We start from the raw sequence: 72,089 nt of genomic DNA, 5'->3' as shown, positions 1-72,089 counted from the left end.
AATCTCTGGGAAGCATAAGTGTGCAGTTAGGAATGGAGCTCTCATATTTTTTATGTCTGAGGCCAGTTCTGCTACTTAACTTGTTTCTCTAGTATCAGTTTCCTAATTATTGAGAGGAGAACACTACATTTGGGGGTTATTACAAAAGTTAATTCTTTATTAGAGGTCAAGACTGTACATATAAGACAAAACAAACCACCAGAGCTTTTTTAGTCTGGGACAACTGCAAGGCATAAACTATTTGCTAGTTCTTCCTTGTTCTTTGTTTAATTCCTAGGATTGGTAATTTATTTGACATCCTATACTACAATACGTGTCCATGGGGCTAGCTGAATGGTAAGGAGAAAGAATTTTGAAGACCTTGAGTGTACCTGCAAATAGCAGAAGACGAGAGGAAGGCTATGAATGTAGGTCGCTTGTTAAAAGGATTATACAAGGTGTCTTATGCATATGACAAATTGGTAGAGTTTCTTACTTGGAAATAGGGGAGGCAGAGATTAACATATAATCTGTGTCTGACTGTAAAAATTGACATAATGACTATATTGATAGCAAGTTATATATTTTATTGGCTTATGTATCCAGTTCATTAAATATTTAATAAACATTCATAAGCCTCTAAAGTGCAAGGTGTTAACAAAACACTAAGGTGAAGCATAAATTATTTCTCGAAGAGCTTGTCTGCTGATAGAGAAAATGAACCATGTGAATGTTTATGACTGCAAGTGGGAAGTCACACAGGAAGTAACAAGGTTCTGATGACATTCAGAGGAGGAAGATATGCTGTAAGCTGGGAGGAAATGGAAATGATCTGTGGGGATGGACGAAAGCAAACTTCAAGAAGGGCAAGCAGCTGGTGAGACATTTGGGAAGTGAACAGGAGATAAGGGGTATCTTAGGGTTTTTATTGCTGCGCACCGACAACGTGACCATAGCAACTATTATAAAGTAGATTATTGAATTGGGGCTGGTTTACAGTTCAGAGGTTCAGTTCATTATCAGCATGGTGGAAAGCATGGCTGCAGCACATGGGCAGACATGGTACTCGAGAGGTAGCTGAGATTTCTACATCTGGATCTGCAGGTAGTAGGAAGAGTTTGTGAACCACTAGACTGGGGTTGAGCCTCTGAGATCTCAAAACCTACCCTAAGTGACACACTTCCTCCAACAAAGCCACACATATTCCAATAAGGCCATTCCTCCCAATAATGCACATGGAACCATTTTCATTCAAACTACCACAAGGAGTATGCTTTGGTCCACCAGATGTGAGAGCAATTATTTACCTTCATTAGAGAACTGATATTGGCAGTGGAGGTAAGAAGGCACATACGAGAGACACTTGGTAAGTTATCGATTTGACAGATTCTGGTAGAAGGAGGAAAGAACATTAATTAAGGCGTTGACTTGAGTGGGCAGAGAGCTGGTACTAATAGCAGAGAAACCAACTCTACAAGCAGTCAGGAGGAATATGCAGAAGGGGAGGTGATGGTGTTTATTTTGCACAAACTCTATTTCACCTAATGATTAGCCAAAATCACCAAGAAAGAAATACAGCCTGGATCTGAGCTGCCTGCAACAGGGCAGTGAAGTAAGGGTAAGAAGAAAACGTTGCCATGGCTTTTCTAGACAGCTCTCAATCACCGTTGTCCACAGAGTTCCACAAGCTCTTCAGGTACACATGGTAGCTCTGTGGCAAGGCACTCATACAATCTCAGTGACAGATGCAACTATACCTGCTTCTTATGGGGTTAGTGGCCAACACTGGGACTGTGTGGAAGCAACCAGGTCCCAAGTTCATTTGCATCAGGGATCATAGAAAATCACAGTACCTCCCTGCAGGCTTCAAATCCTCCATCTCAAGCAGAATCCCCTCATTCTGTCTACTACTGGTAATGGATCTGCAGAACACAGCACTTAAAACATGTCTTTGATTGTCAGAAGATTGAAAACCTTTGGCCTATGCAAAAGTTTAAGGTTCCCAAACAAAAAGATGGAAACAGGATGGAGGTTTTTTTAAACCTAAGGGAAATAAAAAGAAATGCTTTTTTTGTCTCCTTCTATTTCACAAGGACAGGGGTGTTAAAATATTATGGTAGCACGTGTACTTTTAAAATTACAACTATATTTTTAAACAAACCATTTGTTGGTGAAGCAACTGCAAAAGACATCTAAAATTACCATGTCTATATTTGATTCATAGAATTGCATGTTATAAACGAATGAATAAATTCATCTAGACTATGTTTATAATTTGCTTATAAGTTGTGATTCTGTAAGCCTGGTTTCATCTGGATCATATTTTTTTAAAAATTATATAATGTGAAGATGAACAATTTTAACAATAGCAGCAAGTGTGGCATGAAAATCAGTTGCTGGAAAGCCTAAGGCTTCCTTTTATAAGTTACTTAGGGTTAAAAAGAAAGAAAAATTATCCCCATACACTGAGAGTGTCAATAAGAATACCTTACAGATGTCCATGATACATAAGAACTAAAAATTTCAATAAATCAAAGCACCAAAAGGCTTTTTGGATGTACAAATATCATTTTGACTTTTAAAGTGCACTTCACAGACTTTGTGTGCTTTGTGTTAAATTTTATTCAAAGTTTAAAATTCTGATTTTAAAAATTATTAAATTTGACTGGTGACTGACATCTAGAGTGCTACAAATTATACTAATTTTAGTAATGCTACTATTAATTATACTAATGCCAAACACTATACTGAATACTTTTGAATTCAATTTCTGATTTGGTTTTAAATTCCAAATAAAATAAAAATTAGATGTAAGAAATTACTACAGTACATTCTCCCTCCACTTCCTCTTCCAACTCCTTCTTTGGACACTTAGTGAATTTGTTGTGTATTTAGGAACTGAATTCATCCTAACCCTATGAATCAATATCCTTTTATGAGGGTCAAGTTGTTCCTTCAAGCTAGAGATGCCACTCCCAATGTCATATCCATATATGGTGTAAGATTTTATAATGTTAAGAAAGCATTTGGGAAGGCTCCAGCCATCCCCTTAGAATGCACTCAACTCTGTGAGAACCAGGCTGAGAAACAAACAGGCCCCTGCACAGAGTGATGTGATGAGACTAAGCATAGGTCCTTTGGAACAATATTCGGGGCTCTCTTAATTTAGTGTTAGCAAGCAGTAAGACCTTAGTCTTGAAAACTGGTAAAATATCCCTAAATGTTTATCTCAGTGACTCTCAACCTTCCTAATGCTGTGATCCTTTAATGCAGTTCTTTTTGGTGATGTATTGTTTATGATGTAATAAATCTTGCCTGAAGATCAGAATGCAAAGCTAGCCACAATCATAGAGTCCAGGCAGTGGTGGTACACACCTTTAATCCCTGCAGCCACACTAGTTAGCCACAGAGGCTGGATGGTGGTGGGGTACGCCGTTAATCCCATACTAGAGAGGTATATAAGACAGGAGCTCAGTGTCTCATTCGACATCTGATCTCCAGCCACTCTGAGGACAGGATCACCCCAGCCTTGGTAGAAGTATGAACTCTAGTGGCTGGCTGCTTTGCTTTTCTGACCTTCAGCTTGAACCCCAATATCTGTTTCTGGGTTTTTAATTACTCATACTACAATTCCTCACATTGTGGCGACCCTCAAGCATAAAATTACTTTGTCACTACTTTATAACAATAATTTGGCTGCTGTTATGAATCGTCATGTAATATCTGACATGTAGGATATCTGATATGTGACCCCCAGAGGGATGTCAACTCACAGGTTAAGAATTGCTGAATTATCTCCCTATGGATTTAAGCATTCTAAACAGTGTAACCTCGCATACATTCCTTCCTACTTTCCTGAAAAGCTACAAACAAAACTGGAGCTTTTGGGTAGGTGTATGTGAGGATAGGAGTGCTGCTTAGCTACCTCTAAACTAGAATTTGTCACACTGAGATACTTGTGTTAAAGAGAATAAAGAGAAAAATAAGGAAATTCTCTCTCTCTCTCTCTCTCTCTCTCTCTCTCTCTCTCTTTTTCTCTCTCTCTCTCTCGTGTGTGTGTGTGTGTGTGTGTGTGTGTGTGTGTGTGTGTGTGTGTGTGTGTGTGATACTTTAAGGAAGGAAAGTATTGAGTGAAAGAGCTGTGGCTTTCAAAGTCAGAAGCAATGCAATGATATCCAACTTTCAGTTTTCAAACTTACCTGTGTGCAAATTTAAACATGAATAATTTTTCTTCGAACTACCCTTTCAAACTTTCAAGCTTAATAGGATAATAATCAATCAGGTCTCCATCACTTTTTGATAGTTTTCAATCTGAACTTCCCAGTTTTTAGACTGTACATAGCCCAAGGGTGTGGACATTTCTGTGCTTATAGGATATTGGTGTTGTGATCTCTTACCAGTTAAGATACCATTTTCTAAGTTCTCAGTTGTCTTCACAGCTGTTTGCTATGGAAATCTTGGTCTTTGGGGGAACCCGGCTTTATGTCTGTCTTTCTGTGTGCATCACAGTCCTTTTGAAGTCTCCTGTTTCAGATGTAGTGAAATTTCAGAGCATGATTCCTACACTCTGTGTGGCCCTACAGGACACTTTCTCTCTCTGATCTTTACAAACTAACCTGAGTGTCATAACTTTTCTGGTACTCTTTCTACTTCCTTTTCCCTCCTTCACATAATGCCTTTAAGATACTTTGTTTTAAACAAAAGGCAGAAAGAGAAACTGACATTTGGTTGCTCTGTATTGGCTCTGAACAGATCATAAGGACCATAATACAAAGACTGCCTCCCTCATAGTAACGGGAGGGGAAAAATACTGGTAGAAAATACAACTTTAACTTTCAAATAAATGATTCTCCTCCTGAAAGCTTGGTCCATGGGAGGTATTAGCATAAAGGAGTCTCAGTTCACAAAGCAAGTGCCCAGGTACCCAGGGGATGTTTGGTCATCTGCATCGTTTATTAACATCCCCTCTCATGGACTTTGGCAGGCTGTTGCTTATCAATACCTGGCTGCTGTTTGGAAACAGCTTGCTTTGTCTGTGTACTCCAAATCCCCAGTCCTTTGATTCTTTCACATTAGTGGCCATGAGGCTTTTGATTTAGCACCTTGAAGTCCTCTTCAAAGTCTTTCCATGTGTTCTCCAGATGTCCCATATTTTAAGAGCAAAGCAAAGTCTCCATAGTCCCTGGGTCATAAGTATACATCTCTTGTCCCTGCTGCCAAGGATACTTAAGTTTTTCCACTACAGTTGTTGTCATTATTGACTCTCACTATTATTAATAGAAATTTCCACTCGATAGCAATTAAGGTTTTAAGGCTTTTTCTTCCTATTATCTCATTTGATTCTCATGAGAACCCTGAAAACTAGGACAAGCTCCTTAACTATTGTCTTCATTAGAACACTTAAAAGAATTAAACTTAGACATGTGGATAGAAATTTAAGTTGCTAAAAACACATTCCAGATCACTGAAATGAACTGTCCCCCATGCATGCATGTCTTATTTCCAGAGGGCAAATCTTTACATAGTATCTGAGGCATTTACAGGCTAATATGTGAAGAGCCTCTCTAGAATTGCCACTGGTTTTAAAAGAACATTTGCTATAAGATGTACCTGAAGTAAGATTATATTCCCTGGCCACCAGCTCATTCTTCATGAAGAAATTATCAGTATAATGGAAAAATAATCATTTTGTCTTTTGTTTTCTCTTTCTAGTGTTCCCTTCCTTCATTTGTCTTTATTTTTCCACTTCCCTCCTCCCTTCCTTCCTTCCTTCCTTCCTTTCTTCCCTCCCTGACTCTCTCTCCCTCTCTACCTCCCTCCCTCCCTTCCTCTCTTTCTGCATTTATTAATTTATTACCCTCTAGCCATTCATATGCCCACTAGTTGGTTCATTTATTCCTTGCTGTTTTTCTTACCTTCTTCCTTCTTACCCCTTTCTTTGCATGCACACACAGAAACATCATTTTCTAGTCTCTTGAAACAGTTAAAAGCATGAAAGCTGAAATAGACACAATAAAGAAAACACAGAATGATGTGATGCTGGAAATGGAAAGGCTGGATAAATGATCAGGAACTAAAGATGTGAGTATAACCAATAGAATTCAAGAGATGGAAGAGAGAATCTCAGCTATTCAAGACTCACTAGAGGATATACATTCATCAACCAAAGAAAACCTCAAGTCCAACAAATCCCTAACATAAAATATCCAGGAAATATGGGACACCGTAAAAAGACCAAAACTAAGAATAATAGGTGTAGAAGAAGGTGAAGAAACACTGCTCAAAGGTACAGAAAACATATTCAACAAAATCATAGAAGAAAACTTCCCCAACCTACGGAAGGATATGCCTATGAAAGTACAAGAAGCTTACAGGACACCAAACAGACTAGACCACAAAAAGAAGTCCCCCCGACACATAATAATCAAAACACCAAATCTACAGAATAAAGAGAAAATATTAAGAGCAGCAAAGGAAAAAGGCCAAGTAACATATAAAGGCAAACCAATCAGAATCACACCCAACTTCTCAATGGAAACTCTGAAAGCCAGGAGGTCTTGGATAGATAGCCTACAAGCACTAAGGAAGCATGGATGTCAACCCAGACTACTGTACCCAGCAAAACTTTCAATCACTATAGATGGAGAAAACAAGATATTCCATGACAAAAACAGATTTAAACAATACATATCCACAAATCCAGCACTACAGAAGGTTCTGGAAGGAAAACTCCAACCCAACAAACATAACTACACTCACAAAAACACAGGCAATAAATAATCTAATTTCACCAAACACAAAAAGAAACAGGAGGGTGAAATCCACACACAATGACACCACCAACAATAAATCCAAAACAAAGTACCAATGAACAATGGACATTAATATCCCTAAATGTCAATGGTCTTAACTTACCCATAAAAAGATATAGGCTAACAGAATGGATACGAAGACAGAATCCATCCTTCTGCTGTTTACAAGAAACACACCTCAATTTCAAAGACAGTCGATACCTCAGAGTAAAAGGATGGGGAAAATTTTTCCAATCAAATGGACTCAAGAAACAAGCTGGTGTAGCAATTCGAATATCTAACAAATTAGACTTTAAACTAAAATCAATCAAAAGAGATGAAGAAGGGCATTTCATACTCATCACAGGAAAAGTCCATCAAGATGAAGTCTCAATCCTGAACATCTATGCCCCAAATACATTTGTAAAAGAAACATTACTAAAGCTCAAACCACACATAAAACCACACACACTTACAGTAGGAGACTTCAACACCTCCCTTACACCACTAGACAGGACCACCAGACAGAAACTTAACAAAGAAACAAAGGATCTGACAGAAGTTATGACCCAACTGGGTTTAACAGATATCTATAGAACATTCCATCCAAACACAATAGTCTTAGTGTTCTAAAATAATCTAAGCAATTATAATTTCTCAAGAACTTAAAGGTTATTATTTCATTGACTCAGTCATACAAATAACCAATATTGTAGTTATGTGTTCAGACATCACTAAGATAAGGGGCATTTTGATGGCATATCTTTTCTTATTTAGACCCACATCCACCCTTTCTTTTAACTAGATGTTTCCATTTTCAATTAAATTGTTTGGATTTTCCAAAGCTTTATAACTGAGCAGTAACCGAGCCAGGATTTCAAACATTTCTTGACAGATTCCAAAGTCAATAATTGTTCTTCCAGAAGCATGCAGGGAAAAATGGTTGTATTCAAATTTGAATCCAAATGATAGAACACAGCACCTTGAGAAAGGATGTTAGAGGCCCCTCATTTAATAAAATGAGGCTCTTCCAGAATTATCTGCCAAGTAATTACAATTTTCTACTGAGAAAGGTCTAATGATTTTGGGATATTATCTGTCATTTCTTATTCTTTGTCTCTGTTTTCATAGGCACAGTAACTAAATGTCCCAATTTCCCTGACATAACTTTGGTTTACATGAATCTTATTATAGAGATTATATTGATATTATGCATATGATGCACAGTTATTAATTTCATCCTCTTGTAACTCTCAGAAATGCTTCACTTGGAGAATGGTGAAGTGGCTCAATAGGTAAGGGCGCTTGCCACCAAGCCTGATGATCTGAGTTGGATTCCTGGTAACCACGGGTTAAAAATAAGGAAACCAATTCCACAAAGTTACCTTCTGTTTTCCAGACATGCATCATGACACATACATGCGTACACTTCACACACACGCACGCGCACACACACACACACACACACATACACACACACACACACACACACACACACACACCACAATCAAATGAATGTCACTCATGGACATTGCAAATAATTCCTGGTTGATCTTCAGCATGATGACTCAGTTACAAGCACTCTTAGCACAAACTTACCAGGACATTCTAATTCAGGTCTTCACCTGAAAATGTGAGCTCTGACATCTTTGATCACTCTAGGTGACACTGGGACCACAGACTGGCTGCAGGGAGATCTGTCTGTAATTGCTGCTGGGCAGGAGGCTGGGATCCAGTCTGGATCTTGGCTTCCAAACCCCTGCTTTCCTGGATGAAAGGTACTGCATTTAAAAGTACGGTGCCCATTTCCCAGCACTGCTGTGATTTACCATACTACGTAGCTAAGTTTCAACAGAAACTTCTACTTTCAGAGCATGGGAGGCCCAACTGTCTGAAGTCACTGTATGGGTGTTTCCCTTTGGAGCCCCTTCTGGTTTCTGGTAAGCCTAGCTGGTTTTGGCTTGTGCAGCATAACCCCAATCTCTGTTGCTCTCCTTTCTTGATGCTTTTTTGCCATTGTCTATTTCTTCTGTTATCTCTTCTGTGGAAACTGATTGCTGGACTTAGGGCCTACCTTATATCCAGGATGACCTCAGCTCAATGTTCACTCAATTATACACACAGGATTGTATTCCCCCCAAAATAATGTCATATTCACAAACCCTGGAGATTAAGAATTGGAAATAATGTTTTGGAGAAGTCACAATTCAACCTGTGTAAGAACCTATGTCTTGCTCTAAAAAGCAACCCACACATTTTCTCATACCATGGAGGCTTCCTTTATTTCCAAAAGCCTTATAACCATTAAACTAGTTGCTCATTTATTCCAAGTATTCCAAACTGGGGAACTTAGGAAATGAGTTTCAGTTTTGTTTTGAGTTTTAAATTACAGTGCCTGGTACATGGTAAGCATTTTGTAAGTCTTTATGACATGATGGAAATGAATGGCATGACCATTTTTAAAGATAATCATTTCTTTCTTTCTAAAATTTTGTTTCTTGATCACTTGGTGGCTATACTCACTTTTAAAAGGGAGAGGTTAGTGATAATACAAACTGAGTTGATTTATGATGACAGCTACTTGGAGGGATCTATGTTTCAGGTAGAAAGAAGCATGAGAATATTCTCTTGCAAGTGTGAACTTTTACTTTCCCATTTTATTATATAGTTCAGGCTGAAAATGATGGTGACTATTCACCACTCATATTTGGTTTGTAGAAGATGCCACATTCCAAGAGAATCAAGCATCAATCTTATTGATTAGACTAGTTTCACATGTCTCTGATGTAGGCCACTCTGATGGGAGATCTCCATAGTCAACTTGACTAGATTCAGAATTAGCTAGAGGAATTGCATGCCTGTGAACACACACACACACACACACACACACACACACACACACACACACACACACACACACACACACTGTGGGCATTTCTATGATGGCATTTCGAAAGAGGATCAACTGAACTGGGCACAAGCTATCCTTAATGTGAGTGGCACCATCCCACAGGCTGGGCACCAGGAAAAAGGGTCAAAATTGAAAAGAGGCTGAGTGTCAGTACTTAGCTTTCTACTTTCTGGCACCCATGACATTATGCCATGATAGAAAGACTAGCAGCACTTTAACCCCTTCCTCACCAAGTTATTTCTGTTAGATATTATGTCACAATGGTAATTTTTATTCTGCCAGAAATGCTCTGATTCCCTGCATTGCAGTTTTTCTTTCCAAAAGAAAAAGAGCTTAATGCTGCTTCCTATTTCCTAAAGTGAAAAAATCTCATCCATTTTTTATAGAGCCCATATAGTCAACTTTTTCACCACAGGAGTGGAAGGTCATCTCATTAGGGTGCCCTTCTCACCTCCCAGAGACTTCTTTTACTTTGAGACAGTGTTCTGATGATAGTCAGGAAAAACCTGTTTATCAGCTGGTTTGAAAATGTGAGTTCTGAGGCCTTTGATCACTCCAGGTGACACTGGGACCACAGACTGGCTGCCCGGAGATCCCTCTGCAATTGCTGCTGGGCAGCAGGCTGGGATCCAGTTCTGTATCATGGCTTCCCAGACTCAGTAAGCATCTCAGAAGCTGTGACTCCAGAAACTGGATTGGTGTTACTGTGAAAGCTTTGAAGTCTGTCTTGCAGACAATGATGGAGACTCTTTTGGCATTCAAGCTATATTGCAGGTCTATCCTGTGTTGCTGCTGTAACCAACTCCAGAACAGGGGTATAAAAAGAGAAGGACTTGAAGTTGCTTATTTAACTCTGCTGGAGGCTAGCCCAGTGAGCCACTTTTATTTTATGACACTGGGCATTCCTTGGGATTGGGAGCCTTTGTTTTCCTTATGCAGCTCTGTGTCATCAGTTTCATAACCACCATCTTCACTTTGTTGAGAGAATGAGAGACTGCCTATCAGAGGCAAGACATAGCTTTCTTGTCTTGATGGAATTCCCAAACAAGATGGATGTAAAACTCCTTAATGTTTATAACTTCTTGCCAAGGTACCAGTTGTTTGTTTAGATACATGGCTACACTTCAACAATTCTGTGAATTTCATTTAGTTCAAGTATCTGACAGATGAAATAAATATTGTTGTGGAGTCGGATGCCAGCATAGACGATAGGGCCCTAACTGGACTCCTTTCCAAGTGAGGAGATTGTTTTCTCCTGCATGGGTCAGTGTTGTAGATGGAATATTCCTGTTTCTATGGATTGTCTCCACAAGGTTAATGTGCTCACTTAAGAAGACTTCACAGCATTGTGTCTCAGGACTTAGCATCCCCTACCTCTGCTGAATATCTTTCCTAGTTTTAGCACTTTGCTGGACATAATTATTTTTTCTCAACTTATCCTCTAATATTAGAATGTTAAATGTAACTGAATAGCTACATAAAGTTATCTGAACATTAGAAAAATGGTATAACTTTGAGATTTCATCTTACCCCAGTGAGAAGACCAACAAAACAACTACAACAAATGCTGAATGGAGTGTGGGGAACCTCATTCATTGTTGGTGGGATTGCAAACTTGTGTAGTCACTATGGAAATCTGTGTGGAAATTCTCAAAAAGCTAAAAATAAATCCACCATATGATCCAACTAAACTACTCTTGGCATATGCCCAAAGAACTTGACATCCCACTCCACAGATACTTGTTAGTCATGTTCATTGCTGCTCTATTCACAATAGCTAGGAAATGGATATAACCGAAGTGTCCCTCAACCAATGAATGGATATGGAAATACTATCCAGTTGTAAAGAAAAACAAAATCATGAACTTTGCAGGTAAATGCATGGAACTAGAAAAGATCATATTGAGTGAGCTAACCCAGACCCAGAAAGACAAAGTTGTGTGTTCTCAGATGTAACTACATGTACTGAAATAACTGTGGAAACCATGAAAGTTAAAAGGATCATTGCTAGGGTAGAGGTGAGTGGGAACAATAGAGAGGGAAATATCAGGGTACAAATGATGCTATGGGGAAATGGGAGAGCTCTAAATAGGCAGCTTAAGTATGTACATAGATATGCCTGTTTACTATTTCTCTGAGGGAAGGGTTTCTTTGGGTGGTTTTGGATCTATTTCTAATTTTATTTTAATACCATTAATTATAATTTTCATAAAGACCATGGGATTTGTGCCATTTGCAACCTTTATACATAAGTGACAATGTTCATATTATGCTATGTAAAGGGTCTAAGAAAAGTTTTAGAGAAGCTAGTTTCTGTCCTATTGGGGTTCCCAAAGAAGAAAACAGAGTGGTAGAAGAGACCAAAATGTTAGAATATTCAGTGACTGTGTCTTCTTGATTTCAAGAGTTTGTTTAAATATAAAGAGAACTAAAATTATGTGGCTTCTAGGCTGTAGTATGGGTTGCTAGAAAACAATGTCTCTAAGATGACAATGGACAGTCATTTCAATCTTCAAGTTCTATCTCAGCCAAACTTTCATTCCAATGCAAGAACAAAAGGAAATGCCTTTGCTCATATTCCCTGGGTGGACTAATGCCTTCCACAGGGCAAGTAAGAGGCAGAGCACAGAGAGCAGAGGTGGAAACACTAAGTTCTGACTTGAAGTATTCCCCCCTCCCATTCACACCTCATGGGTTAGATGGTAATGCCCAAGTAAGTGGGGGTGAGGCCTTGTATGGCAACTTGGTAAAGGAAAGGCCAGCAGAAAGTTGTGACCACATTTCAATGGCAGAAGCTATCTCTTAAAGGAGAACATGGAGTACAGTGTAGGTATCCTTTTCAGGTCTATAAGAGCCAGGGCTTAGGTTGTCATGTGTTCATAGGTTATGTTTCATTGCTCTAATAGTTATTTCTGTATAATAAATTTTTCTGCAGTTAATGCTAGAAAGCAATGGCAGTATTCCTACTAGACTTGTGTCTGAAATATACTGCACAGCTCCTGGGTTTGAACATCTCAGCCCCAGCTGGTGATACTGTTTTAGGAGGTTGCTGACCCCTGGACACCTAGGTGGCAGATCAACAGGAACAGAGTTTCTGGTATTTCTCTCTGCTTTCTGTCTGCTCCAGTGTGAACAAGCCTCAGCTTGCTCCTGCTTCTAAAGATGGAGCCATACCTGTTCATTGCTTGCTTCCTTATAACCAGTCAGACCTCTCCAAAACCCAGAGCCCCAACCAGTAGTTCTCAACCTTCCTAATGCTGTGACCCTTTAAAACAGTTCTTCATATTACAGTAACCTCCAACCATAAAATTGTTGCATTGCTACTTAAAACTTTAATCTTGCTACTATTATGAATCATAATGTAAATATTTATGTTTATCTATGGTTTTAGATGACCCCTGTGAAAGGGTCGTTCAAAGGGGTTGTGCCCCACAGGTTGAGAACCACTGCCTCATACATTTTTCATGAGCTGTTAGTGGTTTTTTCTTAGTGTTTTCAACCTCATTGCTACGAAGCACCTATCTATGAGGTAGCACACTATCATAGCTAATCTACAGTAGACTTAGCATGTGGGAAAGACAGAGGAAAGAGCTCAGAGTCTTTATATTGTCTCACATTTGAAGTGACCTCCCATACTATAGTCTTTCTAGAATCATATTTATTGAATTCAGTCCACAATGAAGCAGAGGAAAATACAACACTCCTATAATCTGCCCACCATGCTTGCTGCTGTCAGCTGCCTCCTCTAAGGAAATATGAGTACACAGAGGAAGATAATACAAATTTGAGGAATACAACAGAACAAAAATAATGAACTAAAACTGTTATATCAGAAGAAAATCAACACATTAAAAAAAACCTTATGCACTTAGAAATAAGTGTAATGCCTTTGGATGAATAAGGAAGACATTGGAAATGAAATAGAGACATTATAAAGATGTGTAACTATTGGTTATTCAAATCTTGCTAGTTGAAACAACATCAACTACAAACATGGAATGGGTAAAGTGGGATGTATCTCATGGATACAGTGGAAAATGAATTCAGAGGCTACAGTGATTGACGAAAGTCATTCTCCAAATGCAATAAGATTCGCCAGAAAAGGAAATATAGGAAAAAGCTCAAAATATTTTTCAGAAGTACCTATATTTCAGTTACAGTGGACGAAAACAAAAAAAAAATGTCAAAGGGAATAAATATTTGGATAAAATGGCTAAGCATTTCTCTAATTGTTTCTAAAACCTAGCCTAGAGAGTGTTTCGCTAGCCCTTCTGAGCCCACAAATCATCTAAAACTCTAGAGTTAAAATCTGTACCTGACCTCAAAGTGCCCCCTTTCTAGTAATCCCTTTCAGTATTCTTGCCATCGACCACGCCCACAACCTGATTGCTTGTGTTCCCATCCCCATCAGCTTGTGGTCTTCTAACAAAATCTCTTCTGTTTCCCCCTTCCAAGGAAATCCAGTCATCCCTTCTTGGGCCCTCCTTGTTACTTGCCTCTCTAGATCTGTGAGTTGTGTATGGCTGTCGTTTACTTTACACCTAATATCCACTTATGAGTAAGCACATACCATGTTTGTTTTTCTGGGTCTGGGTTACCTCAGTCAGGAAGATCTTTTTAGTTCCATCCATTTGCCTGCAAATTCCTTGGTGTCACTGTTTTCAACAGCTGAGCAATACTCCATTGTGTAAATGTACTATCTTTATCCATTCTTTGATTGAAGGACATCTAGGTTGTTTCCAGGTTCTGGCTATTACAAGTAAAGCTGCTATGAATAGAATTGAGCAAATGTCCTTGTGGTATGACTGAGCATCCTTTGGGTATATACCCAAGAGTGATATAGCTGGGACTTGTTATAGATTGATTCCCAATTTTCTGAAAAACAGTCACACTGAATCCAAAGTGACTGCACAAGTTTGCACTCACACTAGCAATGGAGACATGTTCTCCTTGTTCCACTCCTTTCCAGCATGAGTTATCACCTGTGGTTTTGATCTTAACCATTTTGACAGATGTAAAATGTAATCTCAGAGTCATTTTTCATTTCCCCAATGGCTATGAAGGTTTAATATTTCTTTAAGTTTTTCTCAGCTATTTGAGATTTTTTTGTTGAGAATTCTCTATTTAGATCTGTATCACATTTTAAAATTGGATTATCTGATTTGTGGATGTCTAGTTTCTTAAGTTCTTTATATATTTTGGAAATCAACTCTGTCAGATGTGGGGTTGGTGAAGGTCTTTTCCCATTCTCTAGGCTGCTATTTTGTCTATTGATGCTGTTCTTTGCCTTACAGGCTCTTTTCAGTTTCATGAGGTCCCATTTGTTAATTGTTGATCTTAGTTCTGTGCTATTCGTGTTCTGTTCAGGAAGTTGTCTCCTGCCAATGTGTTTGATATTATTTTCCATTTTCTCTTCAATAAAGTTCAGTGTATCCGGATTTATGTTGAGGTCTTTAATCCACTTGGACTTGAGCTTTGTACAGGGTAACAAATATGGCTCTATTTACATTCTTTTACATGCTGACTTTGTTAAACCAGCACCATTTGATGAAGATGTTTTCTTTTTTTCCATTGTATAATTTTGGCCTCTTTATCTAAAGTCAGGTGTCCATAGGTGTGTGGATTTACATCTGGGTCTTCAATTTGATTCCATTGGTCCACTTATCTGTTTTTATGCCAATACAAGTCACATAGAAATCTGGCACAAGAGAATCTCCCAGGAATCTACAAGAAGGATCCCAGTTAAGTCTCCTAGCAATAGTGGATATGCAGACTTAACTGGTCATCTCCTGTGGCCAGGCAAGACTTCAAGTAGAGGGATTAGGAAACCAACACAGCCACATCACCTTCAGCTTAAAGTCTGTCCTGCGTATGAAATGTTCTGGGATAAGGGTGGCCTAGAGATTGAAGTAGTGGCCAATCAATGACTGGTGTAGCTTATGCCAGGAGAGCAAGTGCACCATTGACACTGCCTGGAGCACCAGGACCCATAGGCTAGATGAGCCAGAGACCTAGGATAGAACTGAAGAAGAAAAACATCCATGTAATGATGCCCAATAACATTCTGCTGTACTCACAGATTGGTGCCTAGCCCAATTGTCATCAGAGAGGCTTTATCCAGCAACTGATGGAAACAGATGCAGACCCACAGCGGTGTGGGTCAATGAAGTAGAGCTCAGGGAATCCTGCGGAAGATGGGGAGAAAGGATTATAGGAGCCATTGGGGTCATGGCACCACAAGAAAACCCACAGAATCAACTAACCCAGGCTCATAGGGGCTCAAAGAGACTGAACTGACAACCAGGGAGCCTACATGGAACTGACCTAGGCACTCTGCATATATGTCACAGTTGTATAGCTTGATCCACTTGTGAGACTCCTAACAGTGGGAGCAGGGGCTATCTCTGACTCTTTCACTAGTTTTGGGGACCCATATTGGGTCACATTGCCCAGCCTTAACACACGGCAAAGTGCTTAGTCTGACTGTAATTTGGTATGCCATGTTTTGTTGATATCCTGAACAGAAAGGAGGTATGGACTGGGGGGCCAGAGTTAGGTGGGAGTGGCAGACTGGGGGGGGGGAGAACTGTGGCCCAGATATAAAAAAAAAAAACCAACTTGTGTACTGAGTCAAAGACTATTTAGTTCTTTATTTAGTTCTTTGAAACTAAACCCTGACTAATGTTTTATTAATCACTAGTTGGATATAATAAAACATACAACTTTAGAAGCAGCTGAAGAAAAAATAATCTATTTAATAGAAGTCCAGAAAAAAGGAAATGGAAACAAAACCAGAAAGTAAGATAGAAGAAGTGTGGTATCTCTTGACACAACAGTAGCTATGACATACTTATAATGGTGCCTTTATTTAGCTCTGAATGAAACAAAATGTATATACACCTTGTCATAAAGCAACCCTACTCCTTGGACTATATCCCAGAGAGATAATCACACTGGCTGACAGAGAAGCTTCTATGGGGTTTGTGTTATGGTTTGCAGTTCTAGGGATACAGAAACATGTGGTAGTGATAATTTTGGCGCTTAGAAGCAGAGAACCAAATTTCAAAAAGCAACATGGATGAATCCTAGAAAGCAGAATTAAACCCAAACAGATCCGTTGCATAATGCCTATGAAGTTGCAAATTATAAAGAAACTATGCATACAAGTAGATGTCTATGTTTTCTTGTAGTCAGAAATAATGAAGAATAAACAACATGTTGTGGTAACTTGTTACTAACAAAGGATCCAGAACTCAGGGTTTTGTAGTCAAGGGTTTGTTGTGCTCTTAGCTGGGTGATGTATTCTCCAGTTTACACAGCTTTAAGTGGGATCACTGGTGTGAATAGTAAAAGTGCTAGCCTGTGGAATATAACTTTACTCATTTGTCTAGTGCACACCATAGATGGCTGACAAGCTGAGCTCATGGGTACTTTTTAGGTAATGCTTACCCATTACTTCTTAAGGACTATATTTCCAGGGTAGATGAGCTATTTAAACAATAGTCCAGGTATCCCAGAGAAGGAATTCTAAAGGCTAGAAGGCAGACACTATCAGTTTCTTAAGGCTTGAGCGCTGAAACTTATGTGATATTAATTCTTTCACACTTTTAACTGAAACATTTGCAAAATCCACTCCTGTTTCATCTAAAGACACAGTTCTTCGGATGGGAAGAAACTCCAAGATATGGCAGCCATATTTAATATACCATACATGGCTCACAATGTTGAGTAAAGAAGTTGCAAGATTTGTTGAAAAAATTTCCACTGCTGTGTGTTTTTCAATGGTACACACAGCTCTGAGACACAATAAGGTAGACAGTTGTGGAAATGAAGGAAATCATTATGGTTAAAGGACAAAATACTATTATATTAAAGAGACTTATCTGTACAGACAATGATTACACTAGAGCTTTTAGAGTACAATAGCTGTGGGGCAGAGCAAGAAAAAGCCTAGTAATTCCTTTCTTAAATCAAGCTCGAGGGCTACATCATTGAGCAGTGTCATTTCAGTGCTCATTAAATTAATTGCACTTAAAATTATGTCATTTTATAAGTTATGTAATTAAATTTAAGAGATCTGTTCTTAGAACTTTTGAAGAAAATGTACTCTTCCATATTCATGCATTTTCTATTTGAAAATTTGAATTGCATGGAAGATAGTGGGAAGGTGTGGTGGTGGTGGTGGTGGTGGTGTGTGTGTGTGTGTGTGTGAGCTAGGGTGGTATTTATTATTTTTTTCCTTAATTGTAGACATGCCATAACAATCTGCCAAGGCTTCTTCAGGGTGAGGCTCTAACAAGCTGTTGAAAGGCAAAAGAATCCTGTTTCTAATTTAAGTTTTACATAATGTTTTAGCATTTGGCTACTAAATCCAACTCTTCTTGGTTCCGTAGCTCTAAAGAAATGGCTCTTCTATTTTAAAAATAAATTTCAAGGCTCCAAATGTCAAATGGGAAGAAGTTTATCAAAGTAGATTCATTAATTTCTGCTTCTTGGATGAAGTTTGTGTGAAAGAGAAAAAGTAACAAAGTTTAGTGTATAAATTTGGACATTTTAAATCAAAGGTAGACCATCTTGAATTTAAAAATCAACATCATGGTAAGTGAATGTTGGAACAGAATGTATTCATCAATAATTTATTAATTATTGCTGGCTCTCTCTATTAAGCACTTGGACGTGAGAGCTGGGGTGTGGCCTTCTCAGAGTCTAGTAGCCAGGGTCATAATAGCAATGATTAAACATATGCTAAAGAAAATGGCTTCAATACACACAAAATTGACTACAATCGGGATAAATCTGTTAGTGTATTAAAATGCCATGTTAGTACTCTAGGAGTTCTTCATCCCCCAATCAGTCTCCAGGGCTATGGAAGCATACATTATCAAATGAGACAACTCCAGGAAGAAATATTGAACAGGGTTTCTTTAGCAGGTATAGCTATAAAGAATTATGATACTAAAGTTTAAACATCTTTAATCACATCAAGGCAAAAACCTTAGAATCTTGAATGTTTAGAATGTTGGGAAGGCTTTGTGAATACCTGGCCTCTTGTTCTTTAATAATAACTTACTTTTAGAAACACCCAATGGCACTTTTGTTTTTTGTTTTGTTTTGTTTAGTTTTTCTTTTGCCTGATAAAACTGCATGTTTATTAGGCTGGAGAGATGGCTCAGAGATTAAAAGCACTGGCTACTCTTCCAGAGGTCCTGAGTTTAATTCCCAGCAACCACATAGTGGCTTACAACTATATGTAATGAGATCTGGTGCTGACTTCTTGTGTGCAGGCTGACATGCAGGCAGAACACCATATACAAAATAAACAAACAAATCTAAAAAGAAAAAAAGAAAAAACCCTGAATATTTATTATTGGATCCAAGGTATTGTCATTCTTGAGTCTATCACTTTACATCTAGACCATATTAGAAAAGTAATATGAATAAAGCCAACAATTATCTACAAGTTGAATGAGTTGTTGCTTATAATAAATGGAGATGTGGAGATATGGAAGTGGGTATTGTCTCTAGACATGTATCTGGAGTCCTTGATTTGCATAGGAATGTATGGGTTCTACTGGGGTTATGTTCTCTGACATTCACACTATCATTACTCCATTCCCTGGGCCACAATGCAGCAGGAATTTTAGAAGCAATGTAGGAAGTTACAAATGTTTATGGAGAACAAAAAGGCCCTAAATTTCACCCACAATACAGCAAGAAATCATAGATAGTAAATACAGTACATACAGATACGAAGAGGCTGAGAGCCCTCTTACGGTTTAGAGAATGTACATCTAATTCTTTACTTCTTTGGCAGTAAGTCCATTGTTGATTGACATTTTTCTTTAGATATTTCTTTCGTTGCTATTGAAAATTTCTTTCTATCGACAGATAATCTAGTAACTTGAGATATTTAGATATGTACACCGGGACAGAAAGACTGAACGCTAGTACTTACACATTCTAATTAAGTGGTAATTTATAAAACAAGCAGACTTTGTAGCTGAACATTAAGCTTTTCAAATCTAGTACATCTTTTTTTCCAAGAAATTATTTTTTATTAGTTCAAATTAGAAACAAGCCTGCTTCACATGTCAATCCCTTCTCCCTCTCCCTGCCCTCCTCCCCCACTCCCTACCAGCCCCCTCACCCCATTCCCCCTCTGCTCCCCAGGGAGGGAAAGGCCCTCCATGGAGGATCCCCAAAGTCTATCATATCATCCTGGGCAGGGCCTAGGCCCTCCCCCATGTGTCCAGGCTGAGAGAGCATCCCTCCACATGGAATGGGCTCCCAAAATCCTTTCTTATGCCAGGGATAGAGTGTGAAACCATCCTGAGTGAGGTAACCCAGTCACAAAAAGACAAACATGGTATGTACTCATTCATATATGAATTTTAGACATAGAGCAAAGGATTACCAGCCTACAATCCACATCACCAAAGGAACTAGGAAACAAGGAAGATTCTAAGACAAGAATGCATGGCCCCCAGGAGAAGGGAAAGGGGACAGGATCTCCTGAGCTAATTGGGAGCATGGGGGTAGGGAAGAGGGAGCTGGGAGAAAGTGATGGGGAGAAGAGGAGGGGAGAGGAGAAAATGAGGGAGCAGGAAGTTTGAGTTGGGGGAAGAATAGAGGAGAGCAGGATGAGAGATATAATAGAGGGAGCCATTATAGGTTCGAGGAGAGATCTGGCACTAGGGAGATTTCTAGAGATCTACAAGGATGAGACCAACTGGCAATCTAAGCAATAGTGGAGAGGCTACCTTAAATGCCCTTCCCCTATGAGACTGATGACTACCTTATATGCCATCCTAGAGCCTTCATCCAGTAGCTGATGGAAGTAGAAGCAGACATCCACAGGTAAACACTAAACTGAACTCTGGAACCCAGTTGCAGAGAGGGATGAGTGATGAGCAAAGAGGTCAAGACCAGGATGTGAAACCCACAGAAACAGCTGACCTGAACAAGGGGTGTGAATAGATCCCAGACTGCTGTCTGGGAGGCCAGCACTGGACTGATACAGACCCCTGAACATGGATGTCAATGAGGAGGCCTCTGCACTCTAGGGGGTGCCTGATGGTGGATTAGTATTTTTACCTGGTGTAAGAAGGGACTTTGAGAGCCCATCCCACATCTCGGCCTGGACACATGGTGGCCTGGGCCGGACCCAGGATGATGTGGTGGACTCTGGGGAGCCCCTGTTGAGGGCCCTACCTAGCCGGTGGAGTGGAGGTTGGATGGGGGGGCAGGTGGGAGGTTGGGGGAAGGGAGGGAGAGGGGAAAGAGAGGAAGGAGGGATTGACATGAGGAGCAAGCTTGTTCCTAATTTTATATATATTGTTTTTCTTCTAAATCAATAAGCCATAAATGCTGTATTCATCTCAAATCAAACAAAAAAACTAAGTATCTTGCATTCTTTCGTTGCTGTCTTTTAATTCTAGTACATGTTTTAAACATGCAGCACAGCATTTTTTGGATCTGGCTGCTATTCCAGTGCTCAGTAGCTACACTTGTGCTTTGTGTACGGAAAGGAACAGCCCTGTTTGCTTTTGCTAATAGCTATGATAATGATGACTGGTGTTGAGTCATTAAGGCAAGTCACAGATTATGAACCTAGATTATTGACCCTTTTAAAAACTCCAGGTCACAATAGCTTGCCCTATAAGTTTCATTGGTAAGTTTTCCTCAGCTAAGTGGCTGTAGCTGGAGTCAAGAGAATAAGGGATTCACCATATAGCAACTGGCCTACTGCAAACCAGTTAATTCTCCTGCATAATGAAACTATCTTAAGTCTGGTGCGAGGCACATAGTAGATATGTCATACTCAGTTCCATTTTTTTTTTAAACTGAGGTGACACCATTTTGCTCTGACTTACCCAAGCTGCCCTTGGGTCTTTGTCTCATAGACCAGCAAAACTCTGGCAGGTGGAGTAATTTTGTTTTGTTTTATATCTGGAGAATATTGCAAGATGCACGTTTCGTTATGCTTTTCACCCTTTACTAGAACTTTCATATGTGAGTAGCAAGAAGGTGAACATACCTTAGAACTCCCCCCACACCCACCCACAGGCAAGAGGTTTATTGGCTCATAGCCCAAACTGACAAGGGCAAACATCTCAGACACAGACCCTGAAGCCCACATCCCTGCACCATACAGGGATCCATGAGCCAGCTTGCTACTACCAGGAGCTGAAGTCCCCAAAGCCCCTGCTGGGCTTCTTCTTGGCCATGGGGACAGCCGTGCTGGTTCATGGTTCTTCCTCTGCTGCTGGTTTCGTGACTGCTGGGTTGATGTACTTGCCCACCCACTGGCGGTATATCTGGGGGCCTTGGTTCCCAGGCTGGGGCTGGCTCATCTTCATCTTAGTCTCTGTATCCACTTGCTGCTCTGTCTTCTTCTGCTCCTGGGCAATCTGGACATCAGCCTCCTCCTAGGGATCCGCAAACACTGCGGTTGCACATATACACACTTCCTCCTTAGGACTGTCAGTTTTGGGATCACTCTCCACATTCTCCATACTGTCAGTGTGTCAAAACCCCCAACAACCCGTCCGAAGATGGTGTGCTTCTTATCCAGGTAAGCACAGGAATGGAACGTGATGAAGAACTGAGACTTGTTGAGCCCCGAGTTGGCCATGCTGAGCATCCCACGGCCTATATGTGAGAGGTTGGGGAGGAACTCGTCTTTGAAAGGCTGGATCACAAAGTTCCTGACGGATCTGTGAAAGATGGTGTCGTTATAATACTGTTTCTTGCAAGCTTGATGAAGTTTTCACGGGTTTTTGGTGTCAGGTCACAGTGCAGCTCTAGGTGAAGGTCGCCCTTGTTGGTGTGTAGCCTCACATAGCCCTTCTTCTTCACAAACTGGTAGCGCAGTACATCTTCATCAATGACGGCTGCTTCATGTGTGGTCTCAGGTACCATGGCAGTAGAGGTGAAGGACGCACTGACCTTTCCTGTGGAATAGTGGGCAGGCAGCATTCAGTTGGTTCACCTTCCTCTTCTCAAGTGCCTTCACGGTGGCTGCTAAAATCTCATCTCCTTTGAACTCTTTGTAGAGCTTCTGTAGTGTCTCTCGGGTCTGTATTTTTAAGTAATAAGATGGGTCCAGTTTGGCCTTTTCCTCATCTGGATCTATGATTTTTCACGTTGTTCTTCACATGGAAGAAATTGGAAATTGAATTTGTACAGATTGGTGGGGTCCTGCAGGGTGATGATGTCTTGCCTGGAAAAGGGCACATCAGTCAATAGGTCCCTCAAGTTCTTGGCCTTGATGTTTAGCTGCTGCACTGCCTCATAGGTGTAGACATTGCCAGTTGTCCTCATGGCCACAATATGGGTGTTGTCAGTGAACACAGAGTACAGCACTGGACAGTGGCACTGCTCTTCACTGTTCTTTGCAAAGTTCAGTTGATCAGGGACTTCCCATCAAGTTTCTCTCCATTGCTGGGGTTGGTCCCATACTTCTAAGCCATGGAATAATGTTCTTACAGTGGTCAAAAGGTACGAAAACTTGTTTGTGTGATATCTGGCATCCTGACACCATAGAAGTGAGTGGACTCAGCACAGGTGATGTACATCTTGTCCTTCTGGTGTTGTCACTTCCCTGTAGTGGCGATGAACCCAAGTCGGCCCCAGAAGATGAGCAGACTCTATGCCTTAGAACTTTGGAGCCTCTGTCAGCTGCTTGTCTATGGAAAGGGCAGGAAGCTCTTTGCATTGTCTTCATGTAAGACAGTTAGGAATCATCAGCAAAGGTAATTAATATGAATCTGACACCATCTCCTTTCCTTAAAAATAAAAGGAAGAATCCAAACCTCCATTCATTCAAAAAGCGGATCTAACTTCCAGTAAGGAAAATGATTCATTTTCACTGGGGGGAGAACCAGTGCTTCAAAAAAAAAAAGCATCCCTAAGAGGTACTATTTTCCAGAGAGATGGAAAATGCTGACTTCAGTTGAGATGTATTTTTATCAGACTGTACAAAAACTAGTTCTAATACTAAGCAAGTCTACACATGACCCAGACTGAACTGGTTGACTTAATCAGGCCTTTATTATCTTTAAGATCTTTAAGTAACATTTTAAAAAACCTAACTGGAATATTTAATTAAAAATATCCCAATGAATAAAGCTTTGTTGCACCTCTTATTAAACCCCGCAGTCCTTTCAGAGCCGTGAGTGTAATGTAATCAAGCAAGTTATTAAAGATTCTTGTTTCATGTTTGATGAAACCCAAAATAGCCAAACAGCAAGTTTAATGAGGACTTGTTCTGTGGTAGAGACGTTCAGGCATATTTATTTAGTATTTGCTGTGCTGTTTATCCACAACAGACATTTTCCTACTCATGAGCTCATTAAGAAAAATGTGATTAGATTTTTAACCTGTATACATAAAGGTTACCCTCCCGCTTCTTTCAGGTGATGAAAGAAGACGTCTATTAGATGGATGGAAGAAGAGGTACCTTTCATCTTTATCTTTGGTAGTTACAGTTTTAGGTTAGAGAAGAAGACATAGGAATAAGAGCATGTATTAGATCATGCAGAGCTCATTAAAAAAGCACCAGATCATGGCAGATCTCTCCAAAGCCAGGAATCAGAAAAGTGTACAACAAAATTCGAGACGACATTTTAAAGAATTTAAAACCAATTCAAAGCTGTGTGTGGTGAGGCACACCTGGAATCCTAGACCAAGAGAGGTAGAACCTGGAGGATGGCAAATTCCAAGCCATCCTGGGTTATCCAGGAAGACCCAGTCTCCCAAACAACCAACCAACCAAAACTCAAATGTGAAAACTTAGAAATCACTTACACAACAGTGGGTTTCTTTTCTGAAAAGGGAAGGTGTACTTAACAATGTTGCACTTGTAGTTTCTGTCTTTTTATTCACCCCTTTATGATATATACTACATGGACCAAATATCCCCACAGACTTCCAAAAAGGTCCTTTATGAATAGTTCTATCAAAATATATTACTTCAAGTAGGCCAAGGCCAAAACTTTTAACTTGAAATCCACAACCATGATCATTTCTACAATTTTTAATTGAAATGTATTTTTATTTAAATTAGAAACAAGATTGTTTTACATGTCAATCTCAGTTCCCTCTCCCTCCCCTCCTCCCCTGCCCTCCACCAATCCCCTATCCCATACCCTTTCTGCTCCCCAGGGAGGGTGAGGCCTTCCATGGGGCATCTTCAAAGTCTGTCATATCATTTGGGTCAGGGCCTAGATCGTCTCCTGTGTGTCTAGGCTGAGAGAATATCCCTCTGTGTGGAATGGGCTCCCAACATCCATTCTTTTGCTAGGGATAAATACTGATCTACTACCAGAGGCCCCATAGAGTTCCGAGGCCTCCTCACTGACATCCATGTTCAGGGGTTCTGGATCATTCAGCTCCCCCTTGTTCAGGTCAGCTGTTTCTGTGGGTTTCACCAGCCTGGTTTTGTCCACTTTGCTCATCACTCCTCCCTCTCTGCAACTGGATTCCAGAGTTCAGCTTAGTGTTTAGCTGTGGGTATCTCTGCTTCTGCTTCCATCAGCTACTGGATGAAGGCTCTAGGATGCCATATAAGGTAGTCATCAATCTGATTTTTGGAGAAGGGCATTTAAGGTAGCCTCTCAACTATTGCTTAGATTGTTAGTTGGGGTAAACCTTGTAGATCTCTGGACATTTCCCTAGTGCCAGATTTCTCTTTAAACCTATAATGGCTCTCTCTATTATGGTATCTCTTTTCTTGCTCTCCTCTATTCTTCCCCTGACTTGATCTTCTTGCTCTCTACTGCACAATTAGCATGTAGCAACAGTCTTCTAATACACCCATTTATTTTATGTGTATATGTGTGCAGCTGAATATATGTGTATTGTGTGCATGTAGGCACCTGCAGAATCCAGAAGGGAGTGTTGGATCCCCTGGAATTGGAGTTACAGCAGTTGTGAACCACTTAGTGCAGATACTGGGAACTGAACCTTGGTCCTCTGCAAGAGTAGCAATTATTCTTAACAGTTGAGACATCTCTCCAGCTCCTAAACTGAACATTTTTATATTAAACATTTGAGAAGGACTTTGTATAATCTAATATTTCCAAAATGTATTTAAACAGGGAGACTTCTTAAAATTTAACATCTTGTGGAGCAATTGTTTAAAGGGAATATTTGGAGAAGTGCTACCTTGGAACCATAATATTTAAACTGGCTAGAGTTCCAGACCTTTGAGATTCCCCAATTCATAAACCCAGAAGTTAAGAAATAAAGAAACAGATGTTTGCAGATAAGCAAGCTAAGCAACTTGCTGATCAAAACCAACCACACAGCCCATGGGATTTGAACTCATGTTAGATGCTTTTATTAGACCTTCATTTCTACAAGCCAGTCTCAGAACAGCCAGATGGTGGTAATGTCTTTATTCTCATTATAACTGACTGTATCATGGAATGTTTTGTGTCTTCCATCAAGGAGTTACCACTGTAAATGATGAATCCAGGATGGGCAAAGATGAAAGATGCACCATAGTGACTCAGAAGCTATACAATCTAGTTATTTCATATTTTATGCCCGTTTTCCATATCTACTTCCTGGGATTACAGTATCTCCCATCTCATTGAATTCATATGAAACTTGCATTATCAGAGAGTAGGGAAAAAGCTCAGTTGGTAATGTCCTTGCATTATATAAGCATGAAACCTTTGTTTACATCCCCAGAATCCACATAAAAAGCTCGGTAAGGAGGCCCACATTGGAATCCCAGTGTCTCCAGAGGGGCAAAGCCAGGTGATCCTTGAGGAATCATTGGCCAGCTATCCTATTCTAGTCAGTGAATCCTAGGAGAATGAGAGACTTAAAAAAACAAACATGGACCACTCCTGAGTAACAACTCTTCAAGTTGCTCTCTTGTTTCCATATGCAAATACATAGGTGCATATATACAAATGAAGCCCCTCCCCCACAAACACATGCATTCAATTACACACAAATATACATGCACCCCCCCACACACATACCTCGTAGGAATTAATAACTGTCAAGTTCTTAGAGTCCTGTCTGGCATCTAGCAGAAGCTACTTCAGTATCAAGTATAAAATATTTTCTCATCAGTTTATGCCATAACATCAGTGCCTTTGGTTTGACTTTGGTAAGGTAAGGATGGCAGTTCTGTCCAAACCTCCCTTACCTCCCATCATAGAGATATCAATTGTTTGATATTATTGTCATTTATTGGATTTGGTTGTTTTCTACAATGCAGGAAGAGGCCTGTTTCATCAGGAAGGAAAGTGGGCATTTATCTGGGTGACTTCTAAATGATTGGGGTCAGAATCAGAATCTAGGGGGTATGGTTAAGACATGTTTGCTTCTTTCACCACGTTCAGGTTTGCTCCACTTGTATAATACAAAGGGGGAAAACAATGCCTTAACAGAGGGCTCTTTCCCTTCTATGAACACTTTTAGGCAGTCGATGGCCTAAGATGCTATTCCCTCCTGTACCAGGGCTTCATGTTCCCTCTATCTTTTTGCTTAGACCATACTTACTACCTTGTGGTCACAGCCAGTGCATCACGTTACATTCAGGCAGGAAGAGCAAGAAAGGTGAAGGGCTAAAGGCTATTCTAGTTGAGCCTGCTCCCCTTTTATGTTCTGCTGGAAACTCCACACTCTGCAAATAATTAATAACTCCTTAACTTTGCCTAAGCACACTGCCAGCATTTAACATGATCTAGAGGGAAGACTAGGGAATAACATACTTAGATGACATGGATTTTAGGCTTATCAAAATTGCAGCTGGCTCTGGTATCCACTGTTTTATTTTGGGAATAAAAAAAATGTGTTTCCTCATGCTTCCTTTTGTCTGTGCAGCACACTGGAACAAGATTGCTGGCCCCCTCCCCCACTAAATTGTTTCACTGACTCCGGTGTCCTTAGCATCAATTCCACAGTATGAACTATAGCAGTTAGCTTACAGTTGCTGGTTGATGAATGTTGGTTCAGTGCATGACAGACAAATGAATTTATAAAAGAATGGAATGAACAGTGGGGCATAGGACTGAAAAATGCAACATTAATTTCTTTTTTTTGCACAAAGTAGTGACTTTTCGAAGCTCAGCTGTTCTTTTCTATTTATCATTTAGGAAGAAAATATTTATTTGAGAAGTTATTATGTCATGAAGCTAAATGGAAGTATAGAGGAGCACAGTATAGAAATGACTAAGGATACAATTGTGAAGTTGTGCAGTTCTCATGTTTATTATCACTTTTGATTCATCCCATGAAAGGCTTGATTCAAAGCTGGCTTGGATAAATACTGAATGAATGAGCATTGAATCAAAAGGAGAAGAGAGAATGCTCAAGGGTTAGCAAGCTGCTTTCTTTCCTTAAGATTCCATGCAAGATGTTATTAATGTCATTGTTCTGAGTGAATAATTTAGGGGTGCAATAGCTAAGTAATTAACAGTAACGATAATTATTATTTAAAATGATGCTATGTAGGAAGCTAGTATTTTTAGCTTCTTTTAAGATTTTTGGGTTACTGTGTTGATCATTCATGCTTAAGTTTTTCATTTTTACAACCACATATGTGACATTTGACCCTAGAATTTTAAGAAGTCACTTGGTGCCTACACAATCCTGGGGTCTAATTCTGAAAATTAATATACTGATATAGAAGTGTATTTTTTGAATAATCGTTCTTTTAATGAAAAATGAGGGGTATGCTAACTTATGTTTCCTGTAGGTATTTGCATTTTAAATAGTAAAGCAGTGAATATTCATTTGTTCAATTACATCTGGTTTGAGGCAGAAGAAAGCCTGGACTTGGCCTCTTTGTAAGATTATAGTGATGAAAATGTCTTTAGGTGTAGAAAGGAAGTGCTTTCTCTTATAACCCAGCTGGGACCAAACACTGGGGGCTCCAGTTCTTTGAATGCCTAGTACACTGAGGAAAAATCAGGAAAACGGGGTGGGTGGGTGGGAGAAGCAAACATCTTACTCTGCTTTTATGCTTGGTGGGTAGTAGGAAAAAGAAAATACAAACCAGAACCAGGAAGTCAAGATTTCCTCTCTTTTCTAAAGAGAGTAAGTACAACGATCAGTGTTTACGAGAAAGTAAAGGAGCCAGCAAAGCAAGCATTCACAAGTGGGAAGTAGCCACTGTGATGATGACCTGACAGTTACCGAAATGGTGGTGACTTCTTTCCAGAGTACAGTTTCTGAACTGCCTCGGCCCAGGCATCACAGATCCTGAACCCACACTGCTCTAACCATACAGGAGAATCTGGGGGAAAGCAACTCAGACTACCTACCAGAGGACTCAGGGGAGCCCTAGCTGCTGCTTTTGCCCATTTGTATTTGCTGGAGCTGGAAGACTATGGAAAGTGACAAAGGAAGAGGTAAAGTACATAATACCCAGGAACTGATATTCCTTACCAATTGTATGACCCTCACTACTCATCCACTGACTTTTCACAGGACACCAGATGATGATGGGTGTGGCTTCACTAACTCAGAGACTGAACACTAGTAAAATGACCTGTTTACAGATTTGGATTATACTGTATATACCAGTTTGGGTTCATGTGTGTGTGTGTGTGTGTGTGTGTGTGTGTGTGTGTGTGTGTGCTCATGTGTATGAGTAGAGGCACATGTGTGTCTTGGCACACTTGTGGAAGTCAGAGACAAAATGGTAGTCCTCACCTTCCACCTTGTGCTCAGAAAGGGGTCTCTTTGTTGTTCACTACTGGGTACACTAGGCTATTGGGTCTGTGACTTTACAAGGATTCATTCACCTGTCTCCATCTTCCATTTCTCCAAAAGAGTGCTAGATTTATGAGTGTATACTAACGGCCAGCTGTATGTGAATTCCGGGAATTTGAACTCAGGCTCTCACAGTTGCAAGTATCTTACTCACTGAGCCATTTCTCCAGACTCAGTTTGGATCTTTATCCCCATCCCTCAAATTAATCACCAGGTGGGCTTCAAGAGAAATATGACTCATCTTTGAAAATCTAAATCCAGAAAGAATTAAATTTACAGCCTTCATCTCATTCTACATATTTTGCCATTCTCTCTACAGCATAAAAGTTTATGTAATGCATTAAATTCATGTTCAAAGACAGAAAAATATAAAAGCATAGAGAACACCACCAAATTTAAATTTTCCCAGAAATAATCCTTGTCAGGAAATGTTTATGTATGACCTTAAAAAGCTTGGGAAAGCAAATGTTGAGACTTTCTGGTACTGATTCTGTTAACTTGGGTGAAGACTTTGAAGCCCAAGAATGCTAATTCTACCACATATTGAAATTTTTTTCACTTAGTGAGGAAGGGGATGTCACTGATTTACATTTGATAAAGTAGAAAAGTTACAAGAAGGTTGGGCTGTTTGTGTTAGTATTTTGTTTTGGGTGTTTGTTGTTTGTTTTGGTCTCTTTTTCTAGATGTGGACAAAGGGAGATAAGGCAGCAATGTAATAGGAAGAAACTTTGGTGGGGTAAACACATCTCTCATCATATATTTGTCTTCAAATATATTTTGTCTATTGATTCTTTCATTCACTCATAATGCTTGGTGGGATAAAAAGCAGGTCTGTACACATGTCTTATTTCAATACCACAGCTATCTGTTAGAGGCAACTTCATATGCCTGAGCCATGCCCACAGTTCTTATCATGTATTTGACAACATACTTCATATAAATGGCATATGACATCGACAGTCTGTATCCTCAAGATGTGACTAACCCATTTAGCAGTCCAAATCCATAATAGAGGTAGTAAAAGTAGCAGAACTCAAATGCTTAGTAGTGTGTCATGGAACAGGTGCACAGTTAAGTTCTATGGGGGGTTCAGTAGGAGAGAGCACTCAAAAGATTATGCTGTTATTTCTTTAGGAAGCAATTACAGAGACACCCTAGATTGATACAATGTCAAAGTCAGGAATAGTATGTGATAACATCAGAAAAAAAGACGTTGGCCAATCTAGTCCTACAAAGTCAAAAAGGGAAATTTGTTCTGTTGAGTGTAAATACTGAGTATCCAGTGTAGGTACTTGAGCATGCTACCAGCAAACAGCCATCATCTTTTAGGTGCTGTAGAATCCATGTCATGGTGGGGACAAAAACAATGAAAAAGAAGGGAGAGATTAAAACTGTTTGGACCTAATGGCAAAAGATTACACAGGATTATTCAGGATGACCATTAGTTCTGATTTCTCTAGCATCTCCAATTCATATCTGATGTATCAATGTAATTAACTATCCATTCTGTTTTCTTGAAATGTTATAGTCATTTTTATACATGGAAAAACAACTCTAGCCTAGGCAGTTGAGATAGTGAAATTGTCTTGCAGTACATTCAGGAAATACAGGGAATGTGGCCACCCAAATGTGAGAAGAATACCATTCTTAACACATTGCAGGGAGGACAAAGAGGATTTCCAAGTATAAAAGCTCAGCACATAATTGAGATAAAAGACAAACAGTTGAACATTCCAGAGACTGATTTTGTGCTGGGACTAAAGGTGTGAGCCAACACTGCCCTGCTAAAACTCTTAATGTATGTATCTAAGATCTTTTGGGTTAGGTACCCTTTGTGTGTGGGCTATTTCTCTATGCCACATAACTTTGACTTAGTGATTCTCATATTCCATAAAATTTAATCATTTTAATACTTTTCTTTATATGTTAGTGAGCAAATTAAAGCCTTAGCACCTTGAATGAAGCATTTTCAGAATATCTCTTTAACTTTTATTGTAAATGATTTCACTTATCTACCTTAATATACTTACTAAAAGTTTTAATAAAATAAAGAGGTTTGGTGGTTTTAATACATTTGACATAAAACATGTATTACTTCATTTATTGGAAAGAATGTTTTACTAACAATATCATAATGGAATCAATTACATTTTATAATCATATTTATTTATGCTGTTATTTATTTCCATATGATATAATGCATTGAGGGAAAGAGAAAACATTCAGCTTCTAACTTTAGAGCTTATATCTCACCAAATATTAAGGTTACAAATGAATTCATATTTCCAGGAGGACATGATCCTGAGCCAGTGTCCAAATTCTTTCCCATTCTTTGTGATTGTATCAATGATGCTACTTGGCTTGATCATTGAATGAGTGGAAGATCTTTGTCTCTCTCCTAAGGCTGCTGCTTCTACATCTGAACTGACTATAACAGCCCTGTAGACTGCCATACAGAAAGGCACAAGTCTATAATAACACAGGAGGTGTGAAAAGAGGGTGGCATCAAGACATTCAGAGAAATCCTCCCTTACGATGAATGCCTTGAAGAGCAAGGGTTGAACTGTGATGTGTCTGAGACATGTGATTGATTTAGACACTTACCACAATAAAATTCCACTGACTTTTCAAAGGCATCTCCCACATTCTTAATGTAGGTGTTTCTTGCTTCATCTGTGTAGTCCAACCTTCAGAACATAGACTGTGATGGACGGCAGCCAGTGCAGACGAATCAAGAAGTTAACTTTCAGTAGCTTCATCACCATCAACTTCCAGAAGGGTAGAGGTGTAATTTGCTGAACATCCATCTATCTTTACCCTTGGAAATGTGAGTAATGTTCTCATACTTTTAATTTGTACCTATTCTGTATGTTAAAAAGCCTATGTACATAGCTAGAAATTAAATGAGTAGACATCCAGGCTTCAGATTCAAATAGTGGCATGGGAAAATATTTTTACTGCAATAAATGCATCTCTGATGTCTTTAGGGGAAATTGAATAGTATTTTATTGACCAAGATCAAACAATCTGTAATTACCACCCAGAGGCACAAGGGAAAATTGCAGCAAGTAGAGGCAGCATTGGGTTGCATCACATAGGCAGGCGCCATTTTGGTCTATGCCCAGGCATTTCCATGAGGAGCTTATGTAAGTTCCTCAAAGAGATGCCTGGGCATAGACAAAGACTGTGTTTGCCAGAAAGTCAGTTCTACTAGGGAATTGTACAGAGAAGCCTTGATTCCCCTTATGTGACATCTGGACGCTTGTTATCTATTATGGTCTTCAACAATCCTCAGATAACTAGAAAGCAGAAATCATTCTGGTTTGCTGAAATGCAATAGCCTTTTTTCTTTCCAAATTTTTATAAACATTATGCAATCATGTTTATAAATTTGTTATCTATATTGCAGATATTCATTATAATATCCTGAATGGTGATGGTTTTTTTTTTTTTTTTTTTTTTTTGGTCTCTATTCTTTGTTTGCTTTGTGATATTAGTGATCAAACTCATGGTGTCACACATGCTTGACCACTGAGCTATAGCTATGCTCTCTCTCTCTCTCTCTCTCTCTCTCTCTCTCTCTCTCTTTCTCTGTGTGTGTGTATGTGTATACATGCACACACATATAGGTATATATACATATATGTATATATACACATATACATATACATACATATATATATATATATCAAACAATATATATATATATATATATATATATATATATATATATACATATATAGTGTTTGATTCTTCTACATGGAACCCAACAGCATATCCTTGTTCCCCCCTGGATGAAATGTATCTGTCTTAACTTGGGACAGACCAGTCTTTCTTCAGGACCTGACCAAAGGATGTATTTCTTGTGATTCATTACTTCAGGATCTAACACTTCAAAATTAAATACAGTTTCAGGTTGTTGCACATGTCTTTCATATCCATTTGACCCTATAATGCAGTCAGTGAGTTTTAATTGTACATTGCTGTACTTTCCTGATGCACCAACCTCATTGAAGTTGCCTACAAAGTCTTCCTTGACATGTCTTGGTGTAGACTCCAGTACCTTAAGCTGCTCTACCCCTGTTGCTGACATTCAAACCATTCTTAACTCATGCATAGCTGACTACCCGTTAGAGTCTTTTACATATAGTATTACCTTTGCCCCTTGATAGCTTTCCTTTCCCACAATTCTGTTTAGGGAAGCTAAGGTTGCAATCATTTAGGCTTTAATTAACTAAGATGTTGCTTTCTGATTTCTGTGTCCTCTTTCTAGCAACTCCCATACTAAATCCTTTATCAGATATTTGTTACATCTTTTTTTTTAACTTGGAAAGTTTTAAAACATAGAGGTAGAAACCATTCCCATTGTATTTTTAGAAGAGAAATTATTCTCATTTCACTTTTTAAGTTCTGCACTAGGATAAAAATTATACAAGACAGAAATAGTACCTACTTTTGCTCATTCTTGGATATTAGTACATAGCATACTACCCGGCCCAGAGCAACTTTCTAAAGGACTCAATGATTCAGCCATATAGTTGCTGTTATCTAGACTTATATTCCCCAATAAACTGTGATACATTTTAGGAGATATAACTGGAATAGAAAATCTGCTGTGTGTATCTCCTTTAGACTTTAAGTCTACATTTTCCCACCAGTACATGACAATGGCTGTCATATGCTGGGCAGTCTTCTCATACAGCAAGGATGTGACTTATGTTCATGTTTGTCTTCTTTGAGGACCATAGTTGCGACTCATTTGTTTAATAATATCAGGACCTTATAAACAGTAAGCATGCACAAACTATTTTAATCAATCAATCAATAAATAAATTCCCAGCTCTCCAGTCATGATGTTACACTGACATTCATTTTGTTTTAAGGAAATGAGGGAGAGGAAGAGAAAGTAAACAGGGCTAACTGACATCCTGGATTTAATTGCAGTTTGCAGCCTAAGCAAGAAAATGGCTAGCTGCTTTGAGGTTAAGCTTCTTTATCTATCAATCAGTGAAAGCACAAGTAAACATAATTTCTGGTTTTCTTTAAAAAGCTTTATTATGAGATCAGTTAAACAGCAGATGAAAGAGTACAGAATATAGTTCTCATTCTCCACATCTGTGATATGCTTCAGCTTTTTAAAACTAAATTTCTACTATTCTAGCTGGTTTATTATTTCCAATGTTTTTCATTTTAAATAAAATTTGGGGAATATGTTTTTACTAATTGCATTTTTGAGAACCCTGGAAAAAAACAAGTTAGATAACCAAACTCTCTCAATTCAGTACAATTGGTGTATTTTGAGCTCATGAGTAAACCTCGGGGTTAAGAAAAATACAGATTTCTGGTTTCCAATTTACCATGTAAGAAATTTAGAAGTTGCTATTCCATCCAGAAGTGAACAAGCTGACAAGACCAAAAAACAAATAACGCTTTGTTGTTGTTGTTAAAGAGATGTGAGTGTTTACCCCAGATTTGAGACACAGAAAGGCAAAAATGGAGAAAGAGTCACTACTTGCCCTGAGGAGAAGAAACTAATGAGGAAAGCCTGAACTGAAACTGATGTGTTCCTGGTGTGTACACCTGTGGTGGCAGCAACTACAAAGACCCCCATTGCATCCACAGGGAGTTAGAGGGTTCTGAGGTACTCAGTCACAGCAGGCCCTCAGACTTTTGTGGACTTTACCTCCCAGAGTTTTGGGAGGACCTCACAGTAAATATCAAAGATAAATCCCCCCGTTTCTAGCAGGCAGACAGAAAAAGAAACCATTTTGAAATACACTAAAGCATCCTGTCTTTACCAAGGTCTGCTCTCCAGAGAAATCATTTAGCAAGATCCTAAACTTCTGGTGAGGAGGTATCAGTACACTCAACTCCAGCTGGTGTCCACATGGAGGACAGAAAATACCCAGCTTCAGGCTCCTCCAGTGTACCAATGAAGAATAGAAATAGAGAATTCTGCTAACTTAATCATCCAGGAGATCACTGAGAGGCATTTGCAAAGCTTACAAATCAGAAGCTCCACTCACTAAGACACTGAGACCTACTGAGAATGCTTCTGCTACTTTGCAATGTTGCTATCACATTGTTAACACTGTTTTTACCTCAGCTTTTTCCCCACTTTGTATGCAATGGCAAGTTATCAAGATAAAGCTACAAAGCAAACAAAATAGCAAAACCAACCATAGACAAAGTATTGGAACCTCACTCAGGTATGGCAGTCATCTTGGAATTATCAGATGAAGAATTCAAACAGCAATAATTACTGTGTTAATATGGCATCTAATGGGTAAAGTAGAGTTCATGCAAGAACAGATAACCAATAGAAGCAGAAAGGTATACAAACCCAGGGATTGAAAAGCACACAACAGAAATGAAGAATTCCCATGGTGTACTTGTAAATGAACTGAAAAATCTGAGCAGAAGATGGCCCAAAAGAAACCTTGGTAGTCGAAAGTGAGCAATAACAAAGACTAGAATAAACTTCAGAACAGACTACCCTAAAACTGTGGGGCATGAAGGCATATACCCACAATGGGGATAGAAGGAGAGGAAAGACATGAGCATAAGAAATATTTGAATCAGTGATAGTTGAAAATTGATCAAATTAATATTGGCAGCAAATTACAGGTTTGGGATGTCCAAGAAACACAAGCAAGGGTAATTGTAAAAAAAAAAAATTCAAATCTTTTGCTTTTTTGTGAGAATAAAGGGTAGTCACAGATCAGGGTAGAATATTTGCTGAAAATACAACGAAGTAAAGGATTTGTGGTGGTTAGAATGAGAATGGCCCCTGTATGTTAAAATGTTTGAATGCTTAGTTACCAGAGAGAGGAACTCTTTGAAAGGATTTGAAGGAATAGGAGTTGTGGCCTTGTTGGAGGAAGTATGTCACTTGGGGTAGGCTTTGAGGTTTCAAAAGGCCCTCTCTCTCTCTCTCTCTCTCTATCTATCTATCTATCTATCTATCTATCTTTCTCTCTGTCTCTCTCTCTGCAGGTCATGATGTAAAAATCTCAGCTACTTCAGTAGCTTATGTGCCACCATGCTCCCCACCATAATGATAATGGACTAAGTTTCTGAAACTGCAAGCAAGCCCCCAATTAAAAGCTTTCTTTTATAAGAGTTGCCATGGTCATGGTGTCATTTCACAGCAATAGAACAAAGACTAAGGCAAGATGTCATTTAAAACATAGATACCATGGACTCCAGACAACGTGATCCATCAGTATAGATTTCCCAACTTTAGTAATGCCCTATTCTGGTAGGGGATAGATAATAGAGGAGGCGATGTATGCATGTGAACGGAGAGCACATGGGATATCCCTGCACATCCCCTTACATTTTCTGTGAACATAAAATTGCTATGCAAATGAAATCTATTATCAGAGGAGGAAGAAGAGAAGGAGGAATCACTGACCCCTAAAAGATAACAATCTAACATGGAAAACAGACATAAAATATATTCATAAACAGTATCCAACATTTTCATATATTTTATTTTACAGTTTGTGCATATGGGTGTTTTACTTGCAAGTATGTTCGTGTACCATGTGCATCCAGTGCCTTTGGAGGCCAGAAGAGGATGTCACATCCCCTGGGACCAGAGGGCTCACAACTTGGAGTTCTGAGCTGCCATGTGGGTGCTGGGAATTGAGCCCCTGTCCTCTGGAAGAACAGCCAGTGCTCCCAAAGGCTGAGCCATCTCTCCAGCCCAAGAGCTAATAGTTTGCAAGCAATTTCCATGTGGCAGCATTTAAAAATTAACACACTCATCCTTAACAACTTGACTAAGAAGATGGTATTTTTATCCTTAGTGTGACCACCAGGAAACTTAGAGAGGTCAAGTATCCATCCGTAGCAAATACAACTTCCAAAAAACTTCAGGGCTGGGGTTCAAACTCAAGCAGTCTGGATTTGGAGTCTCTGCTTTTTAACACTGTATTCTAAGGCCTTATCTTTCTGATATATAAGAGTGCCATATAAAGTAATAGACACATGTAAAAAATCGTGAAATGTTACAAGGAAGAAGTGATAATTTTGATGGGAAAACAGGTCTTAATGAGGAGGTAGCATCTGAAGCTGCAACTAATACAATGTGTGGAAAACTGAAACAGATAGGTCCTCTCTCTCATCTCCTATCAGCTGTAGAGAGCTATGGTCCAGCTAGTTACCTTTATTAATTTAAAGAGGACATAAAACCCATGTCCTAAGTTTCTTCAGACCATAAAGATTAAATCACATATTGTGTATAAACATATTTCCCCCAAAGTATTGCAAGAATGTTCATTCTAGGCCCTTGCAGCACCTCCAGGAGTGGCTTTTCCTTCAGGAGTGGTGTCTCCATTTCTCTCCTTGTGCCTAAGCAAGCTTTTTGGATGGCTGCTGCCAGTAGCACAGGATGGAAGGGGAGCCATATGCCTTTGGATCAAGTCATAAAGACTTCCATCTGGCTCTGTCTGGGAATGCTTGATCTTGAAACCGAGCCATAGAGCTACAATGAAGCCCTGGCCATATGGAGACACTCACAGAATGAGCTAGTCAGACTCCTGGTCTTGACCTCTGCACAGCAATAACTTCCCAGTGTGTGAGTGAGCCATCTTGAAAGCAGATTCTTAAGGCCTCAGTTGAGCTGGCATTGGGTGGAGTAAGGCCCAGACTGCAGTGCAGATTCATGAGTCAAATAAATGGTCTTTAAGTTGTTACGTTTTGCTATAAAGTAAGAGGTGGCTGAAGCATGTTTGAAAGAGATAACACTTTATATAAAGTCCTTAGCATAGTATGTAACATAACACATGTTTAATTAAAGATGGCTATTACACTGGAAATGTTACAGAATATATAGGAACAGGACTAGGATTGCCTGGGTTTGAATCCCAGATAGGCTACTCCTTCACTGTGCCACTTAATTTGCATAACCAATCAGTTCCTAGCCTCTCATTTTAATAGGAGATAATTATACTGACTTAATAGGGTAGTTGTTAGTATTAAATGATTTCCCTCTCCTTGTTGTCCAAGATGCTCACAAAATGATCTGATGAAGCTTTTGAAGTAGTTACTCTTGCATCTTCCGGATCCTTCCTAAAGGTCTCAGGTTAGCCAGTCTGGTCTTTAGCAAGCTTTTGACTTGCCAGTTTGCAGTGGGCCTCTTCTGTGCTTCGTGGACCTGTGTGCTGAACTCAGGGTAACACTCGTAATTGGTACAACTTTCTTCACAGAACTCAGCTGCAGGCATTGTTAGATGACTCTAGACGGCAGCCCATGCATCTACCAACACCACTGAACACTGGATCTGCTGCAATTCAAGGCTAATAACCAGGTGAAAGGTCTTTCTCCCTCCTGCTACCTCTCTCCTCTCATGGATGATCTTGAAAAAGACTTCTGCATTGTTGATTATGACAACACTGCAGGAAGATCATAAGCACTTGTCCTCTGAGGTTTAACATGTGAGAATCAGACATGAGTCCACAGCTGATGCTTACAACTGGCCCGGCTGTGACCATTCTGTCTGACACAAAAACTCTGCTACTGCCTTAAACTTGTCCCTTGTCACTGGTTCTCAACCTGTGGGTCATGGGACTCAACTTGTGGCTTGAGACCCCTTTTGGGGTTGAATGACCTTTTCACAGGGGTCACCTAAGGCCATCAGAAAATACAGATCATTGCATTTGATTCCTAACAGTAGAAAAATTACAGTTATGAAATAATTTTATGATTGAGGATCACCTCAACATGAGGAACTATATTAAAAGAGTCGCAGCATTAGGAAAGTTACAACCGTTGCTCTAACTCTTTTTATTCAAGAGTCTAATAAGGGATTTTCAAATGTTTCCCAGAAAGAGATTGCAGGTAACCCACTCCAATAATTGAAGGGAAATGAACAACCTGTGCTAAGCCCCTGTAATAGATACAGCTACTAAAGCTGGAATCTGCATCATTCATACATATGTATATACATACATAATACATACGTACATATGAGAAAACGCTCTGTGGGAAATCTCCCCCCTCCCCCGTGTGTGTGTGTGTGTGTGTGTGTGTGTGTGTGTGTGTGTGTGTGTGTGTGGTGTCTGTGTGTTAGTCTTCTAAGGTTTGGATTTATTGCTAATTTCTTACATTATATTAATATCTATTCTTGCTTCCAAGCTGAGTTGGATAATGCAGCCTCATGTGCAAAAGGCAGCACGAAGACACAAAAAGAAGTTGATAGAAGAGCACCAGGACAACAGAAAGTGTGAATATACTTCCTAGAATGGTTCCAATAAAAGTCAGGAAATGGTCCTCAAGGCAATAAAAGTTCACATTTAGTTTCTTGGCACTTACTTGTAAAACCTTGATATGTAATATAGCCCTCTAGTTTGGCTTTAAGAAATGCTTTATGTATTCTGGCATTTGAATGCAAATGGTTCTTGGTTTTATTGGTTTTTAGAAACCCAGTTAAAGTAGTCATAAAGGAAAATAGCACAAAAGAGATGATGTGGGTATTAATTGTCAGCAATGGTTCTCAACACAACATGCATTTATTCTCAGTCCACGGTGTGTGATGACTCCATTCACTTTCATTCATTTTTCGCTCCAGAAGCATCAATTAAGATTCATCTTTTGCACGAAAAAAAAAAAAAAAAAAAAAAAAAAAAAAAAAAAAAAAAAAAAAAAAACCTCACATGAGGATATAACTGAAATGCAGTAAGGTGTATCAGTTGATGAATATATAAAATGCATCAGCAGGAAGATGTTAATATAGGCAGGGCAACAAACTGTCCTTGTATATCAGGCTCTGCCCTAAACACCTATTCTGTTTACTCCTTTGGTCTTCACAAAATTCTTCAGATGGGGGGTGGTTTGGCCTCCATGGTACAGTGAAGAAATTAAAATACTGAGATGCCAAGGTATATGCATGTACAAAACTAAGCCCTGACTTCAGCTAATGGGATCTGGGTGCAAGGTTTGCCATGGGATTCCATCTGAGAACATGGTATTTCTCCAGGGAAGGGTTGTCCAGAGAGCTCCCTAGAGAGACAGGAGTAAAGCAGAGATGAGTCACTTTGTCCTATAAATGACCAGATAGCAGTAATATTTTTGCATTAAGGTCTTTATAACAACTCAGCTGTCACAGTATAAAAACAATATATGACCTAACCAGCATGGCAGTGTTCTAAAATGCCACATTTACATGACCACTGGCATTTGCATTTAAGTTCATTTTCACATATCACATTCCATTATTCCTTTAGTTTAATTTTAACTTTAAAAAATGTAAAAGCCATTTTTCGGTATTTGGGAGCATACTTTAACTGCCAAGGCATTGAATTTGCATCATGGCTCTGGTTTGCTGACCTCTGTTTACAAACCACAGAGCCTGCATTGAGTGGCAGTTTTCCAGGCAGTCCAATGCATCCTGGGCAAAGGAACTAGCAGTTGGCACAGGCGTGAGTAGATGGACGAACATCACTGCTTTGAAGAGCCATAAACGGAAGCATTGGCATTTAGTGCTGGAGGGGGTGGGGGACAGAGGCAAGGGAACTAAAGATTCCTGTGCACCCCACGCTGGGAATGTGACCTTTGTGCGGGCAGTGGGGGGCCATTGTGGAATTTGTGGCATGGTAAGGTTTACATTTTGAAAGTGTCTCCCTAGCAGCAAGGTGAGAAATGGGAAAAGTCATTCTAGAAAGGAAAGAAAACACTTAACAACCGCAGTAGTTGAGCCAAAGTCCACGAGGATGCCGAGGGTGCCGCCAGTCATCTGTAACTCTGTTTTTCCTTTGCACACCGTGTCCTTTCCTGACTCAGTGACATTTCAGATGATATTTCTGTCTCTGAACTTCTCTCCCTTCTTTCATCACATAAACCCCTTCACCCTTTTGAGTTCAGTTCTATTGTCGTGTCCCTCGGAAAGCCCGCGTTGACTTCTCAGATCAGGATCCACCGCTTTCTGCTCCATACGAGGTCTTACCTTCCTTAACAATGACTGCACTTGAGGCATGTCTCCAGGTTTGTCTGCTGTGCCAGCCCTGAAGCTACATGTCTACCACATTACCCTATGGCTGCAGGATTTACATTAGAGAGACGGTCAATCAGTAAGCGCTGGGGGCGTGATGTTAGAAGAGGATATTTCCCTGGCAGAGCTGACTTGGATCGTTTGACTGAATGGTTGCCAATGAGAGAGACCACTCACTAAGTGGAATTCCCAGGCTGGGGTCACAATATTTTAGTGGGACACAAAGAGAGAACATCAGACAGAGGTCAGCTTTGAAGCAGTTGTGGAAATGACTTGGAGGTTCCTGTATGACACTTGAGGAGGCCCATCAGTAGACCTGTGTCTGCTTGTCACTGTAGGAACACAAGCAGTGACATTTGCACTGGTGGCTGCAACAGCATACCTTCACAACTCGAGCTCCTGCTGTGAACGCTTTCCAGGCAGCACATGCCTCAAGAGTCAAGAGTCCCCTTCCCGACACACCCCTTTCATTGTGTTTCTCCATGCTCTCAGTACTGAAGAAAAACGTGTCTTCTCCCTTCAGGTAAGAAGAGGCCCCTTTGGTTCATTCCCTTAATTTTCCCGTTGTCCCTGACTTCCCAACATGAATTGTCTCTGCTGCGATTACCACCTCATTTTCCTTTAGTTTCACCATTTCATTTCTTTTCTACATGCTTAGCCACCCTGCTTCACATTTTCTTTTTTGGCACGCCTAAAGTTCATCTTCCTGTAGAAGCCAATTTGATGTCCATCTCTTCCTCAATACTTCCCGAGGCATAACACATATTCCTTTGTCCCCTTCCTTGAATTGTCTTAACACACGTGGAAATGTTGTTCTGATAATAATACTTCCTCCTGCTCTGAGGATACCACTCAGTGACAGGGCATTTACCTTTCATAACAAACACATAGATTTGAACCCTAGGATTATGATATCAGAGTGTGTGGGCTTTGTAAAACATCAAGACTGGAACCATATTTTATTTTTTTTTCTTTTTACAAAATTATAATTTCACATGTCAATCCCTTCTCTCCCTCTCTTCCCAACCCCCACCAGCCCCCTCCCTCCCCTCCATTTCCTATAGAAAGTAGGGCCCTCCACGAGTTGAGGGGGGCTCCCCAAATTCCACAACATCATCCTGGGCAAGGCCTAGGCCCTCCTGTTAGATTTTTGCTTAAATTAGATATAAAGAAGAAAAGAAGGTGGATGAGACATAAGACTAAGAGACATTAGACATATTAATTGGTTTATTATAGGCCCGGCAGAGTAGAGAGACTAAGAAAGAAGAGGAACATGGCTAATGGCTGACCGCCATGGCTGGTCGCCATAGAGAGGCAGAGAGAAGACACAGAGAGAAGAGAAGAGCAGAAGCAGAGAGAAGAGTAGAGAGTATAGAGAGAGGGTAAATGGGCAGGGTCTGTCTTTTAAAGGGGTCCTCTGCACCTGTGTGCAGATTTAGTTCCCATGGAACCCTGGACTGACCAGGTTACTGCCTGTTCCACCAGGTAACAGGGGCAGGTCAGCATAATGCCTGAACCTTTCACCTCCTCCATGTGTGACTGGAACCATTTTTAAAGAATTCTGACTTATTGGTGGAGCTAAAACTGAATTAAGTTTTAGAGTCTTTGTACTTTACACCAATAACTTATTTGGAAGGGTTATTGCATGGATAATAGAAATCACAAATATTTGTGCTACTCCCCAGGAAAGATTAATAGTTAATTAATAATAATAGCATTATTGTTGTAGTTCTAAGGAATTTTCTTTAATCACATTACCACCCACCTACAGATCTTTCTTTTTCTTGGGCATAGATGTTTATCCAGAGTTCTTCCTGGTGGCTTGCTTCTGCTCATTTTCTTTGTGTATTCCACAACCTTGATGATACATCTCCTGAAAGCCAATAACCCTGGACTTTAGTTAATCAAATGCCAAATAAAAATATATTGAACATATAAATTACCTAAAACTAGTCAGTAAACTTTCAAGATATATTTCACTGCCTGTGAACTCTTCTAAGTTTGGCAAGCAAGCCCTAACCCTGAGGTATAGAAAAAGGAAATGAGCTAAATCTTGGTTTGGAAAAACCCTACTTGTGGTTATGAGATCTGTGAGTTTAGGTATGTCAGCTGGTGATGGTGAAATCCAGTGTATTATTTGTAGAAGGAAGTAATAAGATTTACTCGGAACAGATTTGGGAGAAAGATTAGCACATGTGACATGAAAGAATGGGAGGGTGTTGAGGGTTGTAAGTTTAGGCAGGGATGGGCAGGGAGATGGGGGACAAAAGGATAATGAGTGGCTAATCAATGCCAGGGATGGCCACAGAAGCCTGATAAGAATGTTTCAGTTTATAATCTAATTAAAATATAACTTCATAATTAAGTTTTTGAGAATTTTATATGTTTAAGTATTGCATTTTACATCATTTACAACACTCCCTCTCCCCCCTGCAACTCCTTCTGGGTTCCTCCCTCTCCAACTCATGCTCTCTTCTTTAGTTTTATAATTACATATGTGTGATATATTATTATTTATATTCATACATTTGTATTCTTTAATTATATATTCCTTGTGTTATTTACACATATACTATATATATACATATATATATGTTATGTATAGGTGTGTATCTCTTATGCATATGCACATGTATGTATAAGCATAGCCTGCTAGTCCCCTTAGTGTTGCTTATATGTGTATTTGTTTAGAGTGGACCTCTTTGGATTGGGTAATTTAGCAGAGAACTCAAGCCTGGGAAGACTGATGTTCATTTTCTTAGTAGCCATTAATTACTTATACCTCATGTAGAGGTAGGAATTGGAGAATTTTCCCCAGATACACTGGCATATTAAGTGGTGTCATTGTGCAAGTTTTGATGATGTGATTTTATTTTTGAGAAGCATGGGTGCAGCTTCCTTGCCACATACAGAAGAGGTTATCCCACAGCCAATTTCCCAGTCCCCTGACTCTTAACAATCTTTTCTCCCTACCTTCTGAAATGTTCTCTGACCCTGAAGTGTAGGGGTTATGTGGCTGATGTACTAATTGGGGTTGGGCATGCCATAGTCAGTTGTTCTCTGCATTTTGAGCAATTGTAGATTTCTGGGTTGGTTTCTGTCTGCCATAAAAAGAAGTATCTTTGATCTGTGGCTATAAGGATAAATATCTAGAATTCAGTTAGAAATTATACTGTTCAGGAAAGTGACAGTAGTGGCCTCTCCCCTAGTGTCTATGACCTTCCTAGTCATGGGTAGTTAATTGCATTTATTGTAACCACAGAAGCCAGGAAAGTTAAAAGGGACCTGACCTTGGAGGTCTGGGGGGCAGTTCTAGAGAGGAGGATACTATGGCTTAGATGCCACAAGGTTGGAAATGAGAAAAATGGAGGGGGGTGATGGAATGGGGAGGGACGGCAGTACAGAGGGAAAGAAATGGAAGAGGGAAAATAACACAAAGGACATTTGAGAAAGTCATAGGAAAACATTATTTTACATTTACTAAATATATGATATACAAAATATATAAGTATATATACTTATATGTAGTATATCACTAGGCATTTAGGTTGATAATGCTCCCACTAAGAGCCATACACTATCTAACAAAAGCCTCAGTGCAAGACATGGGAAGCCTTCCTTTGCATTGTTGGACAGGGACATAAAAGAGACTTGGAAAATGCATGTTGTTGCGTAGGTCTCGTGGAGCTAGCACAAAACAGTAAATTCTGTGATGTGTGCACAGTGTAAGATTGAAGAAAGCCAAGGAAAAATGCAAGCTTGAGAGTGACATCATAATGAGGTTTACAGGCAGCTATGTGCATCCTATCCTTATGTGAATTCCATGTAAGGCAAAAGGTCTGAGAGTAGGTTTTCTGTTAATGTCGCTGGCTCCGGGAAAGATACTCACTATTCCCATTTGTCTTCTTACGCTATCCATTCATTGTGTTACTAACATCCTGTGATAGTTGAAAAGAAAATGGCTGCCAAAGGGAGTGGTACTATTAGGTGGTATGGCTTTGTTGGAGTGAGTGTGGCCTTGTTGGTGAAAGCCTGTCATTGTGAGGGTGGGCTCTGAGGTCCCCTTTGCTCAAGTTTCAGTCAGTATGACACACAGTCTACTTGCTGTTGCCTTCTGATTAAGATGTAGCTAGCCTCATGTTTGCCTGCATGTTGCCATGCTCCCTGCTGGAATGATAATACACGGAACCTCTGAACTATAAGCAGCCATCACAACTGAATGTTTTGCTTTACAACAGTTGCTGTGGTCATTCATGGTGTTTCTTCTCAACAATAGAACCCCCAACTGAAACATATCCTGAGCATACCTGGGAAAGTATTGATTGTCTAAAGTCAATGACTCCCAGAAATCATTTCTATTTATAAAATCAATTTAATAGAAACACATCAAAGAATCACTGAAAGATATTTATTTCTTGCTCACATAATGGGTCTCCCTTCTTTTAAAATCGTAAAAAGCATTATTTCTCTTCCATGGCATCTTGAGAAACAGCCCTCGTTGAAAGTGTGCCTGCCCATGCTCCCTCGCCCCACATCCCTCACTCTTGTACATGTGGATTTCACCTGGCACATTCCTGTGCTCACTGTGATTCTGCCCTATCATATCACAAGCTAGAAGGCAATTGAGCTTAAAAACTCGGTCTTTAGATGGAAGGCTAAACCTCGCAGGGCTCTTTTTGTTACTCTGGAAGGGGCCAAATTACAGGAATGGAGAGAAATTGATCTCACTGCATAAGCTAGCTACACTCCTCCGGTTTTGTGCAGAGGCCTTCAAATCCAGCCACAGGATGTCAATGAACTGAGAACCTAAATGTACTTGTAAGATCTGGAGTTTAGGCCACCTGAAAGTATCTGGTATCTCTTTTTTGGTGAGTTTGCATATTTCCTTACAAATAGCACTACTTTTAAGTGCTTATGCTGTACAATGAGTTCATGTGAGGACAGACATTCCTTACCCAATGCTACACACTTTTCAGAGATTTTAAAGACCAGATATGCTTACACTGTTGTTCTGTGGTTGACTTGGATTTATGTATATAACTTAAATTCTTCAACCAATCTTTTGGCCCCTAACACATCCTAAGTGACAACACTTTTGGACTATCATACCACTTGGGACATAAGGAATCTATAGTCACTAGACAAGTTCAGAATATACACTTAATTGTGCTGTTTCCCTGGGAGGTTCAAAGGTTTAGCTCGGTTCTGCCAATTTGGTTTGCAACTTCCAGCTACTTCCTTTCTCTGTATTTCCTTCTTCATCTTTCTTCATCTTTAGCATGACTGCCATATTAGTCAGTAGTCAGTAATTTTTGCTTTTAAAGTGTTCCCAGCATTTCCTTTCTCAACAGAATGTTATATGCAAGCATTTATATAAAAGTCTGCATTAAAATAGGTCTTTTAGTGTTTACAGGAGACAAAAGCCCTAAGTAAGTTCTAATTGAAGAACTAAGAATTTTGGAAAGGGTAGGGGATGAAAGAAGGGAGGGAAAAGGAAGGAAGAGAAAGAGGGAGGAAGGTGATAACAGAAGAAAGAGCATGGAGTCTCTTTCTTTACACCGACATATCTCAGTGTAGGCCACCACTGCCATTAGCTTTTTGCCATCCTCTCTGATAGCCAAGAAGAGGCAGATTACTTGGCCAAGACCTTTCACCATCTGAAAAAGCCACCCTTATAGACAGAGTGTTAATTGCTGGAGCTAACATTTGAAATAAAATCACAGTAACCTAATTTAGAAAATTAAAACCATTCCAAGAATCCAAGGCATTTGCTGATAACTACAAATGCCTTTTCTATCTTAAAACCATATGATAGAAAACCAAAAAAAAAAAAACCCACAGCAATAATACTTTTACTAATGATAACTGCAATGACCCCTTAATAACGTGTGGGACTTATTACCAGTTACTTTAGGCATGTAACATGTATTCTCTGCTGTTTTAGCCCTAACAGCACCCTATATATTATCTCTGTTTATAGTAAGGAAGATAAAGCATTAAACACAAAAGTTAATAGTAATAGTTAATAGTATTCTTAGTCTCTCTTACTGTTACTGAGGACATCTTATGTACTTTCATTCTGGATAAGGAAGGGTGGTTGGTGAGGCCCATAGGCTATGAACATAGTTTAACTGGCGCCCTTGGCTACATCCCAATATCGGTTCTAAATGTCTCTTATCAAACAGAGAATTAGGATGTCTATTAAGAGGCACAGCAAAAGTCCCTGTGACTTTCAGTCTCAAACGTTCATGCCTAGATGAAACTCAATAACCGTGTCTAAGAAATTCATACAGCAAAGAACGAACTATACCATTTAACACTTCCTGCTCATATCCCTCTAGAACAGCCAGCTCCAGTCCTCCTAGTCAGATGGGCCAATTTTTAAAGACTAGGACTTTTCAGTGTACCAGCTGAGAGCCAATCAAGGCATCTGCCCAGAGACCCCAAGTGGCCTTGTGTTTGTCCCTGGACAGTCTGTGAGAGCAGCAACTCCAATTGAGTTTGTTGTTCCGCAGGGACTGACACAACACAGAATTCTTTCTAGTCTTTCCAAAAGCCAGTCCTGGCAACAAATGCTGGACTCCACAAAGTCTTAGCGCTTCAGCATCTACATCTGGCGAGGCTTGGCAGGAAGTGGGAGGGATCCATCCATCAATATCAATGACCATTCTCAGTAAATGAAGTTCTCCTGTAAAAGAAGAATAAAGCATTATGAAAAATCCATATTGTGTTAAAAGCAAGGCTGACCCGCTCAATGCATTCACACACTCTGAACGTCTGTGACATGCAAGACACTGCTCTTTAGAAACTTGAGAGGGTAGAAATCAATAAGACAAACGTATTAAAAGTGCTATGTCCAAAGTGCCTTGAGACACAAATTAACTCTGCTAGCAAAAGCTTGAAGTAGGAGTGAGCATGCTAAGTAGTCTAGGAAGTAAAGAGCTTCAAGGTGAAGGGAATAGTGTGTGTGCAAGGATGAGGCAGCCAGATGGGTGTGGTGTTCTGGAAGAATCTGAACTCTGTGATTAAGGCATAGTATTAAAGTAACAGTCAAAACCCCTTTCCCTTCAGGTCAAGGGAATGGAATCTCTGACCTGGCTGTAGACCCAACATTCCAGCTGGGTTGGGTCATTCACCTATGTAGTGAAATATCCTCCCCGCCCACATCTGTATCACTGATGTGGTCATAGGTGAGAATGTGATGAAGGGAGGATTAGATCTAGGACTAGGTCCTAGACCCCAGAGCTCTCTCTTGCTTCCCGGTGAGTCTCAGAAGAGCAGCCTGTGCAGATCCTTAGAGCAGGAACCCGTGGCGGTCATCTGTTTCTTCTGTAAGTGATTTCTCCCCCCAAATAAATTATATTTAATATTAATACCTAGTCACATGAATCATTATCCGTTCCTCCACATCTGGCGCCCAACGTGCATCATGAACCCATTACCATGAGATTAAGAGTCTCATGCCCTACTGACTGAGCTAGCTGTCCTGTGAGCAGAAAGTTCTTGATCTCAATTTTTCAGCGGTGAGAACCTTCTGAGAATTACAGACTTTTACCACCCATGTTTCTTATCTATGAGATTAGTCAGACATAGATATTTGGACTTCAAACACGAAGACCCGCAGGATATGGCATTAATATGTTTTAATATTAGTACTCTGTTGACACAAGACACAATTGCTCCTGACAGCACCAAGCTATTCCCGGGAAAATGTTGGGCACAGATGATACTCCTTCTGGAGTCCACACTCTCCTTGGTTAATGGCCTCTTGGGCAAAGAACAGCCCCTACCTTGACAGCTGACTTTGGACATGCTGTCCTACTGTGCTTGCAGGAAATAAACTTAGAAGACTGCTGAACTTTGCCAAGTCAGGGTAATACAGCCTTTCTATCTCCCTGCTTCTGTGTTGGTCAGTCAAATACTCTAGGCCTTAGCCAAAGCTGGTTGCCCCTACACTGCAGTAAGACTTTGGGTGACTGTCCAGGTAGTCTGCTGTTTCTGTTGTCACTGCACCTTTGGAAGTTGCTGACCTGCACTTCCTGCCTACCCTAGTATTGTTATCCTCCGTCTCAGGTCTTTGATGAGGTTGAAGATTAGACTATCACAATTATTGTTCTCTCTTCCTAGATAGAAATATTAGGTACAAGACTTAAATTTTCCAGCTTAGGACAACTCTATAGTAATCTCTGTTATGCCTTTACCCTAGGACTGGATATGTAGTTCTTGCCATTTGCTCTAGGTGCTTCACTGGTGATAGGTCTTAAGTGTGTTTGTTTGTTCTTCCTTTTCCTTCTCCTATAGCATACTTGATATTTGCTATATAGTTTTTATATCAAGCCTAAATCTTTTTCTTTAGACTAAAAGGGGAGTTGTAGTGAGATATCCACCCAGCCCTTACCTGTAGTACTGGTCACAGGTGAGGACATAATGAAGGGTGGACTAGATCTGGACTCCAAGACCCCAGAGCTCTCTCTTGCTTCCTGGAGAGCCCTGTGTGGATACTTAGAGCGGGAACCTGTGGCAGCCATCTGTTTCTTCTGTAAGTGACTTCTTCCCGAAATAAATTATATTTAATATTAATACTTAGTTCCATGAATCATTATTCACTCCTCCACACACCTAACTAGAGGACCACCCCTAGGAAGATGAGTTCACTGAAGCCATGTTAAAGAGATAGGTGGAATAATTAATACTTTAATGAGAAACTTTTCCTTCCCAGAATTTCTGCCTCTAATATAGTCCCTCAGGCTGAGCAGCCACAAGGGACAGTTGGGTCTGTCCACCTTTCTCAGTGCCAAGTCATACAGATACAATTCCTCCTTTTCCTTTTTTGTTTATTACCCTGTTCCTTTAAGATGCTGGCCGGAACCTAAATATGATTGTTTTGAATCTTTGGGCTCTCTTCCTCTTTGTTTAACCTCCCCATACCATTATACCAGCTGTTGCCCTGTAGACCACCATGCCAGAAACTCAAATGTCATGACCTTTCTCCCTTTACTCCTCCATTCTCCTCCTCTGGGAAGTTGCAGAGATTTACAGATTGCTTGCCCCAAGGGTTGTTATTTTAAACTTTTATGAAATTACCCTCAAACTTCTGCCTGAATCCATTCTTAATTGCTTTCATTAATGAATTAATGAGACTAAGAACCCCAACATGTGACCCCAATTTCCATGGTACCATATGGCAACTAAGAAGAGACACCCCAAAATTCCAGACACATTAGCAGGGGGAAAAAGATCTGAAGATAACTTGGAAAAAGCAGGAGTTTTTGAAATACCTTTTGGTAGTACATTTTCAAGGCTGTACCAAGGATGCAATGAACATATAGTTGTAACTTCAAGAGTGATTGATGATGATGCTAAAAAGTATTTTCATGGAATACTCACTGTGTTCTAGGTATTGTGTTACAGGCTTTGTATGGATTGTCTCTGGACAGCAAAAGTAACCTATTACCATGAAAACATGTGCTTTCTAAAACAAAACCAACAAATTGATATTACTGAGGATGGTGGCATTGGAGAGTTCTTTAATAACTGTCAAAAACATAGCTGATTCTAATATTTGTTTCTGCATTAAACTGTGACATGTTTGTGTCAAAGTTTATCTGTTGTCTTATGCCAAGTTATATGTGGGGTACAGAATCATAATAAAAACATAAAGATATCTGATTGGTTCTTTTGTTCATGGAGCCTATGTTCCCTAAAGGATGCAAGCAATGCATTAATCATGATGGTAGTAATGACCCCTGACGGCTCCTGAAATAGCAGGTGTGATTGAAAAGCAGAAGGTGAAGGGACCATCTCCCCATTTCGGCAGCCATAACAGCCGAACACGTGCTTGTCTGACCTTGTCTTAGTCACTAGGAGGTTAGGTGCCTGCCTCATGGCAAGGAACCAATCAGAAGTTAGCTGGTGGTGCTATGCTTTATGGCTCTGGGTGTGCTTTACGAACAAGTGCACAGCAATGACACGCAGAGCATAGCAACCACCCTGGGAGGGTCTATGGGCCATAACAACCAGTTGACCAATCAACACAAGGCAAACCCTCCAAGCCTGGAGGCACACCAATCCTGAGCCTGTGCGTACCCCTAGACACTCCCCTTACATGGCCCTATAAGATCTCTATGCAGATGCTTCTAGCTGTCTTTTCTAGCCATCCACCATGGCAGGTGGATGAAAGATCCGAGCTAACATGGGGTTAGCTCGTTAAACAACTATAATAAAGCCTCATGCTGTTTGCATCAAATTTTCGACTCCACCTGGTGATTGGAGTGACCACGGTCCTGGGCTGAGATCCTGGAGGCCTGAGCTGCGGGGGGTCTTACAAAGGTAAGGCAAATGCTCCCAACCAGGAAGAATAATCTAACATGGCGGACTGGGAGCTGCCTGGTTTGGAGTTATTACAACAACAGAATCGCCAGCAAAAAGGAAAAAGTATGTCTTCACATCTTTATTTAAAATGCTCATTTTTAAAAATAAAATTCATTATTAGCAAACTCATACTAAATCAATCAGCTAGCAGATGGAAGCTTTGGATTCAAGGCAGATTCTTGTCTTTCTCTCAGCTAGTAATTAGACATTTTGAAAGCATATTCTTAAACTATGATGTGTCAAAGTTTTGTGGGTTATTTTTTAAAAAAACAAAACTGTCAGGCAGCAAAATTTATAGACTCATCTAATTTTTTATTATTGCTGCCTTTTCTTTTTATGTCTCAAGCAGGTTAGAAACTTTCTCATCTTATTTTTACCTTTTAAAATTATATTAGAATCTTTCAAATAGGTCCAGCTTTATTAATATATTTCATTTGAGGCAATAAACTTCTGCTTTCCTAGTGATAACAAAAAGACCAAATAGAGGTTCTGAAAACATCTGGTCAACCTTGCTGGATAGTGTTCCAGGGACCAGACATTAGCAGGAGGCTCTGTCATTTTAAAATGTCAATCCAATGTAAACAGATCCATTAGAATGACATCCTGTGACTTTCATTCTCAAATTTGGATTTTAAACTATCAGTTGCACTAGGATCCCACCCTACTATCATGTGGTAATGAGCCAAGGAGGATGAGGGAGAGTGGAGGAGAGGCAGGCCTTGTGACCTGACCCCCTTTCTAGTCTCCTCAATAGAACCCACTTCTTCCTTGTGTGAGTAAGATAAAAAGTGACATTAGGAAAGTGTTTCCTTTGCTTTCTCCAAGTAGGATGCAATGTGAAATCAGCATCTAGAGATAAACAGGAACCATTTCTTGTAATGGTTTGCATGAAACTAGCACATATGCTTAAATGCTTAGTCACCAGGGAATGGAACTATTTGAAAAGGATTAAAGGGATTAGGCTTTAGAAGTTGTGGAGAAGATGTGGCCAAGTTGGAGAAGTGTGTCATTGAAGGTGGGCTTTGAGGTTTTGAAAGCCCTAGCAAAGCTGAGTGTCTCTCTTACTGCCTGTGGATCAGGATGTAAATCTGTCAGTACTGCTCCCTCACTACGCCTGGCTTCTTGTTATGATGATAATGGATTAACCCTCTAAAATGGTAAGCAATTACCTTTCCCCACACCCCAAACAAATGCTTTCTTTCATAAGAGTTGCCTTTTTCATGGTGTCTCTTCACAGGCCATATAACAATGACTCAGACATTTCTATTCTATATTCTCTTCTTTATATTGTAGGTAACATTCTCAGAAACACAAGAATACAAAGGAAGCACCCCCAAAGTAGATCATTCTCTCTCTTTCCTTCTCCATCTACAAACACCTGTAACTTAACATGTTCAAAACTGACTATTATGATATACAGAGTCTTTTGCAAAGCCAGTCCTAAAGGTGATTTCTTTTCAGAAACAGAGGAAGAGAGTTGAGAACTCTTGTAACCAGAAGCCTGATGTATTCTCAACATAGCCCCAAACTGGTGTAGCCATTGATGGGTGACCCAACTTACTGGAAACAGTTTATTTGTCTATAGAACTGGGATGAAGGATGCCTAAAGGAGTATTAGATGAAAGTCAAACCCAACAAGAGAGTAGACTCACAAACATGACTCGGATAAATATTCAGTTGCATCTCACTGTTTATTACTTTATCTGAAGGCAATTGTCCACAAGACAAACCACACTTGATTCAGTTGTTCACAATTTATAATAAAGTTAAAAGAGTACTTTATTGGGACATCTTCACATATAAAAACTCTGTGTCACTTCACTGTTTTCTGACAGTGTGTGGTCAGACAGGATACTCCTCTGTGCTATCTAACATTTTGAAACTCCTCTTAGACTGGATACTCAGACATTAATTTATGTGAAAAGATTTTATTGATTTATTTACAAAGTGCCCAGTTAAAACTTGGATCTTTATAACTCAGCCTTGAACATAGGATTTAGAAAAGTGGAGATTAATCAATGGACTGGTATTTCAAGATGTACCTGAATTGCTAACCACTCTGAAGTCAGGCTTTTACAATTCCACACTGATTTATTGAACGGCAGATATCATTACAAAGGAGACATATTTCACAAAATAAAATAGACTCAAGTCTGGAGTCCTCAGATTATCATTATTCTGTTTAATGAATGTCCTGATCTCTAAACACACACAGAGGTCAAACTCAGTGGTTCTCACTGTTTTAAGTTTAATTTTGCATGGCCATAAATCATGTGGCTTCTTTAAAATATAACTACAAGACTTTAATATACTACCAGATTATTCTAACTTCTGGAAGTTTATTAGTGCAGTTTAATTGTATCTTGGACCATCCTGCCCTCCTTTCTCTTTGTGTCCTTGCTTTCTTTCATTCTTCCATCATTGCTTTTCAGTTTTGTTTTGCACTTCTCTTCAGAAAATTTTGAAGGCTAAGAAACTCAATGAGTCTGGAAAGGTACAAAAGTCAGTTTAGGCTGAGGGAAAAGGAAGTTTGTTCATAATTGGCTACACAGTGAGCTCATGTGCAGGAAGGGAAAATGCTTATTTTCAATTTTACTTACTGACCTTTAGAGCTGAATGCATCATTGATTTGTGCATGTTATATCTGCATATAGTAACTAAAATTGCTTTCAGCACCCCCTCAAAAAAATTCACTGAGCTAGCTTGTGGAATGGATGTTGGGACATAGTCTGAACCTGTGATGGAGGGAAATTCTGCTTTTGTGTTTACTCAGCAAATATTTCTATCTTAATTGCCAAGATAATTGGATTTCAGCATATAAAGCAGCAATTAGTCCATCCAATATGGTCACTCTGCTTTGCAACATCCCTTCCCATGGTTTTCCAGCCGTATATCAGAGAGAAGCAGATGTTTCCAGATTCTTGTTATGCATCACAGCTGTATTGTGCAAGACTAGAATATAACTATGCTGGATGTTTTGGCCCCATAATGTACCCTTTTGAAAATTATGATCATTGTCATGTCCCTAACATAATTTGGGCAAACGTTCTGTCAAATTCCTTGGGTTTAGTTTTTGGCTTGCACATTTAAATTGATACACTTAAAAAAAATCCCTTTAGCAATAGTAAACCCAATTCTCACATATGTTTGTGGAAAGATGTTCATAGTGTTAAAGAATCTAGTTCACTGATACCATCTGGTAACTATTAGAGTGGAATAGATAGCACTGTGTGCTTCTGTAATGAAAATGCATTTAATTGTCCGTGGGTAAGATTAGAGAGAAATAGCAACTGCTTGTCTGTCGTTCACAGGATGAGTTTATGGCTCTGGGTTAGCAGGAAATGGAGGATAGAACTGTGCTGTTGTTGCCCAGTTGTCACCCCTCCCCTCTGCTTGAGCAGCAACATCTTGTAGCACTGAGTGTGATCTTCACTTTCAAACATCTAGTGACTATCTTTCCTGGACTGTGGTCCTTCAGTGCCTTTTCCATGCAAGTCAGCTGTGGACCAAATGCTTATCCAAAGAAATGTAGCTGCAACCCAAGGCTGCAGGGATAATTTATGGTTTAATGAAAGGTAGCACCAGACTGCACATAAAGGTCATTTTCAAGGGTGTTGTTGATTCCTTTCTTGTTTTAGATTCAGACATTAACACTCATTCCCAAGTGAGATATTATGCTGGAAATCTATCACCTAGTATTCCAAACTGTAATTCAGTTGAGTACAATCTATAATTTCGTAATATATATTAGGAGGAAATTATAGTGCAGGTGGGAAAACAGAACTGGTTATTATCTTTAAGGTACCAATAAATATTTTAGTGGCTTTTCTATAGCTAAAGCAATATGTTCAAAATGTTTCCAAATTGATACCAAGTTCTAAGGCAAACTCACTAGGGTCTGGACACAGGACACTTTGGATTTTGATTTAGTGACAGTGCTAACTGAAGCATATAATAAAGGCTATGACTACATAGAGAAGCTGAGCTATACATTAGTGAAAATAATGCTGTTTGACTAGAAAAATGTATGCAAGCACTCACTTAATTTTTCTTAAGCAAATTAATACTGTATATTTCCCCCTCAATTGATCTAGCAGCATCATTAGCTATGACCCACCATTCTTTTCCTCCTGAGTATATTATTTATTGGTCTTTTTAAATCACTGTAATTCCTATTATCTTCCACACTTTTTTTCTTCCCATGGTCATACTTGATTTTTATTTGTTTGCATGTGTGTGGTGCTGAGTGAGCAGTGTGTATGTGTTCATAAGGAGGTCAAAGGTTGAGATCAGATATCTTCCTCTACTACACTTTGCCTTACTTTTTGAGACACAATCTGTCATGGATCTTGGACTAAACGGGATAGCCAGAAAGGTATGGGGATCAGCCTGTAGACTGGTGATGTCATTCTGCAGGTCTTGTTTAGGAAACCGCATTGTTCCGATGTCATGGGTGCAGTTTCCCTGTTATGTCTAGAAGATACCATCTAGCAATAGGCTTCCTGGTCCTCTGGTTCTTACAGTCCTTCTGCTCTCTCTGCCTTGAATTTCCTGGACCCAGACAGACAAACACATGCCCTCTCTTATTTGTGCATCTTAGCCCTGAACCTATAGATTTGAGTATATAAGCTGAAGTGATTTTAGATGTCAGGAAAGTAGAAAGGGGCGATGGGAGAAGGAGGAGGGGCCCCAGCAAGGGGGATAGTAGGATACAAGTGCAGTAAAAGAGGGAATGAGAAAAATGGGGGGAGGTTTTAACTGAGTAAGAAGTAGGGTAAAACAGGGGGATGAAGAGGAAGGAGAGATAAATAAAACTAAAGATGTTTGAAATATTATTTTATCAGATAAATTCAAGGTAGATAATATATATGGATATGCATACATACATATCTATCTATTAACATCCATTTATAATACATATACATATGCGAGAGAGCTATTAAATGTAGTTATGGCACACAGGGTACCAAAGTCCTGCTCTCCCCTCCTCCTCCACCAAGAGCCATAGTCATCTAACAGAAATCTCAATGCCAGGTATGGGAAGCCTCCCATTTAATTACTGGTCAGGGGAGACCAAGAGGCTCCCCAAACAGTATAGACTATTGTCAGTTATCCTCAGATGCCTCCCAGCTTCCAAGTTAGCTCCTTCTGCTGAAGACACCACATACTTCAGAGTTGGAGGGATTGAACTGGAAGTGACCTAGACGCTGCCTCCCTGAGGACTGGCTGTCATCATTTTAGAAGGTGCTGTGCAAGCTGCCAAGGGAGAAGAACAATCAGTAGTCCCACCCACCCATAAAGCATTTGAACCACAATGACCGGCCTAGCAAGATGTCCCTAGCAGTACAATGGAGCACTTGGAGGATAACTGAAAGCTGTTAAATTGAATTTGAGGCCCAGTCAGTAGGAGAGAATTTAGGCCTGGCACTGAAAATCTAGCCAGCTGCTAGTGGCTGGAAAGGATATAGACCCTCGAGGAGATCCCCATCCCACCATTTGCCCAAACCAACATAATTCGTAAGTGTATTCTAAGTACTTATCCTTATATCTCCAGGGTAATGTAGCTATCATGCCTCATCAAAGAAGCTTCTTTCAGCAGTTGGTGTGGACTATTACGGAGATCCATAGCTGGTTAAACTGAAGAGAATAAGTGACAGTTGGGTGCCAGGTTCTAATTGATTCTGATATTTTAAACAGAATTTTTGATGGAGAAATTTCACATATTATTGCTAACTTTTTCACTTCCAAACTCATTTGATTGATGTCAGATTTTAAATTAAGGGAAGGTTTGTATAAGGGAAAAAATGAGGGCCTGCCTCTAACTTTCTAAATCTATTTTTCTTATCAAAACGCAGACCTTTTGACCTACATTTACATATTCATTTTTTGAGGCTGAAATAATGAAATTACAGAAGAGACAGGTTGAGAGTTCATCTCGGAAATTATGCTCTGCAGGCATAACTGACTTGATGCTTTTCACAAAATATCACAGCTAGAGGCTGCTCTGACAAGCCTTGGAGCCTCAGCCACCAGTGCGCACAACTGGAGGAGAAATAGAGGACATGAGACATCCCATCCTGGCAACCAGAACATTTCTGCCCACTTCTAACCTCACTATGACATGCACACACAACCTCCTCTAACCTCCTCTTTAATACTCCTTCACTGTTTTCTTGTTGCTGTAGTGGAATACCTGATTGTCATATAAAGAAAGGAGAGTTACTATATATAGCTCATGATTCTAAGGTCACTGATGCATCAGGAATAGCTAGCCAGCAAGTTCCAAGGAGCCTTTTTTCTCTTCCTCCCCAATGCAAGGACTACAACTCTGTGCTACCATGCTTAGGATTTTTATGTGATTGTTAGGGAGTCCAAATTAGATACTCATACTTTCAAGATAAACACTTTATTAACTGAACTATCTCACTAGCCTTCCAATTTGATTCTTTCAAAAAAGAATTTCTTAAGCCAATACTTACTTGATTCTGAACATAATGAGCTGGTCTTAAAATACCCCAATTCTAAATGTCAATAACATATAATCTCATAGTTGTTTTTTAGCATCTTCTTTTAAATAACATACTTTCAAGACTTTCCAGGTCAGAGTATGCTTCTTGGCATTCATTATATCTCATGGGTCTCACAGTCCCGGTGCACACTAGCTAAGAGTGGTCTGAAAAAAACTGCACCGAACTGAATGAAAATGGAAGTAAAACACTTTATAGAATTGTGCTAAAATACCACCAAGAGGGAAACTTCTCACACTAAATTTTTATATTGGAAAAGATGAAAAGTTGTAAATTATCAGCTTTAGAAATCCCCACCTCATGATGCTGGAAGAATAAGATGACTCCAAATGGAGAAGATGGGATGACACAGTAAACATAAGATCAGTGCAGTTGGCTTTACCCCATCCTGTAGGATGGTGACTGAAAAAGCTCAGAAACCAGATGCTCTGGAGAAGAAACCTGAAGCCAAAGGCAAGGTTTAAAGGAGTAACCAGGAAGAGGAAGCTCCATTACAGCTAAAACCCTATTCTGATCAGAGGAATTGACAGGTACTCATGGTCAACTGTGTATTTCTGAAAGACCACATTGAAAAGGCTGTGCTCTGCTGCTAAATACAGGTGGGAGAAGGAAAAGGTGAATATTGCAACTATCATAAAGCCAATTGGTATGACAGAATGGTGGTATACAGATGGTTAAACATCACAAAATGCCTATAGATTTTATTGCTGAAGATATGCCTTGAAAGTCGTCGAGACATAGGGAAAAAACCATTCAGCCAACAAGTAAGAAGACCATAAGTTACAATGGTGCCAGGTCTATCCTGATCCTCCTCAGAAGCATGGACGTGCTTCTCCTGATGCAGCCAAGCAGTGCTCTTCTTGTAACTGGACCTCGTTCAATCAAGTGTCTCTACGGAGAGCATACCAGAATAGTTTTCATAACACATTCAGGAAAACCATTGTCAGCAAAGTGAAGATGCACAAACTCACTGATGGTTGATTTAAGGAGAACCTAGAGAAGATCAGACACCAGGAAGGTGAATCACAATGAAGAATGGAGATGCAAGAGCCACAGAAAGCTGTAGACTAACATATTTTACAAAAGTCAAAGCTACTGTGGTACCTGCAATCAAACTATGTTCTAATAGATGGAGTCTAGTCTCTTACATAGATGTTCTAAGCTATATACCAAGAAGCTAATTAGGGCTGGCAGTGCAATTCCGTGGTTGAATGCTTTCTTAATATGAGGATTGCTCAATTTGATCCTCATCAAGAATGTGTATGCACACACAAATAAAAAGAAGGAAAATAAATTATGCCTTAGAAAAAAGAATTTGATGTGAACAGATTAAACAACAGAAAAAAATAAACAAAATAAGAATTTCTATAGAAAGAACAATAAAACCCAACAAAACTGTGGTAAAGATTGCAAAGAAATAGGGCACCAATTGTTAATACTTGGGATAAAATGGGTCTTATCATTACAGTCCCTGTTACTGTTGACACCAAGAAGTGGGGGAGATGCTACACACAATTCTGCCTACATTATTTGGAAACATATGTTCCTTTAAAAGCATAAACTGAATACAGTATGAACTAGATCATTTGAATATCCCTAAAACATTTATGGAAATTGCTCTGGTAGTTTAAAAACTTCCCTCAAATAAATCTCTGGGCCCAGATGGTTTCACTAGCGAATTCTTCCAGGCAGTTAAAGAAGAGCTAACAGAACACAGCTTGACACAACACCTTTCAGGAAACAGGAGGGAACACTTACAATGTATTTCACAAGGCAAAACTGATGGTGATAACAAAATCAAAGACAGCCCAAGCAAAGAAAGGGAAGGGAAAGAAAGGAAGCTAGAGAACAAATTCCTCATGATATAATTTATTAAAACCCTTCAGTAGATAGATAGTAGATTAGTAAATGAACAAAAGGACTCTAACAATCTTTATACAAAGTCACACAGCATAGCTGACCATGAGGATTCATTTACCTTCAGTGTACAAGGCTACTTGAACATCATACTATCAGTCATTGGCATCCCTATGGCCATGGGAAAAAAGAAAACATCCCTTGAGCATATGAACTGAAGGCATTGAAACGTGATGAGATTCAACACCAATCCACATTTTGTTTGCTTACTCATGTCTACTTGCTACTACTTTGTTTAAAAGGCTTTCTTGTTTCCATTGTGTTGTTAGGATTTAGCAAGACATACAGGGTGTATCCATTCTGCAGAGCGGCTAGAACCATCCACGAACCTAATGACTTGAACAGATGAAATGTATTGCTCCACAGTTCTGAGGATCCAGGTTGACACAGCGCTGGTATTTTTGGAGGAACAATGGACTCTCTTTCCCATGCTCTAGTTCAGTGGTTCTCAACCTTCCTAAGGCTGCAACCCATAAATACAGTTCCTCATGTTGTGGTGAACCCCCCCCCCAACCATGAAATTAGTTCATTGCTACTTCAGAACTGCAATTTTGCTACTGTTATGAATTATAATGTAAATATCTGTTATGCAGAATATCTGATATTTGACCCCTGTGAAAGGGTCATTAGACCCCAAAAGGGGTCAGGACCGACAGGTTGAAAACCACTGTTATAGTAGTTCATTGGCAATCTTTGACATCGTTGGCAGGCAGTAGCAATACAACGACCATTGCCTTTATCTTCATGTACCTTCTCCTTGTATGACTTTTTCCAATTTTGTCCTTACTATGACAACAGTCTTATTGAATGAGAGGTCTAATCTACCATAAACTCATAAGTTTAGCTAGTTGTATCTGAAATGCTCTTATTCCCAAATAAGATCACATTCTGAGGCACTTAGAAATAACACATCAGCATTTAAGGTTTTGGTGAACACAATGCAATAAAAGGGAATTTCTTCAACTTGGTAATATACAGGAAAGCATACAGCTGCTATCACACTTAGCCAAAAAATGATGAGTACTTTCCATCTGTGACTGACAGCAGGGAGAGGATGTTTTCCCTTTCCATTGCTATTCAATTGAAACAAGATAGTCTATTCAATGCTATGTCAAAAAGAGAAACAATATGTTTATAGATTTAAAATGAAGAAATAAAACTGCCCTTATTTACAGAAGACCTGATCTTCTATATTTTTTTTAAAAAATTCAAAAAGTAATAAGACAGTTTCAAGAACCAAAATGATTTAATGGTCAGGGTAGTCTTTTTAAACCAGACAACCAGATATTTCTATACAATAAGCAAACAAAACAACCCTTTTTTAGAAGTTTAGAGTTTTAGGTCTATATGTAGAAAATAAAATTAAACTTTCCAGAAGAAAATCTTTGTGACCTTCATTTAGTCAGAAATTTATTAAAACTTCAAGTACCACAGTAAACAAATTGTTTAACAGGATTCCATCAAAATTAAAGCTTGTTCTTCAGAGACATACCTATAGACTTAGACATGGGAATCTAAGGATAAGAGAAAAGAAATCCCTGAAAAATATTTATGTACTTATTATGAAAGAAGAACACCAATTAAAAGACAGAAGTCTGGGCAAGGAAGGGTGAAGGTGCCTACAGAGCCAGTATTTGGAGGGAAAAGTGGAAAGATGGCTGTGGCTCAAAGCCAACCTGATTTACATAGTGAATTGCAGGTCAAACAGAGCTTAAAAAGAAAAACCACAATTAAGAAGCAAAACAAAAAACAACAAATCCAAAGTCCTAAAAGACATAAGGATGGTAAGCATTAAAATGTTCCACATCATTAATTTTCAGGAAAATTAAGCCTCAGTCACAATGACATACTTTGAGCAAAAAGTAAAAAAGACTTGCAATACCAAAAGATGGCAATATATAACTGAGATATATGTGCACTGGAGGTAAGAATGCAAAATGTTACATTCACTTGGAATACTATTATCCTCTCTTATGCATTTACGTAAAAGAAATGAAAACATAAATTCTTTATGTACTGACATAAATATTACCTGACAGCTGGAAACCATCTTTTTTATTTTTATTTTTTATTTTCCAAGACAGGGTTTCTCTGTGTAACAGTCCTGGTTGTCCTGGAACTCTCTCTGTAGGCCAGGCTGGCCTTGAACTCAGAGATCCACCTGCCTCTGCCTCCAGAATGCTGGGATTAAAGGTGTGTGCCACCACTGCCCAACTGGAAACAATCTTAATGCCAACAACTACTGAGAGGATAAACATACTTCAGAGAAATCATAAGGAAGTGATGGAGTGATTTACTGATAACCGCTATAATGGTGAGGAATTCCAGAAGTGTGCTCAATGTAAACAAGCCAGACATAGTTAATACTACGTCATATATTTCCTTTAAATTGATTTTTTCAAAAAAGTCCAAGCTTAGATATATGATGCATATCTATATGTAATAATGTATATATACAGACCTGTATCTGTGTAGATTGCAATACACACACACACACACATACACACACATACACACAATTAGTAGTACCCAGATGTTGGAGATAGGTGTTGCTTGATGCTACAAATATTGCCTGTTGTGAAAATCTCCCATATCACAAAGATTACATGACTGTATTCCATTTCAAAATCATTATATTAAATATTAAGAGTGTGTTACACTAAAATTATGCTGCAATAATGAACACATTTGTACTAATATGTCCCATAGAAGTATGTTGGGTGAATGGAAAAGGACTGGTGGGAAAGAAATAACTTCCAGGTAATTACCGAAGTCAGGGTGTTCTTGCATAAGACCACTGTCAAAGGAATGAGTGATAAACAGGAACCAGATGGCAGAGATGGCTCAAAATCTTTCTCCATGCATTCTGGTGTGAATAAGAAATCCCCCAGCTGGACGGGCAGTGTCGGGACAAGCCTTTAATCCCAGCACTTGGGAAGCAAAGGCAGCTGGGTGGTCTACAGAGTGAGTTCCAGGACAGCCAGGGCTACATAGAAAAAACCTGACTTGAAAAATCAACAAAAAGGAAGGAAGGAAGGAAGGAAGGAAGGAAGGAAGGAAGGAAGGAAGGAAGGAAGGAAGGAAGGAAGAAAAAGAAATCCCTTGGCTTTGCCTTATCCAAATTGGTGGCAGTAACAAGGAATGGACAACGGAGGGGTTTGAGTATCTCAGGTTTGAGCCATTCTCAGTTAGAAAAAGTCAAAGAGTGGAAGACAAGATCATTTACTTTTTACTTACTTCCCTAACTTCTTGCCCCAAGGGATTTGGAAACAGATGACATGTAAAGGGGTTGGCTGGAAAACCTCTGCATATAATTCTGACTCAACCTCACATCCCAAGCAATGAGACTTCCCTCTCCAAATCTTTAGTTGAAAACTACTGGCATAAAGAGTAGATAAGAAATGTCCAGATAAGAGACTAACAACTGAAGTTGAGTCTGAAGATGTTGCAGGGAATCCAGTTGGCAGGTCTGGGAAGGATTGAAAATTAAGATATGGACCATGGGATATGGATCAGGACTGGTGACCTTAAACCAGAAATCACCATTATTGGGTGGTATTTTCAGCCTCAGAAGGCAAAGTGATACTCAAGGAGAGCCAGCAAGTTCAGCAGAAAACTGAATCCGATAAATTGTCAACTATCATGTAGTAAGAGAAAAAAGAATAGCAAAGAACGACAGAGATAACAGAAGCAGGGGAGAGCCAAAATACTGTACAGATGTCCTTAACCAGAGATAGGGCTGAGGTGCAAGCCACCGGAATTGGAATTATGTGCACTTACATGATTTGCATGAAAGACAATTCCCCTACCCACTTTTACTTTGTATAAAACAGTGATTAAAAACAAAATACCTTTATGGACTTTTGAGGACATGCATTATTTGGATTGAGTACATAGAATTATGGAACTCTAGAAGAAATTTATTTTTTTCCAACTTTTTTATTTGAATTAGAAACAGGATTGTTTTACATGACAATCCCATTTCCCTTCTCCCTCCCGTCCTCCCCTACCGTTCCCCCCCCCACCTAAAACTTTATTTGTCACATATCTTCTCTGCTCCCCCTGAATGGTGAGACCTTCCCTAGGGTGTCATCAGAGTCTTTCGTTTCCTTTGGGGTAGGGCCTAGGTCCACCCCAGTGTGTCTTGGCTCAGGGAGTATTCCTCTATATGGTTTGGGCTTCCAAAGTCCACACCTGTGCTAGGGATAAATACTGGGCTTCTACAGGAGGTCCCGTAGATTTCCGAGGTTTCCTCACAGAAACCCATGTTCCTTGGGTCTGGATCAGTCCCATTCCAGCTATCTGCTCTGGGTTCCAGTTCAGATCAGTGATTAGTTATGGGTGTCTGCTTCTACTTCCACCAGCTGCTGGATGAGGACATATAAGTCTGTCATCAATCTCATAATCAGGGGAGGGCATTTGAGGTAGCCTCTCCTCTGTTGCTGAGATAGTTAGCTGGCGTCATCTTTGTAGATCTCCAGACATTTCCCTAGTACCTGATTTCTCTGTAAACCAAAAGTGTCCCTCTATTATATCTCCATTCTTGTTATTGTTTATTCTTCCCCTGATTCATATTTTCTGCTCCCTCATGTCCTCGGCATCCCTCTTCCTCTCTCCTTCTCATTTTCCTAGCTCCTTCCCCCCCTTCCCGTGCTCCCAATTTGCTCAGCAGATCTTGAGCCTCTCCCCTTCTCCAGGGGACCATGTATGACTCTTTTAGGAACCTCCATGTTTATTAGCTTCATTGGCAGTGTGGATTGTAGGCTGGTAATCCTTACTCTATGTCTAAAACCCGCATATGAGTGAGTACATACCATATTTGTCTTTTTGCGATTGGGTTACCTTGCTCAGAATGGTTTCTTCTAGATCCATCCATTTTCCTGCAAATTTCAAGATTTCATTGTTTTTTTTTTCCCCTGAGTAGTACTCCATTGTGTAAATGTACCACATTTTCTCTATCCATTCTTCCGTTGAGGGGCATCTAGGCTGCTTCCAATTTCTGGCTATTACAAATAGTGCTGCTATGAACATTGTTGAACTGATGTCCTTGTTGTATGAATGTGCTTCTTTTGGGTATATGCCTAAGAGTGGAACTGCTGGATCTTGTGGTAGACTCATTCCCATTTTCTTGAGGTGTTGCCATACTGATTTCCAAAGTGGTTGTACAAGTTGGCACTCCCACCAGCAGTGGAGGAGTGTTCCCCTTTCTCCACATCCTCTCCAACATGAACTGTCGTTGGTGTTTTTGATTTTAGCCATTCTGACAGGAGTAAGGTGGTATCTCAGAGTTGTTTTGATTTGCATTCCCCTGATGGTTAAGGATGTTGAACACTTTCTCATGTATCTTTCAGCCATTTTAGATTCCTCTATTGAGAATTGTCTGTTTAGTTCTTTACCTCACTTTTTAATTGTTTTGTTTGGTGTTTTGGAAACTAGCTTCTTGAGTTCTTTGTATATTTTGGAGATCAGCCCTCTGTCAGATGTGGGGTTGGTGAATATCTTTTCCCAGTCTGTGGGCTGCCGTTTTGTCTTGATGACTATGTCCTTTACCTTACAGAAGCTTCTCAGTTTCAGGAGGTCCCATTTATCAATTGTTGACCTCAGTGTCTGTGCTACTGGAGTAATGTTCAGGAAGCAGTCTCCTTTACCAATTAATTCAAGGATATTTCCCACTTTGTCTTCTAATAGTTTCAGTGTAGCTGGATTTATGTTGAGATCTTTGATCCATTTTGACTTAAGTTTTGTGCAAGGCGATAGGCTTACAGTATAACTGCAGTCTTCTACATGTCTGCAACCAGTTATGGCAGCACCATTTTTTGAAGATGTTCTCTTTGTTCCAGCATATAAATTTGGATTGTCAAAAATCAGGTGTTCATAGTTGTGTGGAGTAATATCAGGGTTTTCAATTCTATTCCATTGGTCTACTAGTCTATTTTTGTGCCAATACCAAGCTGTTTTCAGGACTATAGCTCTGTAATAGAGCTTGAAGACGGGGATGGTGATGCTTCCAGAAGTTCCTTTATTTTACAGGCATGTTTTGGCTATCTTGGGTCTTTTGTTTCTCCATATAAAGTTGAGAATTGTTCTTTCAAGGTCTGTGAAGAATTGTGTTGGGATTTTGATAGGGATTGGATTGAATCTATAGATTGCTTTTGGCAAGATTGCCATTTTTACTATGTTGATCCTACCTATCCAAGAGCAAGAGAGATCTTTCCATTTTCTGGTATCTTCTTTAATTTCTTTCTTTAGAGACTCAAAATTCTTATGGTACAGGTCTTTCACATTTTTGGTTAGTGTTACCCCAAGGTATTTTATGTTGTTTGTGGCAATTGTAAAGGGTGATGTTTCTCTGATTTCTTTCTCCACCAATGTATCATCGGATTTTTTTGAGTTAATCTTGTATCCTGCCACTTTGCTGAAGGTGTTTATCAGATGTAGGAGTTCCCTGGTAGAGTTTTTCGGGTCACTAATTTAGACTATCATATCGTCTGCAAATAGTGAGATTTTGACTTCTTCCTTTCCGATTTGTATTCCATTGATCTCCTCTTGTTGTCTTATTGCTCTAGTTAGAACTTCAAGGACAATATGGAGAGAGTGGACAGCCTTGTCTTGTCGCTGAATTTAGAGGAATTGCATTGAGTTTCTCTCCATTTAATTTGATGTTGGCTCTTGGCTTGCTGTATATTGCTTTTATTATGTTGAGGTATGTTCCTGTTATCCCTGATTTCTCCAAGACCTTTATCATGAAGGGGTGTTGAATTTTGTCAAAGGCTTTTTTTGGCATCTGGTGAGATGATCATGTAACTTTTCCCTCAGTCTGTTTATATGGTGGATTACATTGATGGATTTTCATAAGTTGAACCATCTTTGCATCCCTGGGATGAAGCATACTTGATTGGGATGGATGATTTCTCTGATGTGTTCTTGGATTCAATTTGCCAGTATTTTATTGAGAATTTTTCTTCAATGTTCATGAGGGATATTGGTCTGTAGTTCTCTTTCTTAGTTGTGTCTTTGTGTGGCTTGGGTATCAAGGTTACTGTGGCCTCATAAAGAGTTTGGTAATGACCCTTCTGCTTCTATTGTGTGGAATACTTTGAGGAGAATTGGTATTAGCTATACTTTGAATTTCTGGTAGAATTCTGCACTGAAGCCATCTGGCCCTGGACTTTTTTTGGGTTGGGAGACTTCTAATGACTGCTTCAATTTCATTAGAGGTTATAGGTCTATTTAAGTTGCTTATCTGTTCTTGATTCAATTTTGGTAAGTGATAACTGTCCAGAAAATTGTCCATTTCCTTTAAATTTTCCAATTTTGTGGAGTACAGGTTTTCAAAGTATGACCTGAAGATTCTCTGGATTTCTTCAGTGTCCATTGTTATGTCCCCCTTTTCATTTCTGATTTTGTTAATTTGCATGATCTCTCTCTGCCTTTTGGTTAATTTGGATAACGGTTTGTCTATCTTGTTGATTTTCTCAAAGAACCAACTCTTTGTTATATTGATTCTTCGAATTGTTTTCTTTGTATCAACTTTATTGATTTCTGCCCTCAGTTTGATTATTTCCTGGCCTCTGTTCCTCCGTGGTGAATTTGCTTCCATTTTTTCTAGATCTTTCAGCTGTGATGTCAGATATTCTCTAGTTTCTTCATGTGAGCACTTAGAGCTATGAACTTTCCTCTTAGTACTGCTTTCAAGGTGTCCCATAAGTTTGGGTATGTTGTGTCAACATTTTCATTGAATTCTAGGTAGTCTTTAATTTCTTTCTTTATTTCTTCCTTGACCCAGGAATGTTGCAAATGCATGTTGTTCAATTTCCATGAGTTTGTATGTTTTTTGCACTTTGATTTGTTTTTGATTTCTTTCTTTAAAGCATGGTGGTCTGATAAGACACATGGGATTATTCCAATTATTTTGTACCTGTTGAGGTTTGCTATGTTGCCAAGAATGTGGTCGATTTTTGAGAAGGTTCCATGTGATGCTGAAAGGAAGGTATATTCTTTTGTGTTTGGATAGAAAGTTCTATAAATGTCTGTAATCCCAATTGGGTCATAACTTCTGTTAGCTCCTTTGTCTCTTTCTTAAGTTTCTGTCTGGTGGTCCTGTCCAGGGGTGAGAGTGGGGTGTTGAAGTCTCCCACTATAACTGTGTGAGGCCTTATTTGTGATTTGAGTTTTAATAATGCTTCTTTTACGAATGTTGGTGCCTTTGTATTGGGGGCATAGATGTTTAGAATTGAGACTTCCTGATGGATTTTTCCTGTGATGAATATGAAATGACCTTCTTCATCTCTTTTGATTGATTTTAGTTTGAAGTCTATGTTGTTAGCTACAAGGATAGCTACCCCGGCTCGTTTCTTGGGTCCATTTGATTGGAGTATCTTATCCCAACCCTTTACTCTGAGGTAATGTCTGTCTTTGAATTCGAGGTGTGTTTCTTGTATGTAGCAGAAGGATGGATTCTGTCTTCATATCCAATCTGTTAGCCTGTGTCTTTTTATAGGCAAGTTAAGACCATTAATATTGAGGGGAAATTAAGTTCCATTCAGTGTTTATTCTTGTTTGTTTTTGGTTTGTTGTTGGTAATGGTATTGTATGTGGATTTACCCTGCCTTTTATTTTGTGTTTTTGTAGAGTGGGATTATCTATTGCGTATGTTTATGCGAGTGTAGTTAATTTCCTTAGGTTGGAATTTTCCTTCCAGTACTTTCTGTAGGGTTGGATTACATATTGTTTAAATTACATATTGTTTAAATTACATATTGTTTAAATCTGGTTTTGTCGTAGAATATTTTGTTTCCTCCCTTTATAGTGATTGAAAGCTTTTCTGGGTATAGTAGTCTGGGCTGGCATCCATGTTTTCTCAGAGTTGGTAGAATATCTATCCAGGTCCTTCTAGCTTTCAGAGTTTCCATGGAGAAGTCTAGTGTAATTCTGATAGATTTGCCCTGATATGTTACTTGGCCTTTTTCCCTTGCTGCTCTTAATATTTTTTCTTTATTCTGTACGTTTGGTGTTTTAATTATTATGTGACATGGGGAATTTCTTTTGTGGTCCACTCTATTTGGCGTTCTGTAAGCTTTTTGTACTTTCATTGGCATGTCTTTCTTTAGGCTGGGAAAGTTTTCTTCTATGATTTTGTTGAATATGTTTTCTGCACCTTTGAGTTGGGTTTCTTCTACTTCTTCTATACCTATTATCCTTAGGTTTGGTCTTTTCATGGTGTCCCAAATTTCCTGAATATTTTGTGTTATGGATTTGTTAGACTTCAGATTTTCTTTGCTTGACGAGTTTATTTCCTCTAGTTTGTCTTCAGCGTCTGAGATTCTGTCTTCCATCTCTTGTATTCTATTGGTTATGCTTGTATCTGTGGTTCCTGATTGTTTACTAAGCTTTTCCACTTCCAGCATTCCCTCAGTTTGTGTTTTCTTTATTGTCTCTAATTCAGTTTTCAGGTCCTGAACTGTTTCCCTCAGGTGTTTAATTGTATTTTCTTGGCTTTTTTGGCTTTCCCTGATTTCTTGCATCTTTTGATTTGTCTTTTCTTCCATTTCTCTGAAGGATTTTTTGATTTCCTCTTTTAGGTTCTCTATCATCTCCATGAAGTTGTTTTTAAGGTTGCTTTCTTCTGCTTCTTCTGTGTTGGGATGTTCATGTGTAGCTGGTGTAGAGTCCCTAGACTCTGGTGGTGTCATATTGGTTTTCCTGTTGTTGGATGTGTTCTTATATTGTCGTCTTCCCATCTCTTGTTCCAATGGGTACAGTTGGTGTCACTTCCTTTCCTGGTGTGTATGGGTCCGGTGTTCTCTTCAGGTGTGTGCAATTGACTTTGATACTCTGATGGGTTTCAAGTTGGGTGCAGGGAGGTCTGAGGCACTTGCTCTCCAGGTGGGTGAGAGCATCACTGGCACAGAGATGTCAGCAGACTCTGGGTTGTTTGGTCCTCAGGGGTCGAGTCGTCCTGTCGCAGATCCCTGGGCAAGGTTTGCCAGGGTGGGCAGATGGAAGTTGGGCCCAAGTCAAGGGCTGAAGCAGCTCCTCTCTGCACTCTCTGCACTCTGTGGGGTCCGGAATAGCCCAGCGAACTCAGCAAAGTCAGGATCCCAGAGGCCTCAGGGACCGATTCAGTCTGCGTGCAGATCCCGGAGCGCGATTTGCCAGGGCAGGCAGGTGGAAATTGAGCACAAGTTAGGAGCCGAATCAGCTCACCTCTGGACTCTCCGCGCTCTTTGGGGGCCGGAATCTCTAGAAGAAATTTAAATTGAGATACTTGTGCACTTGGTCTCATATATATAATCCATTTCCCAGATGACTGATTGCTTTGCTTTCAAGTGAGAAAGAGTAAAACCCTGTCAGGTACATTTCCAAAAGTCTCAATTTGTACTTCATTTTAGTTGTAAAACACTGTTATGTCATTTCTAAACCAGTTGCTAAGGTATTACTTTAATGTAATTATATAATAGCCTCTATCAATCATCTCTTTTATTCAGTTGCTCAATCAACTTGGGATACGCTCATCCTAAACAGCTCAGCTGACTCAAATCAAAGTCATGCTATCCAAAGAATCCTCAGAAACCTTTGAAATTGTATGTACAGAGTCCAAAGTCTCCCATCATAATTATTAGTCAAAATAACCAGCCAGATGACTCTGAGTGGTATTACCGAAAGCATTAGCCAGTCAGTTCTGTCCAAGACAAATTACTTAGCATCTGTGCACAACACCATTATTGCTAAGGAAGAAAGATAGAAAACAAGAAAGAAAGAAAGAAAGAAAGAAAGAAAGAAAGAAAGAAGGAAGGAAGGAAGGAAGGAAGGAAGGAAGGAAGGAAGGAAAGAACTTGAGAAATTATGCTTTCTTTATGTGGCTCATAAAAGCACTTTGGCAAGAAAAATAAATAATAAACCATTGACCTCATCATTGGAAATGCTTAGTTTTGTGAATTTTAAATAATAGAATTTTGAAGTAAGGGAGATAGCTCAATCATAGCAGTAATTGCTAAGCAATCATGAGGATCTAAAGTTTAATCCCCAGACTCTCCCAGAAAGAAGCAGTCCAGTATGGTGGCATAGACTTGCAGCCCCAACTTCTGAGGACTGACAGCAAAGGACGTCCACACTGGTGCTCTCTCTCCTCTCTCTCTTATGCTTGCACACCTGCACGAGCGTGTGTGCATGTGTGTGTGTGTGTGCGCGCGCGCACACACACACACACACACACACACACACACACACGCACACTCTCACACATGCACAAATACCCACACACACTCATACACACATATTCTTGAATAAATAAATAAGAAATCTTAAAAAAATACAACTGTTTAATAGAATGCCCCACCACCATTCAAGAACTCATTGTCACACCTGCCAGCAAACCAGGTAGACTGCCTGCAGATCTTCTACAGCCCCCTACCCCCAGATCCAACCCTCCAGTCTTATGCCCAGCTCTTCAGCAGAATGCCTGTGGCTCCTGTTCCCATCTCCTGTGGATCCTTCACCTTCTGACCTCCCTCCCCCAACTTGTTGCTGTACCTCAGACCCACCGGCAGGCACCCCATGCACCTAACCAAAGGACTGCTCCTGCCAGAGCAGCAAGTAGGCTGAAGGTGGATCCACACTTCTTCTGCTTGTACAGATCCACAACCAACATCCCCCACCCCCCGACTCCCCCAGTCTCATCTCCAGCTCTGTAGAAGAAAACTTGCTTTCCTCTTTGACCCCTTCCCCCAATGGATCACAAAGATCTTCCCCAACCTTCCTTGCCCCTCCTGGACCCATTCCATTATCCCAGCCCCCAACACCAGCAGGCATTCACTGGGAGCACACCTGCCAAACAGCCAGGGGAACTGGTGAGCTGC

At 39.7% G+C, this 72,089-nt stretch overlaps 1 pseudogene; it reads right to left on the bottom strand.

Moving 5' to 3' along the window:
• Nucleotides 1-21,550: 21,550 nt before the first annotated feature.
• LOC100754115 lies at nucleotides 21,551-56,224 on the bottom strand (annotated as a pseudogene).
• Nucleotides 56,225-72,089: the final 15,865 nt, after the last annotated feature.

The sequence above is a fragment of the Cricetulus griseus genome (assembly GCF_003668045.3).
Source record: "Cricetulus griseus strain 17A/GY chromosome 1 unlocalized genomic scaffold, alternate assembly CriGri-PICRH-1.0 chr1_0, whole genome shotgun sequence".
Taxonomy (NCBI): Eukaryota; Metazoa; Chordata; class Mammalia; order Rodentia; family Cricetidae; genus Cricetulus; species Cricetulus griseus.
Note: the sequence above shows the minus strand (reverse complement) of the source record. Positions and strands in the feature narration are given on the sequence as shown.